We start from the raw sequence: 72,089 nt of genomic DNA on the forward strand, positions 1-72,089 counted from the left end.
TTTCTATATATATATATATATCACCACCTAAAAATAAATTAGAAATGTGTGAGGTGGTAGTGCCTTATTTCAAGAATTCCAGACAGGGTTTAAGATGATTTTTTGGAAAGTAACACACGTGTAAATTTTGTTAGGAACCTCTCTCTCTCTCTCTCCCCCCCCCTTCCCCCCCCTCGGGGGAAATAGAGAGGTTAGGAAATAAAGAAAGATAATACAGTGGAATTAGCACATAATGCTGACCTATGGATGGTATTGACAGAGCTTTTCTCTGGATGACCTTTTAGTACTGCCAGGTGTTTACTGCCATTAGGAGCTTTGATGCAACTGAGGCCATAGAAAGAAAGGAAAATGAGATGAAGCTGGCAGAGGAAAAAAAATCAAAATAGAATGTAGGGCAAACAAAACCAAATTAATTTTTCCTACCTTATCAGTATCAGCAGAAGTTGAATCAAATTTTATAGCACAGCAAATTATTGATCTTTGTGGTTTTTTTTAACAAAAGAAAATTTCAGACAACTGTTTCACAGCTTTTGAAGGTTGCTCAAGAAATGCTGGACAATCAATATGAATCAGGATAATCAGTTCTGTAAATATAAAATGGTTCCTGCCTAACTTTCACAAACATATTAGTACCAGTTTATATTAGTTAGGTGGCTCCAGTGAATTCAGACTGTCTTGGAAAAAATATGGGGAAAGGCTAGCAGATTGATGTAGGAAGTACATTGATTTTAAATCAAATGTCAAAGATCTGTGTGTACATACCGAATCATGCCTTATACTGCGCTTTTGTGAATTGTAGCTAAACATTGCTAAATCTTAGGGTCAGATTTGACAGCCTCAGTGGCTATGAGCAGCAAATGTCATTACTCAGTGTGAATAAGGACATTATTGCAGTTTGGTATTTTGGTTGCTATTGACACTGTTACTAATGAAAGTTCATTAGAGGTCATGCTGTATGTCTGATTAAAACAAAACCATTGTTTTCCTACAGCAATGGAAATTGGGAGTCAGTCCATGTATATCAGTGAAGTTACATTGGTATGTAACCAGTGAACGGAGAATTGGGCTGTGAATCCCTTTTATGAGAATCCTTTCCTTCATCCCATCAGTGTTAGTGCAGGCCAAAGTATGAAGCAGGCCATTCTCTAGAGCAGCTAGTTTACAAGTATTTTTGAATATTGACTTTTTTCAGGACCTACCCATTAGGGATCTTTTTCACTTTCCTGTCCATATTCTTTTATCAACCCTGTTAATTATAATTAATTAATCGGAGTTACCAGGGTGCATGGAAGAGAGAGAAATCTCAAATTGTAAAAAATCCAACACTGGAATCAAATGACTTGCTTTGCATAAGGGAATAAGGGTTAGTAAGAATTGTGTGTGCACCACCTCAGTCTGGGGTGTATAGGTCATTCCCTTCTGGAGGAGGTGGGCAGGAAGGAATGGGGAGTGGGCAGAGCCTTGGGTCTCCTCCACCCTTGTTGGCATACAGTAGCTGACCCATCACAGGGAGGCTGGTAACTTACTGTTGCTATAGGCCAGCAGTAAATTACTTTCCCTGGGAGAGGCCAGGAGAAAGAGGGGCAGGGATTGTGACTCAGGGTATCTCTGAAGCTACTCTGGGATCAGTGCAGATTTCGCACCATCTTTCTCAGGGCTGAGTCTTAACTCACGATCTAGTCTAAAAGGAAAAGCAATTGAAGGAATTTAAGGTGTTGGCTTTGACCTACAAAGCCCTAACGAGGTATGGCACCTTCCTACTCAAGAGACCGCTTCTGTTCCCTGGCCACACCGCCAGAATTTATCAGCTGGGCCCTTGTTGTTATAAAAGGAATAGGGCTGCTGGCAAAGTGATCTCTGCAAGGTCCCCTTTCCTTTGGAATATTCTCTCCCTACCCCCCAAGATCCTAAAGACCCCAGATTTGTTGACCTTCTGGGCACATTGCAAGGCCCATCTGCTTGAGTAAGCACTTGTGGAGGGCTGAAGCAGTTACGAGTGGGATTTGTCCAGTGGGGTTTGTAGGCTTCATTGGTCATAACTGGTGATCATATGTGGTGTGCTATGATCAGTGGTGCAAGTAGAATTTATTTTTACCGGTACGCTGCGCGTAGGTGACTTATGTGAGGGACACAAAGGGGGGGCACCAGCTAAAGGGGAGGGCACGTGACCCCACCCCCAGCCCGGGGACCTCACGCTCTCCCCATCCTCTCCCCATCCCATGTTACCTGGGGCGGGGCCCTATGTCCTCCCACTGCGCCGGATACAGACTTCTGACTGACAGGGCTCTCCAGAACCACAGTGGCAAAAGAAGCAGAACATGGGGCCGCCAGGCGGCCCCACACTGGCAGCTCCTCCAGCACGGCTGTACTGCCCCCAGCCCTGTCCTCTGGCAGGGCTGTACAGACCCCAGACAGGAGGTGCATCTGACCCCAGACAGGAAGGCCTAGGGGTGGGGTAGGAGGTGGTACAGCCGCGCTGGATTTGCTGCTAGCATGGGGCTGCCCGGCAGCCCCACGTTCTGCTCCTGTGTCTTCCCGGTACAGCGTACTGGCAATAAATATCTTAAAGGTACGGCGTACCGGACTGTACCACCCTACTTGCACCACTGGCTAGGATGGAAGGAATATGCTTCTTTGATCAGTTTTCCCCTTATATCTCCTTGGCTTTTGGGTTTATAAATCTGTATTAAGGGCTCCCATGACTTTGGAGGATAATAAATACTCTTTGGTATAGGGCTTCTAGGTGACCAAAATACAAATAAATAAATAAAATTCTGTCATGAGTGATGAAATATAAATGAACGCTTTGAGGTCCAGAAACCTGATAGCTATTTGTGAAGCAGTTGAGGAGTGTTCATAAGTACTGTGCTCTCCACTACATTATGGGAAGTATTTATTTCATGTGCATTTAATAATGCAGTAAAGATGATGCCTGAAATGCTGAAGTACAATGAGGAATTATTAGTTTTCTGCAATGAAGGTAAAGGTACCATGTATGAGTGCCCTGGAGGATATGCAAGATACAGAAAATGAAATGAAATAAAATAAATAAAAAGTGGCAGATGACTGGTTTCTGGATATTGCTGGGTGGATTTATTAATTGCTAATATAGCACTGAGCCATGAATTACTCAGTCATTGCCATTGTTTCAATTTTATGACTTTCCTCTTAAATACAGATTCGTTAGGAAGGAATCAAATGTCACTGGGCAGTGAATTATACAGAAACAAATTTATGCTTGTGAATGCTGATTTCACATAATAAGTTATGACTTTAAAAGGACACCGTCAAGGTATTTTTCATCATTTTTTAGAATGATTTTTTTCCTCACGGTTGTCTGTAATAACCCCTTAGATGTTGGAAGGTGAAAGCCACCTTACAGATTCCTTATCCTCTCCTCCTCCCTCTACCCCATAATATATGCACAGTGGTTTGGGCATGGTAGGGTTTCTCATCCTGTGTATTTTAAAATTCTTGTCTTTCTTTATTTTAGATGAAATAGCATTGAGGTATTTGTTTTAGAAGGACATATGTTAGAATTAACTGGCATTTGAAAACAGATACTAGCCCCAAAATAAAGGTCACTTTTAGGAAATACCAACTTGGGAGTGATCCTACATACATGGCTTTTCATTGCTACGGTGCAAAGCTCAACGTATCCCAGACAGTCTGTTATCTCAAAATGCCTTCCTGCTGCAATCACAGAGCATGGCTGCATTGCATTTGGTCTGTCAAAATCTATTTCACAATCTGAGATACTTTGCTGAGGAGTAGATTACTGTGGTTGTGGCTCCTTATCTCATAGTACATGTTTGATGGTTAAAGAATAGTTAATAATACTGTTAGGGCTTAAACTAATGAAGAAAAAGAATATGAAGAAGCCATATGAATTCCATGAACTGACATGCATCAGAAAATGCCTCCAGTCATTGGGAGTTCATATATGTAAAAGGCTACTCTTATGTTTGATGTTCTTTTATATATAAAAGCATTGTGTTGGATTAGTCTTAGCAGAATTATCCAAACAATACAAAGTTGACACCATATTTAAATACTGGTGCTGCATGATAAAAGTGGAGTTAGTTATATCCTTGGCATTATGCCTTCTTATTATTTATTCTTTGTAAGATGATTTATAGCTTGTATAATTTCCTGTTTGTATGTACTGAGTGTGGAGAAAACATGGTCAAACAAAAGGTTCCAGTGAAATAGTTTACAACTACTGGGCTTGTGTTGGGCCATATTTGCACTAACATTAATGTCGACAAAACTTTAGTCGCTCAGGAGTGTGAAAGAAAACACCCCCTTGAGTGACATAAGTTTTGCCGGCATAACTGCTTGTGTGCTACGTCGTCAGGAAATGCTCTCCCACTGACTTAGCTACCACCGCTTGTTGAGCTGGTTTTATTATGTTGATGGTCGAGCTTTCTATCGTCGGCATAACGCGGCTACACGAGCGCTCCTACAGCGGCACTGCGGTATCGGTACAGCTGTGCTGCTGTAAGCTTGTAAGTGTGGACAGGATTACAACTTGTCTATTACCCTATTTTGTTTGTTCAATATGTTATGTAATGTCCAGGATATTTCCCTACAGTATATTCTTTATTGCTTTGGCCAGACTCTTTCTGACCATCCCAAGCAATGGTACTTTGACCTAAATTTCATCCTGTTCTCTTTAGGCATACTACCTGTCACTGCTCTAAATAATTCTTCTCCTTCTTTGGTTTTAAGATGCCCATCTGCATCTTTAGGCACCTAAATACCTTGACCTAAGGCACCAGCATCATATCCGTTTAACCTGTCAAGGCCCAAATCTTGGGCCTGCTGTGTGACAAAGACCCAAAATGAGGGATTAAATAAAATTCTTGCAGAAAATTTAAAATTCTGCGGGATTTATTCCTTCAGTGGAAATAACTTGTTCTGTAACCTCAGTGAGGCAACACAAAATTTGCATGGAATGGAAGTAACTTTGAGACTAAAATAAGGGGGCTTGGAAATGTCTGACCAGCAGTGGGGTTTCTTAGCCCCACTATTTATTATTATTATTATTATTATTGAATATTGGTAGCATTTTAAAGCCACAACCAAATTGGACCCCATTGTGCTAGGCACTGTAAAAAGTTGTCATAAATGCTGACAAGGCCCCAGACCCCTAATTTCTTTCCCTGTCCCTTACTATTACCTTCTGCTGGGTCACCCAATGCAGTCAAAAATGCTTTGAAGTATTATTTAGATGGCCAGTGTAATTAAGGCTAGCTGTTGCAGCAGTTGTAAATGGGGATTCTTAAGGCTAATGTTGGGATGTAGGATTTGTTTTTTCAAAAGACGTCCTCTCCCTCCCAGGAGTTGTGTAGCTGAAGGGAAGAGCAGTGTGTCCATGGGTATGAAGAGTAGACCATAGAAAATTTAGGCAGAGGAGAGCACAGAAGTAAAATAGTATCTTGCTGATATTGCAGTAGGTATCTGAATAGAGGTTTATAGAATGGTGTAAAAGGAACGTACGGCCTTCAAGATTTGTTAAGTGCTTATAACTTTTTTATGTAGCACTTTGTGTCTGAGCATAACTTTTTTGTTAGGCGAATTGCTGTTTGAAATGCCATACAAACAGAACTTTACAATGCAGTAACTCACTGAGGTAAGGTACAGTATAATTGCTGACAGGAATTCCTTCATAGACTATGTGTATCTTTATTATAAATAATCTACCAGCCTCTTAACTGAAAAACACCGAAGGATATAGGGATAATTGATCTCTCTCTCCATTCTGGGAACCTATAATGATAGCGCTACTGTATATATTGGAAGCACATTTAATGCTAGTTTTTAGGTTTAAAGAGGGTGGACTTGTTCTTAAGATTTTGCTATTTGAAGAAAATCTTTAGCCAAGTCAGGTTTTTAATCGCTGTGTTAGTCATCCCAGTGATTACATAAGGAATGCTGTAGGAGCATTTCAAATACCATCAGCCCTTGGCACTGGAATAACAATGAAGATGAAGTATTAAAAACTATGTAGTCATAAAGGCAAACATGGCTAGATTGTTACATAGAAAGATCATCGCAGTATTTGTGGCTGAATATATCTTTACATTAATTCAGCTCATTTCTGAGACAACATGCTGGAAGAAAACATAATTTGAATTAATTATTTGCAAATATGGCATGTGCCTGATGTCAGCTAATGCTACATTAAGAACAGACGTGCTGGGCACGCATTAAATAATAGAGTAAATATTTGTATTGTTTATGATAAACTGATTCCTTTTGCAGATCTTCTTTGTTTGTGCCTCTGTAAACGTTTCTGTTGGGCTTGTTTGCTATGATTCATATAGTGTAATGTCTTAAGTGTTATGTGCTCTTTTAAATGTAAATCCTACAATAAGGCCTAGCTCTGTTTTCAGAGCGATTGATTGTTTAGTAACACTTTAAAATAATGGCCAAAATCATTATGGCACATTATTATTGTACTGAATGGCTTGTTAACATTAATCATGAGAGCTTATTTTGTGTCAGAAGTACTTCTATAGGATTGCCATTGTAATTCAGTAGTAATAAAATATGTATTTATTTTAAGGTTTTCCAAATATTTATATGAAGTGTTGGGTGCGAGAGAGGTTGGTTGTTTTTTGTAGGAAGAAGAACTTATGTTAAGGTGCCTTAAACTTCTTCAGCATATAGAAGGAAGGAAGACTGTAACATGGTGCCAGCATCTAGGGTACTGCACAGGAATTTAGTGCTCTTCTCCTGAGCCGCTTTAAACTCAGGGGCTGTAGCCCTGTCTGCAAAGACATAGGTCTAGATCCACAAGGGGATTTAGGAGCTGAACTATCACTTTAGTTCACTATCAGGGTTTGCTAAATCCAAAATTCAGATTCTCAGAGCCACTATTCAGCATGTCACCTAACCTTTTAGGCCCCTATAGTCCCTATGTGCCTATGTTTCCATAGATAAAGTCCCTTGGTGCCTAAAGGTCTGCCAGTGCTTAGAACACTCATACAGGTTGTGGGAGACCCAGGTTCAAATCCCCCTCTGTATAATGAGGAGCAGAGATTTGAACCCGTGTTTCTGACTTCTTAGGAAAGTGCTCTCAGGCGGCATGGAGTTATTCTAGGGAGAATCTTTCTCAGTTTCATCTGTTGAAGCTGTTTTACTTTGTATAAATAATTTAATAGTCACTGAAACAGGAATTTGAACCTGGGTCTCCCACATGCCAGGTGAGTGCTCTAACCACTGGGGTAAACATTTTTGGGGGGAGAGGGAAAAGAGGAGGCAGCATCACCACCACCACCTCCTCCACATTGTGTTTTTTTGTTTGTTTTTTTAAAGAAAGGGCTTAGGTGCCTAAGTCCAGGAGAGAATTCACAGCATAGGTGCTGGAACTAGGGGTTCTGGGGGTGCTGTGCACACCCTGGCTTGAAGTGCTTTCCATCATATACAGGGTTTACAGTTTGATTCAGTGGCTCTCGGTACACCCAGTGAAAAATTGTTCCAACGCCACTGGTTCACAGCATGAATCCCAAGTAGAGATTTGCGCTTCCCTCTGAATGATGCTTTGTTGTATAGGTGCACAGGGGCAGTAAAAATATATCAGTGTGTTGATTCACTTGATAAAGCACTGATGAATATAGCCCCTGGTCTCAATTTTGCCTCACAGACAGCCAGACTCTGATCCAGCTATACAACTCCCCATACCTGGTTGCTTATCTTGCTCGCTAATCAGCTAGATGGGATGACCTGCAGAATAGGCACCTAATGAGTCTGTAAAGAAATCAGTAGTTTGTTATTTAGGGGAAAATGGGGATTAAAAAAAAAGATTGATTTTTTTTTAAAGTGTCATTTGGGACTGGCTTATAGATCCTACTGCATTAGACAGACTTTGGTTCGATTCTTGGCAGTGCTAGTTGGATTAGGAGTGTCTAGCATGCAACTGAAATCCTGAGATTGTGTGCCAGGTATTAAATAGTTCCATAAACCCAGTGAAAAGTGGGAAGGATATTTCTAATAAATGACTGCTATTTTCTTCTGAAATGCAGGAATACATTTTGTTGATTGAGGGCTGGCTGTGTTTATGCATTTTCAGTTAAGATGAGACAATTTTGCAAAATAATTCTTGAACACGTTACAAACATAGACAATCAATTCATATTAAAAGTATCACAAATAAAGACACCCTAATTTCCTAAATTACCAACACTTAGAATTTTTTTAAACTAATCTTTGTGTTACGAAAATCTCCTTGTGGGCAAACTTGATTATTTGGTATGCATGTAAAACCTCCATAACATATATTTTTGTGTCTGCTGAGGAATGTAATGAGATAGATACCATTATTCATTTACACTCCCTTTGTTACGGGGGAGGGAATTAATATAATAAAAGGTGGAAAACAAATAAACCAATAGTTTTGCTAACATACTGTGATTTTTTTACAGTTGTCTTTGTGTGCATAAACTACATATTTGCCCGGTATGTTGTGAGTTGCACCCTTGTGTGTAACAGAGAGCTGCTTGGTGCACCAGAGGGGTTATCAAAGATGCTGTTATGTCACTTTACTGTCCACTCTCCTTTCGATCCTGAGGGAAGCTGTGGGCTGGTTTGACCCCTGGCATAAGTTAGACAGGACACATGGACTACTTTAATTTATGCCTGCTGGAGAAGCCTCCTGTGAACCATTCTGACAGTCTCAGATCATTGGTGGATGGTGTGCACTGGTTATGCTGCCTCCGACCCCTATCACCTGTGATGTGGCTGCCCCAGGCTTACACCAACAGGGGAATCCCTAGCTGCCTTTTTAGTGCAGCTTTAAGTTTCTTTTGTGTTGCTGGCTCCTGGACCAAGGAAGTGGCTCAATAATGACATATCAGATGGCGAACTTCTTCCAACTACATGTTGACTTTTATGGCAATCAAAAATGTATGTAACAAAGCAACATCAGCTTTACAAAAAATCCACGTTCATTTCTGTTTTTCTTTCTCCAAACCCAGGGGTAATATAGCAAATATAACAGACACAAGCACCTAGAAAGAATATACACAAGCATCGTAGATATTGCCAGACTTATACATGTGGCTTTTCCAGGGCTACTTGCTTGCATAAAGATAGTCATGTGCCTGAGTGTCCCTGTCTATTAAGTTTGGCTCAAAAAAATAGTAATCTTGTTGAAGTTTAGCAATTATGTACCATAGTTAATTAATCATGTAATTAAATGAAGTGAGACCATATTTCTTGAAATGTGTCAAATAATTATGATACATTTCAGTAATTATGTGTAATAAAACTAATTAAACATATAATTCAAAGAATCAAGAAAATACCTCAAAATGAATTTATCCTGTCCTTAGCTCAGAAAAATCTCTAATATTTTTTGTTAAATCAAAACCACTTTAATCCAATCCTTTATATTTTTGAAGACCTTGTAGATTTTCAATATTAGATTTCTTTTGGCATAATATTAGTTCTTAGTAAGAATTTTTCTTGGGACTTTGTCATGTTATTTAATCTTTATAATAGCACTGGTCACCTAGTATGAAAATCCTTGGATCTCTTGTTAGATCATTACTCAGAAAATAGATGTGACTGCTCTTGGGTGCTGATTTCTTGCTTTACTACTGCAAAGTCATACAGAGTACTTATAACACGAAAGGGAAATGAGAGGAAACAAATATTACCCATTGTGAGTTGTGTGTTCAGAGCTCAGACGTTCTAATAGATTATATTGGCACGTGCTTGAAGCACTGAACACAGAAATATTCTCAGTTGAAACAGTGGACTAAGCTGACCTCCCTCTCTTGTTGCAACATTCTTTATACTTAGTTCTCATTTTCTCTGCTGCTTTGAAGAAATTCTGCTGCCATTGCACATTATATTGTTAGAAGGGGAAGAGGCATCCAAGAACCCCATAAAATCAAGCTTGTGATATTAATTTTGTCACCTTGGGCTTTATAGTCATTTTATGGTCATTTTAAAAAAAGTTTTGGAGCCATAATGTTTTATCTGTCTTTATGGTCTCTTATGCTGTATTTAATCAGTGTAATTATAGAGGGATAATATTACTAGTTCTTAAGATTTTAGCATTATTACTATTAATGTAGCTTAAAAAAAGGAAAACCTATTTAAATTCTGGTGCCATACAGATCTTACACAGAGCAAAATATTGATGAGGCATTTTTGGTATGCAGCTAACTAAAAGAAGCAGTGGTGCCTTTTTGTTGGTACTGTTGCATGCTTCTGAATTTATTAGCTTATTTGCAACTGAGAAGAGATTGCTTAGCAGTGATAAATCCAAGCAATGAGAAGCTGTTTTTGTTCAGGATATCTGAGGTGTCATAGAAACAGCTGAGGCCCCGATTCAGCAAAGTACTTAGGCATGTGCTTAAGTCTGTCTCTACTCAGCAAAGCCCATAACCCCATTCTTAAAACTTCAAGAACATGTTTAAGTACTTTGCTGAATCCTGGCCTAAATACCTGTCAGGTCTATTTTGTGTGTCCTTTTTTTCTGGTGTAAGTGTAGATATATGTTATGGAAATCTAAGGTCTGATCCAGCCCACTGAATTCAATGGACACATTGCCTTCTGCAGTTATCACCTGTGATAAAATGTATTTTATAAAGGGGCTTTAGTGGCCCGAAAATATCTTGTAGTATCTCTCACATCTGTGAAAAACAGTCCAGTTTGGCTCTCCTAATGAGGGTGATTTTGTATTTGTCATTACTGAAAGAGCTAAATCTGATCTCCATACGGGAGCTTGGAGGAGGATGTTGTGGACCTTTCCTGTGTCTCAGTGATGTTCTGTTGTATAAAGTGTGAGCTTTGAGAACACTGGTAAAGTTAAGACTGGAATGAGGTCAGCCGGAGGAGGCAGAATTGAAGGAGGGAGGAAAGGGGTTGCGAGTACTGCTGACACAGGAGTGCAGATGGCTGCCCATGCTGGAGTTATCATAGCAGGACCAAAGGATGAATAAACCAATGTCTAGATATACTTCCAATAGCCTGAATACCTCTGCCTTCACTGTGTGAAGGGTCTTTGGACGAAGCTGCCTCCAGCTATCCCTTACTTTTCCTTCTGGAACTAGAACTCCTAACCAGAGGCCAAATATCACGCTGGAGTAGCCGTCATGACAATTTCCTCCATTGCTTAGGAATTGCCCTTAGATGCTGATGACATCCTGCTTCTCATTCTAGGATTTTCATGTATTTCATCCCCATTTTCTAAGGTGGGCAAACTATGGCCCCTGGGCCACATCCAGCCCGCAGGACCATCCTGCCCGGCCCCTGAGCTCCTGGCCCGGGAGGCTAGCTCCCAGCCCCTCCCCCGCTGTTCCCCCTCACACGCAGCCTCAGCTCGCTTGTTCTGCCGCCGGTGCAATGCTCTGGGCAGCGGGGCTGTGGGCTCCTGGGGCAGTACAGCCGCAGAGCCTGGCCTGACCCGGTGCTCTGTGCTGTGGAGGTGGCAGCGTGGCCTGGCTCCAGCCGGGCGGTGCGGCCGTAGCGCCGCCAGCCACCAGTGCTCCAGGCAGCGTGATAAGGGGGCAGGGAGCGGGGGTGGGGGGGTGGATAGAGGGCAGGGGAGTTTGGGATGGTGGTCGGGGGGGGGGAAACGGGGTTGAATGGGGGCAGGGGTCCTGGGAGGGTAGTCAGGATGGAGGGTGGGTAGGATGGGGCGGCAGGGGGCAGTCAGGGGACAGTCAGGGGACAGGGAGAAGGGGTGGTTGGATGGGGCAGGAGTCCCGCGGGGGGCCAGATAAGAGGTGGGGGCTTGTCCTCAATTTACGAAACCTGATGTGGCCCACAGGCCAAAAAGTTTGCCCACCCCCTGTTTTAAGTGGATGTCACACTTCAAGTTGGAGCTGTAATTTCCAGCTTGAGGAGACATACCCTCGCCAACTCTGACTGAACTAGCAGGCTAAATATAGAGTATATGTTTACCAGTGCAATTGGCTGGTAGGGTTGCCAACCCTTGTGGTTTCGCCAGGAGTCTCCTGGAATCGGGCTCTATCTCCCGGAAGCTACTGAAGTCAAACCAGGAGATTTTAGGCCGCTAAAAGTCCAGTGGTGCAGCAGGGCTAAGGCAGGCTCCCTTCCTGCTCTCGCCCCATGCTGATCCTGGAAGTGGCCAGCATGTCCCTGTGGCCCTTGGGAGGTGGCAGGGGATCTCTGCTTGCTTTCCCCGCCCCGGGTGCCGACTCCACAACTCCCATTGGCCGGGAACTGTGGCCAATGGGAGCTGCAGGGGTGGTGCCTGCAGGCAGGGGCAAGGCATGGAGCCACCTGATCTCCCCCCCCACATTCAGGGGCCACAGGGACGCACCGGCCGCTTCTGGGAGCAACGCGGGGCCAGGGAAGGCAGGGAGCATGCCTTAGTCCCGCTGTGCTGTTGACTGGGAGCCACCCGAGATAAGCGCTGCCCAGACAGAGCCAGCACCCTTCATCCCCTCCCAGATCCAGCACTCCAACCCCCTCCAGCACCTGAACCCCCTGCCCCAGCCTGGTGAAAGTGAGTGAGGGTGGGGGAGAGCAAGCGATGGAGGGAGGGGGATGGAGTGAATGGGGTGGGGCCTCAGAGAAGGGGCAGGGCCTCGAGGCAGGGGTGGGGCAAAGGTGTTTGGGTTTGTGCCATTAGACAGTTGGCAACCTTATTGGCTGGAGAGTTTAGCTGCCCTGAGTACATACCTGTCCAAGATGCTAGGATTGTATTCAGGGCAGCTAGACCCTCCTATTGTTCATGCCGCTGTGGCTACACATCTATTTTTAGTGCACTAGTTCATTCAGAGCTAGCATGAATATGTCTCCGCAAGATGGGAATTTCACCTGCTGCTCTAAGTGTAGATGTACCCTAAGAGTGGATGATGGTACATTCCGTTATTGGTTACATAATCATTACTGCTTGTCTTTACAACATTTTTACATATATAGAAAAACCCTCCAACTTGTGGTCTGCTGTCTCTGTTCCAGTAATAATTCAGCAAAAGCTGTGCAATTGCCTCTTGCTTCTGCTTATTTTATGGATCATCTTGGAATACTGCATACAGCTGTGGTCTCCTCATCTCAAAAAAGATATACTGGCACTAGAAAAGGTTCAGAAAAGGGCAACTAATATGATTAGGGGTTTGGAACGGGTCCCATATGAGGAAAGATTAAAGAGGCTAGGCCTGCACTAGAAAAGAGGAGACTAAGGAGGGATATGATAGAGTTATATAAAATCATGAGTGATGTGGAGAAAAGTGGATAAGGAAAAGTTATTTACTTATTCCCATAATACAAGAACTAGGGGTCACCACATGAAATTAATAGGCAGCAGGTTTAAAACAAATAAAAGGAAGTTCTTCTTCACGCAGCACAGTCAACTTGTAGGAAATCCTTACCTGAGGAGGTTGTGAAGGCTAGGACTATAACAGTGTTTAAAAGGGAACTGGATAAATTCATGGTGGTGAAGTCCATAAATGGCTGTTAGCCAGGATGGGTAAGGAATGGTGTCCCTAGCCTCTGTTTGTGAGAAGATGGAGATGGATGGCAGGAGAGAGATCACTTGATCATTGCCTGTTGGTTTCACTACCTCTGGGGCACCTGGCATTGACCACTGTTGGTAGACAGGATACTGGGCTAGGTGGACCTTTGGTCTGACCTGGTACGGCCATTCTTATGTTCTTATTATGTGTGACAAGCTCACCAATTTTTTTTTAATTTCATTAATGTAACTCACGACTAATGGGCAGAGGAGCCTAGTAGAGATTTAACAAATGAAAGCTGTAGGATTAGGACAGTTTATAATAGATGGGAGCTGGTATTAAGATATTTCAAATGTCCCATAATCATCGAGAGTAAATTCTGTTTGATACCAAGACAAAAAATCCACAGTTGAATTTGTACTTTTTGGCAACCCAATTGACATTCTTAGGAGCAAGGCCAATGCATGAATGTGGTTGGGATGTGAACTATTCTCTTGCCCTTTGCAGCTCAGTCTTGAGGCAGGTTGGCAGGATTGAGCAGGGAAGCATGTGCCGCTGCTATTCTGTATCTGTCCAGTTGAATATCAATCTTGACATGTCTTTCACTCTCCAAAAACCTTCCACAAGTACTAAATTTGCAAGAAATATAGAAAAAAATTATCATTTTGTAGACCAATAGTTCCAGTGAGATATTGCTAGGTCCCCAATCCTACAAAGACTTAATTTTATTCACACAAGTAGTCCCATTGAAGTAAATAGTACTACTCCTGTGCATAAAGTTTAGGTCATGCATGAGTTTTTGATCATTCAGAGCCTTCAACTGTAAGTTCTTTTGGGCATGGATGGTGTTTTTGTTTTATGTGTGTACAGTGTCTAGTACAAGGGGTTCAGAATTGCTGACTGAGGCTTTTTGGTGTTACTGGAACACAAATACTAATAATGCACTCAGCACTGAGTTTCTTTTTAGCATGTACCTTTTTTGCAATTCATATGGCCATCTGTTAACTACAGTACAACTTCAGAGTTACGAACACCAGAGTTACGAACTAACCAGTCAACCACACACCTCAGTTTGAAGTGGAAGTATGCAATCAGGCAGCAGCAGAGACAAAAAAAAGTAAATGCAGTACAGTACTGTGTTAAATGTAAATTACTTTACAAATAAAGGGAAAGTTTAAAAAAAAAAGATTTGACTAGGTAAGGAAACTGTCTCTGTGCTTGTTTCATTTAAATTAAGATGGTTTTCTTCTACATAGTAAAGTTTCAAAACTTTATAAAGTCAAAGTTCAGTTGTAAACTTTTGAAAGAACAACGATAACGTTTTGTTCAGAATTATGAACAGCTTTCATTCCTGAGGTTTTTGTAACTGAGATTCTACTGTATTAAAAACTATCTACTGTGCAACCACAGTTACTTTTTCCAAAAATGAGGTAGCATTTTTTCATGACAAAAGACCTTTGTAATAGCTCCAAAACAAACAAACAAAAAGATACAAAGTCATCAATAGTCTAAAAATGAATTAGCGTGTGCACTGCTTTGTTTTTGTACCATTGAGTGACATAGACGGAATACACATGAGAAAAATCTGGGGGCCAGCTCTTCACCATTGAACTCAGAGGAGCTATGCGGATTTACACCAGCTGAGAATTTGGTGCAACATTCAGATAACCTTAATGAGTTTACCATAACCAGCCTCCCAAGTAAGGGATTTCAGGGTTAAGACTAAGGGCCTAGTCCTGCATGAACTTTGCAAGTACAACTCCCATTGACTTGATGGCGGCTTCACACCATCAGAATTGTAGGACTGAATCCTAAACTTCCACCCTGTCCTCGCACACTTTCAGGAGTCTTGAATCATGAATTAATCTTACAATTGAACCTGTTTTCTGTTTGATTTTCCTAAAGCGCAATGAAAGGAGTTAGACTGAATTTCTCTTAGTGGCTAAAATTCACCCTGTGCGGAGGACCGGCACAAGTTCTGTGCATCACTTGAGTTCTGCGTAAGCCCTATTTTGAGGGTTTAAGTGAGACTTATGTGGGGCTAGGTCTTGTGCTGGCCACCTGCACAAGGATCAATTTCACCCATTATCTGTATGTTTGTGTGTTTAAGTCAGACCATTGAGTAGCTACATTTTCAAAGCACTGCCTGGGAATTTAGACACAGAATTCCTATTAAAGTGAATGAATTTTTTTTTTATTATTTTTTTTTTGCTAAAATCCCAAGCAACTCTAAAAATCAGTCATGAGAATATGCTGGTATTGTGAATGTATGCGATTAATATTGCAGTGCACATGTAACTCAAGTATTGCTGCTTCTCCTCATATTTCAGTGAAATACAAGATAGCCGCCACTCAGAGATTACTCTTCTTGAAATAAAATGTTTATTTATGACTTAATGTGCTGCTTAGAAAGGCCCTGTCACTGCATGTTTAGTTGGTGGGCTCAAAAAGAAAGAATTGGGTATCTATGTGTGGAATTAAAAGGAACTTTAATGAGTTGAAAACATGTCAGAAACCACATTTCACATTTAGCAAATAAATTCATGGATTGAGCTCTGATATTTTAAGCTACATAACAGATTCAGAGAGAGAGAGGCTTTTATTTATTTATTTTTTGCTATCCAGGTAACTGGTTTCTTTGAAATTAAAAGATTTTTTTGCTGTAAAAAATAAAAGATTCTTTTACAGCACACAAGGGAATGCTTTTAGAAAAAAACCGAAACAGGTTAATGGAACAAGTGATTTAAAAATACATATAGGGTAATTCTTGGATGATTGAGTTATTATTACTCTGGCAAGCATTATGATAAGAAAAAATAATCTTTAAACATGAACATAATGATTGATAAGTAGTACAAACGTGTGCTAAACAGACTTCCAACATTCACCTTTGGTTTTCCAGAGAAACACTCCCCTGCTTTCATTTTCCATAATGGGAGGCTTTCCTTAAGTGATCCATTTTTATGACTGATTCTAGGTGTGTTTGTTTTCGTTTTTATGAAAGTGGGGGAGTGTTTGGGAAAATAAAGCAATTAATGAATAGGGCTTTGCAATTTGAGCATTGCATTGTGCAGTTGAAGAGTAGAGTCCATTTAAAGGAGAGAAAAAATGAATCCATGGAATGGGGGAGTTCTCCTTCCCAACACTGCATGTCAGTGGGACTATCATCAGGGCCGGCACCAGGTTTTTTGCCGCACCAAGCCAAAAAAAAAAAAAGGGGGGGGCACCCCTTGAAAAGGACTGCCCTAAACACATGCTTGGAACGCTGGTGCCTAGAGCTGGACCTGACTGTCATTCTCAATTAACAGTGGTCTTTCCATGCTGGATCGGAACCATGCTAGCAAGAACTACATTTAGCTCTTAAGCCCCTCTAACTGTGGTGGTTATTCTTTCATTCAGAGTTGAGTGCTCAAACAACATCCTTGCCTGGTTTCTCTGACATTCTCCAAAAAGGGAAGTGTCTGTCCCTGCAGGCCAGGGAGACTTTCGTGGAAGACCCTGCTGGCAACAGCAGCAGGCTGAAGTATCAGAGGGGTAGCCGTGTTAGTCTGGATCTGTAAAAAGCGACAGAGTCCTGTGGTACCTTATAGACTTACATACGTATTGGAGCATAAGCTTTTGTGGGTGAATACCCACTTCATCAGACACATGTGGTGGAAATTTCCAGAGGCAGATATAAATATGCAGGCAAGAATCAGTCTAGAGATAATGAGATTAGTTCAGTCAGGGAGGATGAGGCCTTCTTCTAGCAGTTGAGGTATGAACACCAGGGGAGGAGAAACTGCTTTTGTAGTTGGCTAGCCATTCACAGTCTTTGTTTAATCCTGAGCTGTTGGTGTCAAATTTACAAATGAACTGAAGTTCAGCAGTTTCTCTCTGGAGTCTGGTCCTGAAGTTTTTTTGCTGCAGGATGGCTACCTTTAAATCTGCTATTGTGTGTCCAGGGAGATTGAAGTGTTCTTCTACAGGTTTTTGTATATTGCCATTCCTAATATCTGACTTGTGTCCATTTATCCTTTTACGTAGGGTTTGTCCAGTTTGGCTGATGTACATAGCAGAGAGGCATTGCTAGCACATGATGGCGTATATTACATTGTTGGACGTGCAGGTGAATGAACCAGTGATGACGTGGCTGATCTGGTTAGGTCCTGTGATGGTGTCGCTGGTGTAAATATGTGGGCAGAGTTGGCATCGAGGTTTGTTGCATGGATTGGTTCCTGAGTTAGAGTTACTATGGTACGGTGTGTGGTTGCTGGTGAGAATATGCTTAAGGTTGGCGCGTTGTCTGTGGGCAAGGACTGGCCTGCCTCCCAAGGCCTGTGAAAGCGAGGGATCGTTGTCCAGGATGGGTTGTAGATCCCTGATGATGTGTTGGAGAGGTTTTAGCTGAGGACTGTAGGTGATGGCCAGTGGAGTTCTGTTGGTTTCTTTCTTGGGCTTGCCTTGCAGAAGGAGGCTTCTGGGTACACATCTGGCTCTGTTGATTTGTTTGCTTATTTCCTTTTGCGGGTATCGTAGTTTTGAGAATGCTTGGTGAAGATCTTATAGGTGTTGGTCTCTGTCTGAGGGGTTTGAGCAAATGCAGTTATACCTCAGCGCTTGGCTGTAGACAATGGATCGTGTGGTGTGTCTGGGATGGAAGCTGGAGACATGAAGGTAGGCATAGCGGTTGGTGGGTTTTCGGTATAGGGTGGTGTTAACGTGACCGTCACTTATTTGTACTGTGGTGTCTAGGAAGTAGGACCTCCTGTGTAGATTGGTCCAGGCTGAGGTTGATGGTGGGGTGGAAGCTGCTGAAATTGTGGTGGAATTCTTCCAGAGTCTCCTTCTAGATGATGAAGATGTCATCAATGTAGCGTAGGTAGAGAAGGGGTGTGAGTGGACAAGAGCTGAGGAAGTGGCGTTCCAGGTCAGCCATAAAAATGTTGGCATGTTGTGGGGCCATGTGGGTGCCAATAGCGGTGCCACTGATCTGGAGATATATATTGTCACCCAATTTGAAATAATTGTGCGTGAGGATAAAGTCACAGAGCTCAGCAACCAGTTGTGCTGTGGCATCATCAGGGATACTGTTCCTGACAGCTTGTATTCCATCTGTGTGTGGGATGTTTGTGTAGAGAGCCTCCACATCCATGGTGGCTAAGATGGTGTTTTCTGGAAGATCACCAATGCACTGTAGTTTTCTCAGGAAATCAGTGGTGTCACGGAGATAGCTGGGAGTGCTGGTGGCGTAGGGTCTGAGTAGAGAGTCCATGTATCCAGACAGTCCTTCAGTGAGAGTTCCAATTCCAGAGATGATGGGGCGTCCAGAGTTTCCAGGTTTGTGGATCTTGGGTAATAGATAGAATAACCCTGGTCGGGGCTCTAAGGGTATGTTGATTTGTTCCTGTGTTAGTGTAGGGAATGTCCTGAGTAGATGGTGCAGTTTCTTAGTATATTCCTCAGTGGGATCTGAGGAAAGTGGCCTGTAGAATTTGGTTTTGGAGAGTTGTCTGGCAGCCTCCTTTTGGTAGTCAGACCTGTTCATGACGACAACAGCACCTCCTTTATCAACCTCTTTGATTATAATGTCAGGGTTGTTTCTGAGGCTGTGGATGGCATTGCGTTCTGCACGACTTAGGTTATGAGGCAAGCGATGTTGTTTTTCCAGAATTTTTGCCTGTGCACATTGGCGGAAGCATTCTATGTATAGGTCCAGATTGTCATTTCGACCCTCAGGAGGTGTCCATGTGGAGTAGTTCTTCATGTGTTGTTGGTGGGAGGGTATCTGTGTATCATTTCACTGTTCAGTGTTATCTTGAAAGTATTCTTTGAGTCACAGATGGTGAAAGTAGGCTTCCAGATCCCCACAGAACTGTATCATACTTGTGGGGGTGGTGGGGCAAAAGGAGAGTCCCCGAGATAGGACAGACTCTTCTGCCGGGTTGAGTATGTAGCTGGATAAATTGACAATATTGCTGGGTGAATTAGGAGTACCACTGTTGTGGCCCCATGTGGCAGGTAGGATTTTAGACAGCTTACAGTCCTTTTTCCTTTGTGGAGAGGTGAAGTGTGTAATGTAGATCTCCTGTCTTATTTTAGTGAAGTCCGTTTGTGTGGAAGGTTGGTTATTTATGAAAGTCTCCAGGTTGGAGAGCTCTTTTTTGATGTTTTCCTGTTTGCTGTATAGGATTCTGATCAGGTGGCTCCTCAGTTTCTTTGATAGTGTATGGCATAATCCCTCACTGTGGTCTGTGCAGTATGTAGATAGCAATGGATTTTTCACCTTCAGTCCATTTGGTATGATGCCCATCTGTTTGCATTTGGAAAGGAAGATGATATCTGTCTGTACTTTTGCCAGTTTCTTCATGAGGTTGATGGATTTCCACTCCATACGGCTAAATGCAGTGCCTTGCATGGTGTCAAGTATCAGAGGGGTAGCTGTGTTAGTCTGGATCTGTAAAAAGCAACAAAGAGTCCTGTGGCACCTTATAGACTAACAGATGTATTGGAGCATAAGCTTTCATGGGTGAATACCCACTTCATCAATTTGACACCGTCAGCTCAGGATTAAACAAAGACTGTGAATGGGTAGCAAACTACAAAAGCAGTTTCTCCTCCCTTGGTGTTCACACCTCAACTGCACAAGAGGGCCTCATCCTCCCTGACTGAACTAACCTCGTTATCTCTAGACTGATTCTTGCCTGCATATTTATACCTGCCTCTGGAAATTTTTACCACATGCATCTGACGAAGTGGGTATTCACCCACGAAAGCTCATGCTCCAATATGTCTGTTAGTCTATAAGGTGCCACAGGACTCTTTGTCGCTTCTAGCAGCAGGCTCAACTCTCTGCTCCTTCTGCCTGCAACAGTCTGCAGAGGAGACATATCAGGGGAAAATGGCTGGCACCATTGTAGCACCAGCTCTCCTCCCAACCCCTACCAACTCAACTTTGTCTCTTATCCTGCCCCCCCCATGACTTTCCTCCCTGAATTTCCCCACACTTTATAGTAACCAACCATAATCCTATTCCCTATTCTCAGCCTCAGAATCCTTCCCTACTGCCCTGCTCAGCCTCCTAACACCCCCTGCTTCTTCCGCAGCAACTCACCTGCCTTCCCAGGCAGGGGCAGATTAAACCAACAAGAGCTAATTAAATGTTTCAGAGCAGTGATCAAAGGAGTCACTTCACAGCACTGCTTTCTTTTCATTGAACCAGATTTCCTCTGCCATCTCTCTCCCTTCCCCATCTTCCATGCTTATCTTTCTTCCCACTCCCAGCCACCTCTCTTTACCTTACAAGCCTGCCTCTTCACTCCCCCCTGTATCTCATCGTTTGGCAGGCTCTTCCCCAAGTCTGACTGGCATTGTGGCTACTAAGAATGCTGGCCATTGCTGATCTTCCAGCATTTCTTTCTCCATCACCTCTCTTCACTGCTGCCACCCACCTGTTTGACTGGCTGCCTTTCCAAAATGGCGGCGTCAGATCATTGCACCTGTTTGAGAAGCTGTTGGATGCATGGGATGGCTCTTTGAAGACCCCTTATGTATAGCGCTGCACTAGTAGTGGTCTTGCAGGGTAAAAGAAGGCACTAGAGGGAGCGGGGATGAAAATGCTAAAAGAGAACCTGGCCAGGGGAAAATGGCCCTCACCATGCTGTCTGTCTTGGGCCATTTACCTCTGAAAGAAGAAACAAGGACAGATGAGAAGATGTTTTAGTAAATTAACTCCCTTGCTGCTGACTGATCCAGATCTCCTGCCATTAGGCACTAATGTATTTTGCATGAAAGCTTTGGGTTGATAAGTCCTGACTCCTGTCACCAAGGGGTTAAAAGCTCTCCTACAGAAATATGTGAGCATAAGGTAGTATCTTCTAGTGAATTCTTTCTTTAGTTAATGGAAACTGACATCTCCAACAACCAACTGTAATTCAACTAAATCATATTCTTTGTGACAGAAGACATTAGGGTATATGGTAAACACATGGCCTCAACACGGAATCCATGCAAAATCTTTGCAGTCTAAATTTTCAAAAACATCCAGTCTTTGGTCAATTTGCATATTTTTTGTCAGAGGGGTCTGTATTCTATCAATAGCCAGTTATTTGTACATTGGTGCCATATACATGTGTATCTCAAAAAGGTTACACAAATGACAGCGCATAAACCAAGAATTAGAAAAATGGTTGCATAAAGTTAGGCTACTAAATTAATAGTTACATGCCTAATAACCGGACTGATTTGAGAGGTCCTGGATACTTAGCAGTTTTGAAATTCTGGTGTCTAAATAAGGAGATTAATTTTAGGTACCCGTGTTTTGAAAATCTTGTCAGTATTTTTATTGTGTAATAAAATGTGGTCAATTTAATCTCTTCTGTGTATTTTTCAGTTATGACACTGTCTTGTGTATTGACAACTACCTGGTGTGTTTGTATGGACATTTGAATCTTTTGTTGCACAGAACAAAATTTGTAGATCATAGGACTGATCTAATGGTCACAGCTCTGGATTAGGAGCCAAATTGTCTTGAGTTTTAATCTTGACATGGACTTCCACTATGGCCTTAGCTAACTTAGGCTAAAATTATTAAAAGCATCAGCTGATTTGAGTGCCCAACTTTGCACTGCTGTAGCCCACTTGAGTCCATTATTTAGAGATGCTGAACATCCACAACTCCAGTTAAAGTCGATGGGAGCTATAGGGTTGCTCAAATCCTCTGAAAATCCTAGTCCTCATTGTTCAAGTTAGGTACCAAAAAACTATGCTTTTGATAATTTTAGCCTTAACCTCTTTGTATCTCAGTTTCTTAGTCTGCAAAATGGGGTAACCAATGCTTATCCGCTTCACAGAAATGGTGTGGGGATTAATTAATCTTTGTGAAGTGCTTTGAAGATGTGATAAATTGTATGGCACACCCACAGCCTCTATGAATAATATTTTCTGTTCCATTTTTCATGATTGTCAATTACTGAATCAAAGGAAATGTAACATGCAGAATCACTTTAGCTGATGGGAGAGAAATGCAGAGAACGTTTTTCTTAAAGATATAATAAAGAATAACTAATGAACATGACAAAAATCACTTGGAGATGTATATGAATGAATGTTCATCCTACCAAATCAATCAACACCTTCCTCAAGATGGAAGACTTTGAGTATTTCAGGTTTACTTGTCATAACTAAGATGTCAGTCAGGCTTTAGTCTCTACCAGTGTTTCTTAATTAATTCCCCCCACACATATTAAACTGGAGGAAAATATATTAATTTGTAGCATTTCCAGTAGGTAAAACTAATCCTGTATCTATCAATTTAAAAACGTCTCCAAGTATAGTGAGCAGGCAGTTTAGATGAATCCTATGAACACATATCTCTATTTTTGGGGGTGAGGGGGTGTAAACTGTCTCCCCAGATAGACAGAACTGAAATGATTCCAACTCTGCAGATAACTGAATTGTACAATTCCAAGCAAGCTTGTCCAGTGCAGCAATGTCAAAAAAGTTGTCGACAGTTCCATCAGATCAATGTTGTCTATTAATATCAATTTTAGAAAGAAAACTATCTAGTGCAGCAAACAAAATTTGAGTTGAGCACCTTGGACAGAGATTGTGGTTGTAATTTGTTTTTTTAATTTTGTTTCCCCCCCTCTTCTGATAGAAGTGAATCCTGCTCCTGACCCCCATCAGTGTGATTGAGGGCTTGAATTAGAATTATCTGACATTCAGATTTGTTTGGCATCTATGCACATGCATAAATGATATTAATTTGAACAGGAATGGGTGACTTCAACTACCCAAACATAAAATGGTGTCACATCAGGGGGACAGAGATTGTGTACCAGTTACAAAGAGTTCTGATAGTCATCCTGTTGGATTATTGACTGCTTTAGGTCTGCAAGCTTTTTTTTTTTTTTTTCTATAAATGTGCATAGGAAAGAAATTGGTATGTGTTTGATCTCTGGTCAATTTTGCAATGGCCTCTGCAAAACAAAGCAGTTGAAACCAATTTCCATCCTGCTACTAAATCAGGCTACAGGTAAATCAAGATTTTGGCAGCATAGTTATTATGATCTTATATGCATATATATATATGTTTTCATGCATATGTCATTTCTTCAGAAATAGTTTCACACACAGACCTGAAGAAGAGCTCTATGTAAACTCTCAAACTTGTCTCTGTCACCAACAGAAGTTGATCCAATAAAATATATTACCTCACTCACCTTGCCTCTCTAATGTCCTGGGAGCGACACAGCTACAACAACACTGCATACAACATATTTTGATACAGTCATTTTACCAGAAATTCTTTTTAGGCTGAAATTAGTTTTAGATTTCAAGGTTGGAGAGAATAGAACCTCCTGTTAGAAAGTTTGCCTCTGGTTATGCTTGGCAGAGAAATGAGTTAACATAGGATTCGTTATATTCATCATCATAGGATTACTCATTATGTTGGGGCGCAGGTTCCAAGAAGTGGATCAACAAATCAAATTTAGATTTACTGTTTCTTCATGTGGTTAGTTCCAAAGACACATACTTTGTGTTTTTTTGGCTTTTGGGTTATTTTTTTCCTGTTCCCTCATCCCTTATTTGTTGGTATTTCTTGCCATCATGGTGACTTTTGTTGCCATCATGGTGAAAATGTCCCCCTTCCAATATATATTTTATATTTAGCAGCATTACATCATTGGTGTCAAATAACAACTCAGAAGCTATATCCTGCCCACAGGATGGATTTTTGTGGCCTATTTGATACTGATGAATCTGAATGTATCTAATCTTTCACTTGAACCCTCCACTCCCTCCACTAAGCTTTTAGCCTTCATAATTGTCAAGAAAACTTTCCTAATGTGAAATGAGTTCAAACCAATGCAGTGTTGTCTGCCAAAGCCTGCAAGTGGACAGCTCAAAGCAATGGCTTTGAGAGGTGTGAACTTGTTTGTCCTCCATTTATCTAATTGAGATATTAACTTAAAAGCCTAATGATGATGATACTCTGAATCTCAATATTTAATTACTTGATTGCTGATCATTTTAGCAGATGGAGATGGGAAAAGAGGTAGGAATTGGGAGCTGTTACAGGCAGAGAAATACAGAAGGGGAAAAAAGATGAGTGACACAAAGATAGGAAGGAGAGAGAAACAGAAATAAGAGGAAGAAAGAGAAACAAAGGGCAGAAAATGTGGTGTTACTATAGGTAGCATATTTTTGCACTGAGTGAAATGATAGTAACACACTTTAGGCCAGACTTTTAGAAAGACCTCAGCACCCAGCAACTACCATTGTTCTAGAACAACAAAATACAGGACACATATTCTCTTTGGGAATGTTATCTGTGGGAACTGTTGGGTTCTGGGCTTTCTTGAAAATCTGGCCACTAAATAATTGTCATTAATAAGTAATGGTAATAATCACTATATAAAGACCGTATTCTATACTTCTGCAAACCTCTCATTGACATCATACTGAAGTCTGCAGTAGACCGGACCTTATGTCATGGAGCAAAATGAAAAATAAAATAGAATGAATCTGGTACCGCTGCTTTTCCTGAAGGTTACCGAATAATTCATTGTAGCAGCTGGTTCATTTCTGGTCATTGGTATCAATCCTATCAGGAAGACAACTCCACACTCTGCTGTCATTCTTTAAGGGTAAATTTTTTGTCTTCTTCCCCTGCACAGAAATAGTCTTTCTGTCTGGGGTCTATGGAATGTAAACCATTAACTGTCACCCCTTCCTGTATAAAAGCTGAAGGGCAATCCTGTAACCCAGTGGTTCTCAACCAGGGGTATGTGTACCCCCGTGGGTACTCTGAGGTATTCCAGGGGGTACATGAACTCCTCTAGATATTTGTCTAGTTTTACAACAGGCTACATGAAAAGCACTAGTGAAGTCAGTATGAACTAAAATTTCATACAGACAATGACTCGTTTGTAGTGCTCTCTATATTATACACTGAAATGTAAGTACAGTATTTATATTCCAATTGATTTATTTTCTCATTTTTACCGTATAATTATAAAGTCAGCAATTTTTCATTAATAGTGTGCTGTGACACTTTTGTATTTTTGTCTGATTTTGTAAGCAAGTAGTTTTTATGTGAGGTGAAACTTGGGGCACACAAGACAAATCAGCCTCCTGAAAGGGGTACAGTAGTCTGGAAAGGTTGAGAACCACCGCTGTACCCCTCCACAGCTGCTAGTTCGGCCTCAGGGCTGGATGTAGCATGACCTCCATGCTCTTCTCTGCACTGACATGAACATGGACTTGGCAGCCATGCTTGTCCTTTCCCCAGCTTGTCCCAGTCCCATGACTATGCAGAGCTGTGTTATGCAGAACTGGCACGGAGCCCAGCTCTGCTATGCTCCAGGGGTGTGAAGCCGTCCCATGTGCCCACTCCTCATGTACAGTAGAGCTGTGATGATTTTGTGCATTGAAAGCCTTCCTTTGATGTGTGGATTTCCCCCCAAGGGAAGAGGGGGATACATAACAGTAGATGAGCACTGGCAACCTTGTGACCATAGCGAGTTGTTACCTGGGGAGCAGAGTGCCTTCATAGCTTCATCATTACTGTTTCACTACTGCTGAAGTTCAGGGAGAGATCAGCATTTATACGTCCGATAATCAAGGGGTTATAACTAAACTGCATACATTTACCATAGGCTGAAATCTGAGAGTCTTGAGTGTATTTAAATAATAGGAATGAAGGGGAGAAAATTGACTGGTCATAGATTTGACATCCAATTGTTTAGTTTTTGTAATAAGAGTAATTTTTAAAAAGATAAAATCATTAGGAAATAAACTAAACTGTGGTCATAAGTTTGTGTCACAACCTGAAAGCAACCAGACAAAGCTCTAAAGCTATTCAAAATTAAAGATGATAATCCATTTTAACCTTTCCTTATGTGGTGAATAATGTGGCACAATGGGGGTGTGTCAGGGAAAATGTGAGAATCATAATTTTGAATTTCCTGTGTTTTGTCAGCTTCTATCCTGACTACAACAGGATGTAAATACATTTCTCTTCGTTTATTTTATGGATCAGTCCTGGAATGCTGCACAATATTCTGAAAATGTAGATGACATCTATATTTGATGCTGCTGAACTTAATGGTCCAGACTGAGAAGAGTTAGGCAAAGCAAACACTAACACAGCAGAAGCACATCTCCTCATATTTAGCAATTTACTTCCTCATCCTGAAGATAATCATGACAACTAACATGCTGTTAAGCAGGAGGATGTTACTCCAACACTATGGTAGTGGGCATATAAGCTCATAGAGAGAAAAGGACATATGGAAGCCTGAGAAAGGCAAATGGCCAGTCCAGAATCCAGCACTCTTTGCTGCCTGACAATTCAGTTATCTCGAAAGAAGTTTTAGCAAAACCGAAGTGGTGCATAAATGGTCTTTTCTTATGTCTCCAGTAGTTAGGACTGTGAAATGGAAATGGCCGTCATGATGCTATAATCACAAATAGAGTAGTGAAACTTTTTTTTTTTTTTTTTGAATGGCCTTGCTAGAACAGAACAGTATGATCTCCGTTTGACAGCCAAAAACCTACAATACATGTGTCAGAATTTTTTGTTCACTTTTAATTTTATGAAATGTAGTCTTGTTCTTGTAATAAGGGCAAGTTAAAGGAAAGACTGGTTGGATACTTACACCCCATTTTTACACCCCTTTTTAATTGGTATACCTCTATTATATTTCATCACTTACCCTCCTTTTTTTCCAAACTAAATAGCTACTTTTAAAAACAAAGTTTCATATTTAAGCATTCCATGTCTTTTATCAGCCTCGTTTGGATTATAGAATTTGGATTCTGGATCAGAGGTCCATCTACTCAGCAAGACAGCCGCTAATACCTGTTCTTCAGAGGAAGGTGCAAGAAGCTCTACACAACACAGCTCTGGAATAGTTTCCCTTCAAGGAAAGTTTCTTCCTAACCCCCATTAGTTAGGATTGGCTTATGCACTGAAGCATGAGGGTTTAAATCTTTGATGTCCCTTCTCTTCATGTATCAGTATAACAATGCCTGCATCTGTAATTTTCACTCCATGCATCTGAAGAAGTGGGGTTTTTACCCACGAAAGCTTATGCCCAAATAAATCTGTTAGTCTTTAAGGTGTCACTGGACTCCTTGTTGTTTTTGTGCATATAGACTAACACTGCTACGCCCCGATATTTGGAATGTTTGTATTTCTTTGATGTACTTTTTGAGATACGGTGACGCAAACTGAACATGTAGTGAGGAGACACCATTAATTTATAGCAATGGCAATAAAAATAGCAGCATAATCATATTTTCCATAATATTCTGTATTTCCGTCTCAGCACAGCCCAACATACTAGTCGCTTTGTTGATCCTGTGTGTGGGCAGACATCTTCACTGAACTGTCCATGATGAATCTTGCATCTTTTTTTCCCTAAGATGATATAACTAATTCAGAATCCATCAGTATGTACAAGTAGCTTTAAATTTGTTCCTTCCAGGGTACCCTAGCTGCACTTATTTATACAATGAATTTCATCTGCTGTTAGAATCCCCAATTACTTAATTTTTTAAGTCCTTCTGGAATTTTTCACAATCCTTTGTAGCTTCACTAACCCAAGTAGTTTTGTGTAGTCAGCAAATTTCAACATCATGTTTCACATAGTCTGTCATCCTGTTGTTATTAGTAAATATGGATAACAGTGGTCACAGTATTGATCCCTAGATCACCCTAATACTGACGTCCTCTTACAGTGAGGATTAGCCATTTATTCCTACTGTTTATCCCCACTCCCCGTCTTTGAGTCAGTTTTTAGTCCACAACATGAATTTACCTCTTAATGTGTGGTTATCATTTACATTATAGTCTCATATGAATGACTGTAAGAAAGCCTTTGGAAAGTCTATAGAATGTATATCCATTAGTTCTTTTTTAGCCACCATTTTTATAATTCACATAATTCTGGACAGGTTATTAAAGCATAACTTGCCACAACAAACACCTTTCTGATATGGCTGTATTCTGTTTATAATCTAGTATGTGCATTAATCATATTTCACAGCCATTTGCCTGGTTAAAAAGTTTGCATGTCTTTCATTTCTCGGCTCAAACATAATATATTTTTAAAAAATGGATTCCACATTCCTCACTTTCAATTAATTGCTTATTCACTGTTCTGAATAATAAATTGCGTATTTTGTTAGTGCTCAGCTCCTTTGGTCCTTGGTTCTTTCAGAACTCCTGGATGAAGGCTACTGGTCATAGAGAGAACAGACAATTGAATTAATCAAGTTTCACTCTCTGTTTTGTGTTTTTGATATCTCTGTCTGACAGCTCCAGAACTTCACTGCTTATGAAGAATAACCCCTCGTAGGTCTTTCCTCATTATTCTTTATAGTGAATAATGATTCCAAGAAACCTTTTAGGTTCTCTGCAGTGTACTTATTTTCTTTAACTGACATATTGATACCCAGGTGGTCTAATGGACCTACTGACTTTCCTGTGAACTGTTTATTTCAGATGTACTGAAAGAATCTTTTATTTGTCATGGTGTATATGACTGGTTTTTAGGCTTCCTTCTTAGGCCCTTTAATCTCCGTTTTATATTTTTACCTGCTGAAGTTTGTTTTTGTCTATTAGTTTCACATAGGCTAGGTTTCCATTTTTTAAAGGTTACCTCTTTGGCTGGAATAAACCCTTGTGCTTTATTGTTTAACCATACTGTTCTGTTCTTGACTTTTTACTTTTGTTTTGTTTTGTTCTGGGGTATGCAAACCTGCTGTGACTCTAATAAGGTATTTTTTAGCAGCCTCCATGCTGTTTGTATGGATTTTAATTTCTTAACTTTCCCCTTCAGGCTTTATAACTTACTTACTCGTTTTAAAAAAAATCCCCTCCTTTAAGTTCAGTGCCACAGCACTACCTCTTGGTGTAATGCCCCTGAGAGGATGTCAAACTTAATTATACTGTGACCACTGTTACTTAATGGCTCAACTACACTTACTTCTTGTGCCAGTTCCTGTGTGTTACAATAAGCTGCTCTTATTTGAATAAGACTTGTGTGTGCTCCACAACAAGCTGTTTTAGGACATAAAACATTTCTGGTATGGAGAAGCCATGTTGGTCCCAGCAAATTAGAGAGAAAGGTGGGTGAAATAATATCTTTTATTGGACCAGCTTCCATTGGTGAAAAAGACAAGCTTTTGAGCGTACACACAGCTCTTCTTCAACTCTATCCTGATGTGACATTCAACCACTTTATGTTTAGGTAGTTGAAGTCGCCCATTCTTGCTGTTCGAATATGTATTGCTTACAGATGTGCACCACTGCCAAACAAATCTAAATTTGGGAGAATTTTAATTCTAGATCCCAACTGTACTCATGAGAGTTAGGAGCAGGAGTCACCCAACTTTTGTGTACTTCTGCTGTATCCTTTTCTTCCTCCTGCCCACCTACTTAGAACAGAGAGGGTGGTGTCCTTCCTTTTGCCCCACATGTATTGGTGGGACAGTAGCACCTGCAGATTCTTAGTGTCTTACCCTTACGGACAGGATAGGAGGCAGTGGCTTTGTTTCTTCCCTTCTGAATGGTGGTAAAAGTGACTGGCAGGTTTTCTTTTCCCCTGTATGGCTGGGAGGAGGGAGAGGGCTGGATAGCTCAAATGCTGCTGGTCTTTGCCATGGACCAGATGAAAATGTTATCAGGAAGGGCTCTTGAAAAGGTAAAACATATGAATGTAGCTTTTCAGTACTTCTCTTTCCAAATTCATATATCAGTTGTTACAAAAGATATCACACTCATAGATTCCTCCTCAGATTTCTCTGTCCCCAGTCCTCTGCCCTCAGTATCTATTATCAGATCAGGTATCCTTGCATGCACACAGCAAATTATTTTACAGTGAGCATCTCACATATGGCTATATGTCCATGTCTGTTCATGACAACTAGGTCCTCTTCTTTTTGGAGCAACTTCCTTTGCTGCTTGCATTATTTTGTCCAAGTGTAATCACTCTGATTAAACACATCACTGTTTTTACAGTGGCTGTTACTCTGTGATGATCATCTTGATTGTTTCTAGAAGCAGTTGCTGCTGTTTCCTTGATTTTCTAATATTTGGTTAAAATAAGGACACTGGGAAAAGCAGATGGTTCACAATTTAGCTGGGCATCATGCAACTCTGGTTTAAAAAGCACTATAAAGTAACAACAACAATATAACAATTTCCCCTCCCTCCCACATTAGTATGCAAAAATATTTATTAGGTCAGATGACCTCCTCTACTCCAAAACATTCATATGGAAATTTTTTTTAAGAATTGTGATTAAAATTGATTTTTTCCCTTTGGGAAGTTGGAATAAAAAATGGTTACCTGCTCATTTATGAAACAGATTTATTCTGTTGACATGGAGGCTTGTTTGAAATGTAATTGAATTTCTGTTACCTAATGGAAAGTGACAGTTAACAGTATTTATTTTCCATTTGTGTCTCAGCAGATAACATAACACAATTTTGATTTGTAGTTAGCTTTGGAATCTGAGATTGTTCTATCTCTGTAATTGAAAAGATGGGAGTGTGATGGCCTAATACAATCCCTTTTTGTTTTTTACACCAGTAAAGGCTGCATTAATACAGTAAACAGCATCTATTTTAGTTTAATGGTTATACTGAGATGTTATTTTTGCATCATGCCTGTCTTATTAGACTCTGACACATGGTGTCTTGGGTTGATAATCCTTCCATTTAGACTCTGTTTTTGCCAACTAATTTCTATGGAGAATACTTCCTTTCTCCTCCGCACCCAGAAATAGCTTTTTACCTTTCAGGTAGAATGAATTTCTTTGGAACAGAATTTCAACTATTTTTCTTGTAATTGTTTCTTAGATGCCACAAAATGCACCAAAATGAGTTTGTGGGGGAAAGCTGCAGCTTTATTAAGGGCACAATTAATAATAATGAAGAATTGACAATAATGACGTTTATACACTGTCATATCCCGGACAACATCCTTCCCCCGTCTTACATCATTACACATCACTAGCCACTTAGGAGGCTATAACCAGTGTTTGGACCTCAAGGGAGAGTTTTACTCATTCTAGAATAAATATCTTCCAGAGAAAAGTATAACACAATCCAATGACTGGAAGCTGAAGCTAGACAAATTCAGACTGAAAATAAGATGCATTTTTAACAGAGATTAATTAACCACAGGAACGACTTACAAAGGGTCCTGGTGAATTCTCCATCACTGACCATTTTTATATCAAGATTGGATGTCTCTAAAAGAAATACTCTAGAAATTATTTTGGGGAAGTTCTATGGCCTGTGTTACACAGGAAGTGAGACTAGATTATCACAATGGTCCCTTCTGGCCTTGGAATCTATGACTCTCCAAGCAGTCTTGTCACTCAAGGAAAGTTCTCTTCCTTTCAGGCCCCCTCCCCATCCAGCCCTACTTGCATCAAGCATGATGGTATGCAAAGTGAAGCACCATGAGAATGACAACTACCTATTCTTTTCCTTTAAATATTCTCCTGGTGGTGATGTTCCTATGTTGCCTGAAGTCAATGCACCATAACTAATTCAGCCATGAGACAAATACTTACAGATCATGTTACTACATAGCATGAATTAATCTGCCTTTCACACTACAGCTCCCATTGATCAAATCCATGTCCCAAATTGCCGAGTCTGGAAAGGGATCAACTGGACAAGACCATTGCTGCTGGTTCATTGACTTGTATAGGTACTCTTAACTGCTACTATTTAAATTTGCTTATCAATCATTGTGCAGTTGCAGACTTCCTTTGAGGAAGAGACGTTTTTCAGAATACATTTTTAGAACTGTAAACCGTTACGAGCTCATAAAATCAAGCTTTTTATAGTGCATCAGATATAACTATTAATTATTTTAGCATCAGAGCTTTTTCTTCATGCTGATGATTGAATCAGAAGGAAGTGAGATTTTTATGAGCTGGCTTGAATCTAGAGTGATGCAGGAGTACAGAGACCTTGTAGTGAGTACAGCAGTTTGAACAAATCTAAAATGGAAGTCAGAGAGTTTGTATCTAAAACAAGGATGACATGTTTTGCAAAATGATTGTTTCATTAGAGCCATTGTTTATAGAGATCTTGTGCATTTGCAAAACAAAGAACATAGATACAGATTTCTGAAAACTTGGAGTTAGTTAATTACTGAAACACAGAAAAGCAGTATGTTTATAGTCTCTGCCTTTAAAAAATGGCATTTTGAAATACATTTTTAATCCTCACCAAAAAATCCCTTATTTTCACATTATAAAAATCAGTCATTTTCAATATTAACTAAATAGAAGCTGACGCTATCAGTTCAATGCAAAGATGAAAGTATAAATAATAAAAGTTCAGAAGGCAAATTAAATTCACAAACAAACTAATCTCAACAACAGATTTGCTGCATTTAATGTGCTTGTAATGTATTGCCCCTGAAAAGCATGACAAGTTATATGTTCTAGAAGGTAAATGGCAGGAGCTGTCCCTGCAGTTAACAGAGCTTGTGATGGGGTGTATAAACCCTGCACTGACAGGGAAGGCGCTTGGGAGGCTGTGTGCACTAAAATAGCTCGGCCCTTCTGGCCCTGTAAATCATGCATGGTAGGGAGAAGAGCTTTAAACGGAGGAAGCCGCAGTAGCAATGGGGGAAGCCCTGAGAAAGGAGTGAGTGGCTTGGCTCCTGAAACATCAGGGAACCCACACGCCAGGAACCCCTTCAGCTTCGCAAGGAGTCCAGTAACCCCACGGCCAAGCCTGATAGGGAGGGACTGACTCAGTTACCAAGCTGTAAGGACTCCAACAAAATTGCTACCAAGGCACCCCTCAGGCTTTTTTTTGCCTTTTCATTGACCCCAGGAGGAGCTTGGTTTGTGTGGACCTGAACTTTTGCTTTTTCCATCCAGAAACAAAGTAAGCAGGCCCGCAGGGTGGGGCCACCACCAGAACTAAGAGGCTATGGCCTGTACTAGGGCAACCCTAGGGTAACTGAGTGTGGTGAGGGGCCCCAGCCCAGCTAGGGCAATGCCCCCTATAGACCCTTTTTACAGAACTCTTGTGCATATTCAGAATCAAACAGGCCTCATCATCTGCCTGTGATGGGCCTAAATAGTCAGAATTTGATACTTCCACTTACATGTTTGGGAGCTACTAGTGAACCATTATTTCATGAAATATTTAATCACACTTCTGAATTTATAAATACACAGTTTCAAGCGATGGACGTCGAAGCTTGTAATGAGTAGATATCTCAGTATATTTTAAGCAGACCTGGAGTGGAGCTTTCAGTTCAATTTTTTTTATTGAGGAAAGTATGTAATGGAGTTGTTCATCAGATACAAAAGATGACCATCTCTGATGATGTCCACAGATGAGCAACTCTATTATATACCAACTTCATCATGTGAGAGAAATGTTCTGATCGACCTGGAAAACCTTACTGGTTAGTGCTGCTCTGTGCTGAAAAGAATATGGTTGATTCAAAAGAAATAAGTATCTCTATGCACTTGTAAGGACTAGAGAACTACTACTATTGCTTTCTTTGTTCTTTCAGATTTGTGTATGCAGATCTGGCTGTGGCCTGTTCTTCTGGCTGGAGTTTAACTCTTGCCTGAGCTCATGTGTTGCTGTAGTCTCCCATGTGCCTCTTTATGCTTGCACAATCCAGGATGGGTTTCCTAGTAAATTTCTTTACCAGTTTAAACAAAAACCAGAAAAAAAGCTGACGTTTTATCAGAAATAAGCCATCATTGGCTGAAACGGCAAGATCTAAGCAAGTTATCCATTATATAATATACTAGATGAAAAGGAAATACAACGTATTATATTTTTCCTATTTTGTTTGTGATTATTGCAGTAATAAATTGCAATTAGCCTTACAGCATGTGTCACATACCTGATTAATGTGTATTGATCCATATGTGTAGATATGCATGGGAAACATCAGTTTTGGTCACATGCTCACACCTTAAGAAATGTATAGCAGAAATAAAAAGGTGCAATGAAAGTGATCAGAACTGTGGAAAGACTTCCATTATGAGGAGGGATTGAACAGATTAGGACTATTTATTTTCGAGAGGAGATTAATAAGAGGGAACATATTAGAAGTATATGAAATAACGAATGGTGTAGAGAGCGAGAATTAATCTTAGGGTGGCCAGATGAGAGACATGAAATATCGGGACACGGGAGAGTGTGTGTGTGTGTGTGTGTGTGCCGGCGGAGGAACAAAAAACCCCCAAACAAACAAACAAACAAACAAACAAAAACAACCCAGAGACGGGGGTGGAGGAAAAAACAAAAAAAAAGCAAGAGCCGCCGGAGCATAGGAAAAATTAGTGGGGGCTGAGCACCCACTGGCAGCTCCGAGCCCCGCCCCCCCGCACCAGCTTGCCTTCGCTCTGCCTCCATCTCCCCTGAGCTGGCTGCCGCGTCCTGCTCCTCCCCCTTCCCTCCAGCGCTTGCGCCGCCATACAGCTGATTAGTGCAAGCCTGGGAGGGAGCGGGGAGGAGGAGGAATGTGGCGTGCTTGGGGAAGAGGCGGGGCCAGGGTGGGGATTTGGGGAGGGAGGGGCAGAGTCGGGGCGGGGCGGGGCCGGGGTGGAGTTGGGGTGGGAGGACACGAGCCCTCTCCGCATGTGCGCCAGAGGGCAAAATATCGGGACAATTCATGTCCCGATCGAACATCGGTTGGGACGCGGGACAAACAAGTAAATATTGGGACAGTCCCGATAAAATCGGGACATCTGGTCACCCTAATTAATCTAATAGGTCAGGCCTGCACAACTTGTAAAGCGGCGAGGGCCACGTTACTCCAAAGAAAACAGCTGAGGGCCGAAACCCCCTGGCCCTGTGTAAATACCCCCCCCAGCACCTCCCGGCCCCGCGGAAACACCCCGCCCCAGTGCCGCCCAGCCCTGCAGAAACAAACCCTCCTTCCCCAGCGCCGCCCCACCAAAACAGCTGTGGGCCAAAAAGGAAGGTGGGGGTGGGGGTGGGGAGGTGATACTTGATTTTAAATCAACCGGGGGCTCCCAGCTGAAGAGGTGTCTGGGAGCCCTCAGGGGCAAATTAAAGGGCCCGGGGCTCCGGCGGCTGGGGGAACCCGGAGCTTTGCGAAGCTGGGGCAGGGATTTAAAGGGCCCAGAGCTCCTGCCGCTGAGGGGAGCCCGAGCCCTTTAAATCCCAGCCCCAGCCCGGCCGCTGGAGCCCTGAGCCCTTTAAATCTCAGCCTGGTGGGAAGCCCAGAGCCTTTTAAATCTCAGCCGCGGCCGGGATTCAAAGGGCTCTGGGCTGCCCGCAGAGCGCCGTGTGCGCGGGATTTAGAATCCCCCCGCGGGCCGCACAGTGAGCCTCTGCGGGCCACATGTTGTGCAGGCCTGATCTAGGTAGTGGGGTGGGCTCCGTTACTGTAGTGTTTGAGAAATTCCAAAGTATTTCTGAATTTGTCTTTACAGTACCCCCGTCAGGCAAGGAAGTATCATCCGAATTTTACAGATTGGAACTGAGGCACAGAGATTAAATGACATGCACACAAGAAGTCTGTTGCAGAGTTGGGAATTGAACCTATTTCTCTTGAAACCCAGTCCAGTTCTTAGGCACAAAACCCTCTTTCATAGAATTATAGAACCATAGGGCTAGAAAGGATTGCAATGGTAATCAAGTCTAACCCACTGCCAAGATGCAGGATTTGCTGTGTCTAAACATCCAGGACAGATGGCTCTCCAACTCTTTTTGAAAATCTCCAGTGAAGGAGATTCCATGACTTCCTTAGGCAGTTTGTTCCATTGTCCTACTGTTCTTACAGTTAGAAAGTTTTTCCTGAGATTTAATCTAAATCTGCTATGCTGGAGTTTGAACCTACTGCCTTTTGTCCTGCCCTCTGTGGCAAGAGAAGAATTTTTCTCCATCTCTTTGAACATAAGAATGGCCTTACTGGGTCAGACCAAAGATCCATCCAGCCCAGTATCCTGTCTTCCAACAGTGGCCAATACCAGGTGCCCCAGAGGGAATGAACAGAATAGGTAATCATCATTATGGCAGCCTTTCAAGTACATGTCCCCACCTTAATCTCCTCTTCTTCAGACTAAACCTACCCAGTTATTTCAGCCTTTGCTCATGTGGCTTGCATTTCATCTCTTTTATCATCTTTGTTGCTTGCCTCTGGATCCTTTCCAGTTTCTCTACATCCTTTGTACACAGCTGTGATCAAAATTGGACATAGTACTCCAACTGAGGCCTAACCAGTGTTGAGTAGAGCAGTCTTATCACCTCCCATGACTTGCATGCTATGCCTCTGTTAATGCCACTCAAAATTGCATTTGCTTTGCATTGTTGACTCACATTGAGATTGTGATTCACCAACTCCCAGGTCCTTCTCAGCAGTGCTGCTGCCAAGTGTTATCCCCCATTCTGTATTTGTGCATTTGATTTTTCTTCCCGAAATGTAGCGCCTTACAATTGTCTTAGTTGAATTTCATTTTGTTGTCTATAGCCCAGTTCTCCAATTTATCAAGTTCCCTCTGAATTTTAGTTCTATCCTCCAAAGTGTTTGCAACTCTCCTTCCCCACCACTGACCCCCAGCTTTGTGTCATTGGCAAATTTGATCAGTATACTCTCTATACCTCCATCCAGGTCATTAATAAAGATGTTAAATAACATCAAACCCAGAACAGATCCCTATGGAATCCCACTTAGACCTTCTTCCAATCTGACATCATTCCATTAATAGTTACTCTTTGTTTGCAATTGTTTTACTAATTATGTATCCACTTAATGTAGTTCTACTGAGCCCTCATTTCTCCAATTTATTTATAGAATGTCAGGTGGGACTGTGTCAAAAGCCTTGCTAAAGTCCAGGTAGATTCTGTCCATTGCATTTCCCCCTATCCACCAATCCAGTTACCTAGTCAAAGAAGAAAATCAAGCAGGTTTGACATGATTTGTTCTTAGTAAATCCATGCTGGCTGGTAGGGATCACCCCTTTATCTGCCAGGTGTTTTGCAAATGGAATGTTTTATACATTTCTTTAGTGGCTTCCCAAGTATCGAAGTCAAGCTGGCTAGTCTATAGTTCCCAGACTCCTCCTTTCCCCCCTTTTTAAAGATGGGCACTTCTCCAGTCGTCCTTATTTGTTGAAAAGTAACAAATCAATTAAAAAGACAACAAATTTAAAACTGTGTATTTTTTTTATATACTCACCCATGCACCCACCTGTAATGAATCTGTAAAACTCAAATAACTATGCTATTAGGGCCACTTCTGTCTGGCAGACAGAATGCATAAGTACCCACAAACATTGAAGTAGAGAGCTTTGTATCAAATAAGGACTAGATATGGATATGTCTGATTCTGCTCTGACTTATACTTATGTAAATCAGGAATAACTATGGAGTTACACTGGGGTTTACACCAGCGTAGATTAGAGGAGTATGGGGCTTTTACATGAATAATAAGAATATCATTCATAGTTGCACTGGATTGGATAAAAATTATAGGAATAATCCATCTTGGTGCTTCAGGACATAAACCAACTACTAAATGTCTGGCACAGGAAGATATTTCCTCCAGACCAGTGTGTTGATCTTCTATCTTTGGTACGCTCTCGTGGCAAGACCCAATGGCACAGCAACTCTGCCTTGTTTTTTCTCCTTCTTTGTTGGCTTGCCTGCTAGCCCACTTGTTGATTCCTTGTTATGACCTTTGCCCTCTGGCCAGATCACTGGAGTGCTTTTCCCCTCTTGGTGTATTAAGAGTCAGTATGGCCAGAGGCCAGTGCAATGTTTTGGGGCTCATCCAGACCAGGAAGGGGTTCTGTCACCACCTGCCTTGTAACTGTGGGTGCCTTAATGCTGTATTGCTATGGCTTAGCACTCTAACACCAGGAGCCAGCCTACAAGCATAAAGGTCTCACCCTGACTTCCACCTGCCTAGTTACTCTGTGCAGGGTGACCCCAGCTGCCATTCTGGTCCCATGTCTCTCTAAATCCATCCCCCAAGTTCTTAATTACCAAACACTCAGAATTTTCCCTTCTGGTTCATCACCCCTGAAAGAATTAAACCTCTCCCCAGTTATCAGTTCACTGGGTGCTGCACACTTCACCCAGACTGGACAACAGAAACCCGCTTAGGGTAAAAATAAACAAAGTTTATTTAATAGAAAAATCACAGTTTCAAAGATGAAACAGTAAGGAAAAGCAAATGCATGCAAGTTACACAGAAAATAACCGTAAAAATGCAACTGCAGGCTTTATGCTTCTATATTAGCTAATTTGCCTTCTCTAATACAAGTTACCTATTGCTGCTGAACAATTTCCCAGCATGCCCTCTGTCATAGAGGGGATCCAGTGTCCACAGACAGCACCTGGCGTAGGTGCTGGGCCTCGGTATCAGGAAAGTTTTCGCTTCAAACTACTTCCTTTTAAACAGGGTTTGCAGGGTTGTCTTTCTCTCGCTCCGACTGTGGTAATTCATGGTTTCACAGAGCGGGGGAAGCTCCCTCCTTCCTTAGTTTTCTGAGACTGAAATTTTCTTTTCAGTTTCAGTGTCTTTCCATTAACTTTAGTGGTCCACCATTGTCCTGCCTACAAAACTAAGTGCTCGGGGTTAGCTTTGTGTAAAGAACTAGCCTGGGATGTGCTCCTGATTGCTTCTCCCACACCGCTGTGAGATGATGCTGTAGTTGTACTCTGGTTACAATGTAGATACAGGCATTCATAACCATAGCTGTATACATATCCCCTAAGGATCATCAGGTTCAGAACATTGCATGCTTTCATAAAAGACGTTACTTGACATACACAATTACATTGTACATAGCCAGTTGATTCCATTGATTATTCTTTGGGGTTCAGTCCCACTGTTCTATCCTTGTGGTGTCTGGACCCTGATTGTCAGGGCCAGTGGCCCCACTTGAGGGGCTCACAAATTGTCCCTGGTCCATTTGGGTATGGCTAACTTGTTTAAGGCCTTAATAAAATCCCTTGCTGGGCTTGGTAGGGGACTCCAAGCCCATCTACTCCCCTGGATTCCAAGCCAGGGACCTTGTACAAAGTGGTTGGCACCAAGCTCTCTCTCATCCTCTTGCTCTTTCCTTGACCTGCTTCCTGTTGTGCTTGTCCTGCAGGCTGTTCCTCAGGGCCTGTCTACACTACCCGGGCAGCGATCGATCCATTGGAGGTTGATTTATCGCGTTGATTTATGCGACAAGCATAGTCAACGGGGGAGCGTCAGCTGTCGACTTACCGCAGTGTCTTCACTGCGGTAAGTAGATCTAAATACGTCGACTTCAGCTATGCTATTCATGTAGCTGAAGTTGCATATCTTAGATTGACCCACGTGGTAGTGTAGACAAGCCCTCAGAGTTAATCCCTGTGATCTCCTCCCCCAGAGAGCCCAGTCTTCTCACCAGCCTGTTGCTGAAGGCTCCTTCTCTGCACGGTTCCTTAGCTTCTCTGACAGCCACTCCACCTGTCTGCTCTGCAGTCCTTTTATCTCTGCAGTCCTTTTGAGAGTCCACCAATAAGCCCCAGCTGAGCAGTCAGTTTCTCCATTAGCCTTTGTGACAGCCTGGAATCTGTTCACCCCATGACACCATGTTATTACACAATGGTTCATTATGGGTGTTTTATAGTTTCCTCTGAAGCATCTGGTAGTGGCCAGTGGCAGAATGCTGAAGTGGATAGACCAGTGGCCCGATTTGCTACTGCAATTCCTGTTTTCGTGGGTTTAACATATTGCTGTTAAGTTTGCAGTACACCTCTACCTCGATATAACGCGACCCGATATAACATGAATTCGGATATAACGTGGTAAAGCAGCGCTCCGGGGGCACGGGGCTGCGCACCCCGGTGGCTCAAAGCAAGTTTGATATAACGCGGTTTCACCTATAACACGGTAAGATTTTTTGGCTCCCGAGGACAGTGTTATATTGAGGTAGTGGTGTACTTAGACATGGCACGTCTTTGACATGAAACACATATCATAAGCTGGCGTTTTGCTTGTGATGTGCTGCATTGGCTGTGGCATGCTGGAGCTGAATAAACAGATTGTAACATGCTATTGACATCACTGAAAAGCTTTCCGCAAGGTGCTGCGCTCCCCTCACCTTTTGCTTTGCCATTTTGATTCATTTATATTTTCTCACACATTGAGTTTTAAAACAGTTAAATGCAGTGACTGTAGTTTTAAACTTATATCAGTAACTTGGGCTGAATTACCTTAATAACTTGTATTAAATGATATTTGCATTACTTATTATATGAAGAATATTATCCGTAATGTATCTGTCACAGATTAAAAAAAACCCCTACATATGGATGAATGTAATCTGTTCATTGGTTTATGAGCTTGTAGTCCCACAGGGACTGTTACAAATACACATGCTGGATTTTGCAGTTGGATCTCTGAGTAAGCTGAAAGATCTGTAAAATCACAGACAGGAAGACAGTTTGCCTTTGACTAAGCGTTTGATGGCACTTGTTGCATTACTTGTTCCAGGAGGTGTATGGAATATGTTTGCACTCAGGGAACATGTTCCTGACATGGTAGTTTAAGACAAGACCATAAAAATAACTGGTGATCAATACTAATTCCTTTAACGTTTGGTTAGACAAATGCTCCATTTTCATTACCTTGGAGCATAGGTCCATCAGAAATGCCTGTATGACATAAACATTTTGGAAGATGGTAATATGTCTGGAGAGTCACAGTAAATGTGTAGGCCATGTGTGTATTTATGATCAGAAACAAACCTTGCTGAGAAGATGGGTAATAGTACAAAGGAACTGAAAATGTTTTTAATAGGATTATGGCCTCAGTTACGGCTGGATCCAAAGACCATTAGTGGGACTCTTTCCACTGACTTTTCTCACCAGTCCAGATGACGCCTTTCATATATTAAGGAGGCATAGGCAGCATCTCTATCATTGTGGTTGTATTGAGGTTTGCTGGGGATTAAATCCTTTTGTTGCATTATGTATGTAAAATAATGCATATCAGCATCAAAATTACAGCACTTTCTCAGAGGGCAAAGACTGAATTTTCAGGAAAGTTAGAAGTAGATCTGCCCAATAGTTTAGGATTTATAATCTGTTTAACTCCTTTCTGAGACTTAGATTTGCTTTTCGCCCTTTTCTTTGACTCCTGTTAGCTAACAAATGGCTGGGTTATAACACTTCCAACTGGGTTATAACACTTCCAACTTTAGGTCCATTAACACTGTACACTTCTTAGCATCATTTGTCCTAACTACTTTCATTGATGTCTATGTAGGTGGATAAAGAATGCCTTTGGTAAACAATTAGGTTACATTACAGTTTGTATTGCCCCCTGCCCCCCCCCCCCCGCCGCCTTCAAATCTCCACTCATTAGATAGCATCCAGCCAGGTTTTCCTCTCGTGCTTCTTCACCTCATCCCTCAGCATCCGGTAGGTCTACTAATGAGCCAAGAAGTTGGTCTAGGCACTGGGACTGGAGGCCAGTGGGGATGTGGAACTAGGGGGTGCAGGTTGGGGCAGGGGAAGCAGGTTGCTTTCTCTGACTAGAACCCCAGTCAGACTTCACTTTAGCCCCCCGTCTGTTTCCCTCACACAGCCACCCACTAGAGGGAACTCCTTTGTGAAAAGGCTAGTAAGGTGTGTGGGACTCGGTGGCTAGCTGGCCAGCTGCAGAAACTGACACCATAACAGATCTAAAACACCTCTTCTAGAGAAAGTTGCTGTAAACCCATCTTTCTTACAACTCCTTTTTGTGCTCCCTGTTGCTGGGCTAGGGTATAAGAGCTGGCAGAAAATGACAATTATTTTTTATGTGAAAGTTTAATTTTGTTTTTCCAAAAAAAAGAAGAAACCTAAAACTGAAATATTTTCTATTCTCAAAAATTATTTTCAGCACAAAATTTTGGTTCTCAGTAAAATATTTTAGATTTTGACTTTCTGTTTTTGTCACAAAAATGAAAAAATTGCCAAAAAATATTTTTTCCACAAAATTTTTCATATTGACAAAAAGGCCATATTTTGGTCAAAATTACTTTTCAACAAAAATATTTTCACTGGCTCCAAGTAACTTTGTGTATATAAACATGTATACTGTGTATAGAAATGTGTAATATAGGTATAGTGTAAGAAGATATAATTACCTGGAGAAAAGCCCCAAGCTACAATATAATGTCAACTATCCTCTGTTTTTGCTGAAACTATTGAGCAAATACAACATGTAAAACAAGTGGTGGTTACTTAAAACTGCATTGGTTTGCAACACTCTGCCATAATATATTAGTAAGGCAAAGAGGCACAAAAGCCTTTTCTATGGCACATGCCAAAGCCATATCAGGAGGAAGAATTCTTGTAAATGTATGTTGCAACACAGTTCGGGTGTGCAGCTAATTAAAAAAGTTGACCTTCTGGTGATCTTATGTCAGGTCATTTAAATCTTTCAAAGCTGAATTACAGTTTTAGATAGAAATATTTCATGTGTGTGTAGGGTTGCCATGCGTCCAGTTTTTACATGGACATTCTGATTTTTGGCTTCTCTGTCTTGGTGCCATTTAGGGATGCCAGGTGCCTGGTTTTCAACTGGAAAGTCTAGTCAAAAAAGGGACCTGGCACCTCTAAATGGCATCCAAACCAAAAGTCCAATTATTGTGGGGTAGGGGGAGGTCATTAACCCACGCTGTTGCCTACTTAACTGGGGCCACCTCCTACCTGCCGGCAGGCTCCTTGAGATCCAGTGAGCGAGAGGGGCAGGGCCTTGGGGAAGAGGCGGAGAAGGAGGCAGGGCTTTGTGGCTTTACCAGCAATTAGAAGGTTGCAACCCATTGTGTGTGTGAGAATAGGACTATTACATAAGCTTTGGCAATGGAAAGGGGATTTTTTTTTCCTGAGAAGATCACTTCTGGGTGAACACAAAGATATTGGGATATTTGAGTCACATTGTAGAGACATCCAAGAGCTGTGAAGAAGAGGATTGGGATCCTTAAACAAATTTTCCCGAGTAGCAGAGATGGCTTGGGTTCATTTCAGTTTGAGAAAAAGGCAGTGATTCTTGCTGTGTCTTATTTTAACCAAACTGGTTTGCTCATTCTTATTTCTATTCCAAAAATCTTGACCTCAGCTATACTGTTCTGAGATTCGCTTGAATAAGGAGTGTTTCTAACTAAAGTAGGTTAAACCTACAGTATTCATGAAGCAAAACCTTGGAAAATGTTCAAACAATGAGAGCACATAAATTAAGTCTGCTGTGGAAAGTCTAAAGGACACATTTATGTGTGTAAACTGACTGATTACTCATATATTAGTGGTCATTAAGGCATCATGAGTCAGCAGCCACTCATTGAATGGAACTTATAATTTCGCTTTTATTTTGAATTTACTGCTGCGGGGGTAGTATATAAATACTGTGTCCTGTTGGTGAATTTCCTAGTACAATTCATGGGCTTGATCCTGCAATATACTGAGCACTGTCAAATCCCATTGATTTCAGAGGGGATATAATATCTTGCCCGAGGCAGTTGGCACCTTGCAGGATTGTGCCCTGTATATATATATTTAATTGCTCTTTTATTTTGCTTGTCATAGATAATAACTGAACTGCTTGGGTGCTTATACCATCGTCTTTTGGGATGGATGGTTGCCATTCATATTTATCCAGGTAGAACAATTTTATTTGCCATAGTCTGATCATGGAATACACAATACACTGCTTTAATTTTTCCTCCGAAGGTCTAATACTGAAATACTAAAATGATCATTCTTGAAATTATTTTTAGGTAGGACAGTAATATACACAGTACAGTGGTAAATACAGTAAAATATTATAGGCTCCTACATTGTTGACGAAAATCTGTTGGCTACAGATTTGCTTCTCTTGCTTCTCTTTTAAGATCAAGTCACTTTTTCTGTTGGGGACATGCTTTCAATGTTAGTTGAATATTGGCATGTAGCTGAGGTACACACAAAAGACTATCTATTATTGCTTTTTATATGCATGCAAAACTCTAAATGACACTTACAACTTGGTTTTTAAAGCTAGGCAGTGCCATTGTATGCCACCATTGTGCTCTCCTAAATTGCATGTGCATATGAGAATTGTATGCGTGTGCAAACCAAGTCTCTGTGCGTGCACATCTGCTATTTGTATGCTTAAGGTAGGCATTCATAATGACACATGCCTGCCTTTGAAAATCTTCTCTGTTGTTGTCATCAGAAGATGACAGATTTTCTCAGTAGGTTATGAAACTCAAGGGAAAAAAACAATCAAACAGCAAGAAGGGTGCTTTATTTTTGATGATGGGACCCACTGTAACTGGTGTTGTTTCTGATGATTTGGGGTGATTCTTCCCTCACCACAGATGCAAGAAACAAATGGCATAGATCGGTGCTTCTTGCCCTTTTTGGGTGACTGTACTAGTTACCAGACTAAAACCTCAGCTGTGCTTCCTGCTTGACATTAGGGTGACAGTCCTGGTATTTGGGGCTTTTTCTTATATAGAGGCCAATTACCCCCCACCCCGTCCTGATTTTTCACGCTTGCTATCTCGTCACCCTACTTGCCATTCAACTGTGAAAACACTAAATATTTTGTAAAAAGAATATCATGTTCTTCATTTTCCCTCCTCCTTACTCTCCTTTCCCCTGTTTCCTTTGCGTCTCTTTCCTCTCTTTTCCTCCTCTCACATTACTTTCCTCATATCTTGTATCTCCCTGTCTCTCTTACCCAGAGTGTTGGCCAACTTGCTGAGAACCTGGAGGCTGCGCTTAATGTTCATCTCCTTTCTAAGATTAAAAAAAATGCCAATAAATAAAAAATATATGCATGTGTGTTTGCTTATACACAGTACGTAAATAATATGGGGAGGGGCCTTGTAATACAAAGGCTGGATATCTAGTTATATTTTTCCTTCATAAAATGTCTAAAGTTGAATTTGCCAGCAATTGGGGGAGGTGAATGTTGAGAAAAATGAAAGCATTTACAGAGTCATTAAAAAGGAATAGCAGATTTGGGCTCTGAACTGCTAGAATCGATGAACCAAAGTTTTTTTTTCTTTTAAATCTATACTTAAAAATCTAAATAAATGACCTGATTTTGAGCACCCCACCTTGACTTCACTGGGAGCTGATTTGTGCTCAGCACTTTTGAAAATCAGCCCACTTATTTACATTCCTAAATATGGACATAGAAGCCTAACTTTAGGCACCCATGATTGAAAACCTTTGCCTCACTCTTTGGTGGGTGTATCTCTGTATAAATAACATGATGACTTGTGCCCTATAAATATTTGAGAGATGGTATAGTGAATGAAATGGTGGTCTCAGGCCACATTATAGGACTTCATGGGCCACATTCAGCCCCTAGGGCATGCTTGCCCATTTGGTTGTTTATTTTTTTAATCCTAGTTAATGTTCATCAATATTTATTAATCACCATCTTCAAAGAGAACAAAAAAAGAGGAGGAGGAGGTAAGGTAAGTGATTTGTGCATTGCTCATAGTCTTAGCTGTGTGTACATGAATGGCCTTTAATTCTGTAGTATTTGTGGCAGTCATGAAATGACAAGAGAACAGGAGTTCAGCCTGTATAAAAACAGTCACTTCTGGAGGCCTAGAATCGCCCACATTCAAATAGTTTGTAATCATTTCCTCCTATGGGGTCTTGATCACATACATTGTTTTTATCTTTCCTACTGCTAGAGTGGCCCTATATCCTGTGTACATATGCCTCAGCCCTGATTTATAATTAGGAGCATCTGGCCATGCTGATGCCTAAAATAATTTCCCCTGGAGAAAGGGATGAGAAGAAAAATACAGTAATGTTTTACTGGCTGGTTGAGAGAGAGAGAAGGTTTCATGCCTTCTCTGGAAACTAAGAGCCAGATATTTGTCCCATTGTAAGCCCCCTTGGTGCTGCTCCAGCGGTACAAAGGGAAATTAAAACTGCCTTAAGGCAACCAATGAGGATTCCCCTGAGCTGGAGGCTGGTTTTGCCCTTGGCAGTTCTCAGAACTGGAGACAGCAGAACGATGGAAAGCCACCTATGCCCAGATTTTCCCAGGTATGCTCAGCACTCCTGTGGTGCAGCTAGAGAACTGGGGGTGGGGGGTGTTGGGTTCCTCAGATAGTGCTTGTGGAAGAGGGCTTTAATGCAGTCTGACATGCCCTACTGGATTACCTGACTCTGTTAACTTTTTGTTTTCCCTTTGCATAATGTTGTTCCTTTAAATATACAATTGAAGTTAAGCTCAAATTGTGGATTGTACGTAAAATGTATATTTTAAAATGAAAATAGCTAAAATGGTGAAACTAATGCTTTAGAGATGTTTTTAGTAAAATCCACTTGAAAGATGGCTCCATCTTACATGGACCTCAGAGTTATTCTGTTCAGAGTGGTGGCTACTAATGGCCTCAGCCCTACCAATTAAATCCTCTCTCCTTTATATCTGTATACAAACAAACTCCCCATGTGGCAGATGCCTTTCATTTCCCCCATTTATCTCCAGTAGCACAGTAGAGAGAGCAGCAGCAGGAGAAAGGCCTGGCATGTTCTAGCTCTGTCATAGCACCACAGAGTGCAGGATGGAGGAAAGGGCAGGTGGAGCTCCTGGCCTCTAATGAGCTACCTCTCCATTGAATGCATAGAGCAGGGTTGAGATCAGAGCATGCTCAGTGGCTGCCTTCTTAGGGTTCTTTCTGGCTGTAGAAAAGTTGCTCCAAGGAGTGTAAGCATGGGACCAGCATGAATGCAGAGCTCCCCCTGGCACCTTAGGAGGGAGGCTGAGGCAGAAGGTGTGAGGAGCTGGTCAGTCTGTGATTTCAAAGAGGCAGCAGGTAGGGGCCTAGGTGCAGGGGCAGAATGTAGCTTGGGGCAAGAAGGCTGGAAAAGATAGTCTGCGATCTGACTGAAGGTGACGGAAGACAGGGAGTAGGATGCTGCCTGCTCATTTTCAGGAGGAGCAGGGGAGCAGCACTGAGAGTTGCAGCAAAGGAGCTGCTGGTGGGGGAGGAGGAATTTATTGAAGCATAGAGTGCCCCAGTTGTCTAGTTAGTTGATTTTTATTTGGCAAATTAGAAATGGTTCTGTGTGTCTGTGTGGGGAGCCATAATTTTTTTTGAGGGGGCTTAGTGTGGAATATCTAATTGCTAGCCTGAGTCCTGTCACTTATCTTGGGCAACAGCTGCTAATCTCCTATATGCAGCTGTCCATTGTAAATTAATGGTGTAGCCAGAGAGAGGTCTTATGGTCAAAGGCACATACAGGTGCTGCTTTTCTGTACATAAATGATACACTAAAATGGTTAAAGGAATGGATTATAGGGCTAAATTTTTAAGATGGCCTCAACCCGGTAAATCTGATGTGCAGTTGTTAATTGTTAATTATTAGTTAGTTGTGTGTACAAGCAGCAGAATGTGCAAACAGGACTGGTACGGGCAAGCACACATCTGCCTTGTACAAGTCCTATTTGTGCAAAGAAATTTGAAGGCTGTTTTTGGAAATTTGATCCTTGGAATGTTTAGCGTATCCAACGAAAATGAACCTCTTCGCAGTCCACATTTCTGCATAGCAAAAACTGAAATATAGGAGAAAGATGATCAAAATAAAGGAACCATTAAATGAAAAACGATTTTTGTTTGGCGTGCCAAAATGGATTGTCTCTTGTAAAACAATGGAGTCCTCCTAAACCCTAAATTTTGCCCTCAGATGCCAGTTTACATCTCCTATTAAAATGAATGGAACTTCGTGTGTGCATCTGCGTCCTGAATTTGGCCCTTAAATAAATATCTGCTTAAAGAGTAAACTTTTAAAAGAAATTCATTGGCTTCTGGCTGTGTGACAGTGCAAATCTTACAAAGCAGCACTGTGTGAACCTGAAAATGCATGTCTAATATCTTCGCATTCCATTCCAGCCCTCCCGCTGCCCATTCTTGCAGTACATGTTGTAGCCCCTTGTTGCAAACTAAATTCCAGCACTCAGGTGGTTAAAACAGTACATTTTTGTGTGTGTGTAGTGAATTGATGCTATCCATGTGACTCCTGGTGATAGCCAAAGCGTTATGGTCAAAGGCTATCCTTGGTCTTCTGTACCCCAGGTGCAGACTGAAAGCTTGGATTCCAACCCAAGTCAAGTCAAGCAATAAGGTTATGCATTTACTGTAACATGATTTACTCAGGGCCTCCATGGTGTGTATTTAGTTGGCTGTTCTTTCCCTGGGCTCCCAGTTCTGCTGTATAAATATGCTATTCAGGTCTGCTAAATTTTTAGAAAATGCTTCCCCTGCCAACCTGGCTCACTGGGCTTATCCAACAGTGGCACTTCAATTGTAAAAAAATGTTTTGTTAATGATTTTAGCGTATTTGTTTTCCTCTAGTGTTGTGTTCTTAAATATTTTCACAATACCATGCTTTTGAGATTAACTCCCTCCGAAGGAGTTAAAAAAGGGAAATTCATACGTAAATATATCTTAACTTTTGTGTGTGTGTGTGTATATATATGAGTGTACTGCATTTATATTAGAAGCACACACGTAAATACTGATATAAAGCTCTGTAGGAAGGGAATGGACTTCTTAAAGACAGTTGGCTGGGGAGCATCTGTTTGGCCAATAGCTTTATGCTGCTGTAGCTTGGAGCTGATAACGTTAATAGGAGCAGCATGTTAAATTGTAAATTTGATGTAAGATACTTAGTTTGTCAATAATTGAATTAGAAAACAAACATTCCACTTGTTAAGGTACTGTAACTTTTGTTCATCTGATGGGCACCCAACAATTCTTACTTGTACCTGTCCCTTGTAATTATTATTATGCATACTTAAAATTATTCCTTATTTTTCCCATTTTCATAACAACTGCACTATGATGTGACATCTTTTCCGGATATTTTGCTTGAATAAATAAATATGATATTACATTCAACTAGGGTATTAGATTATAAATTAGTTCTGTAACAGGCGTCATAATGTTATTTAGATTTTCGGTTTACACAGACCTTGTAGCAACTCCCCAGAGCTATGCTACAGAATTAGAGGAAGATGTGAGTTGATGTAAGAAAATTGGTTTTTGTAATATGCTGATGTCAGTAGAGTTTTTCTGTGTGGAAAGATATTTAAATCAACGTTTCTACTTAGTCTGTCGTACGGACTAAAGATTGGTAATGATTTCAAATTACTGATTTGTTGGCGTTTGGACTTAGCATACACGACAATAAATGTCTTTTCCTGAGTAGAGCATTATTTATATGAAGAGAATAAAAAAACCCACCCCACAACCTCCCAATAATGTAGAAGTGTCACCTCCTGTCAGCAGAATCCTAGTTTACAAATTTAACCAATCAGAGCTTATATATTTGTAGGCTTACTGCTTGATTGCGGTCCAACTGGTGTCCAGGGTTCTGTGAGAGCAAACCTGCAATACTGGATTTGAATAACTGTCTCATTGATTAGCAAACAGAATGACACTTTACTGATCAACTACTGAAGAGAGATGTGAAAACATGCACATTGAATAAATATATTTACTAACCAGATGAATGATGATGGTGACTCTTAAAGAGCACTGCTCATTATAGTGGCATATATTGGTGCTTCTAATTATTGGAAGCTGTAACCTTTGTGATGTTTTTGTGTGTTCAGTGCAGGAGTGAAAGGGGAGAAATAACTATCAAAAGAAGTGGGTGTCCACCAGACCCATTCCCCTGAAAAGTGGGGCAGGAACAATGGTGGAGCTTTAATTAAAAAATAAATGGTTGATCTGTTCTCCAGAGAAAACAAGCAGATGGGTAAAATGCATGTATAGAAAGCTGCAAGGTTGTCTCTGACCCATCTGCACTGCATGTCACTTTATTGAGGTAGGGATGGCAGTTTCACAGAAGGGTCAGGACCTTCCATGCATACATTGTGATCTACTGGAAACTCTAATCTCAACTTTCTGGATCTCCAGCCAGACATGTGGAGTCAAAAGATCAGAGTAGCTGGTGTAAATAAGGAGTAACTCTACTCAAGTTAATGGAATTATGCCAGTTTAAAATGCCAGTGAGAGTCAAATCAGGCCCAAAGTCCTTCCACACAGCAACCTGACCTCTCAAATGCCCCCTCTCCCCCATGCCCCTCCTGCAGCAGCATGGATGTCTCACATGATGGGCTGTCATTGATCTCTCACTGTGAGTGCACGCTCTTACAGCTGTGGTGTTTTATGACTCTTACATCCAACTTCCCAGGGAAGCCTGTAGAATGGCTGCTATAGTCTCTTTCACTAGCTAGCTACACCTGTGATTTTATAGCAGAACACCACAGTGTTCAGGCTGCCGCTAACATTAGTTTAGCTGTCACCTCCCGTCACATAGGCACCCTCCTGAGTTCTGCACATTTGCTTCTCTCCCCCATCACACAGTGCAGGTAGTACATGGTGCTAGGTACAGTAGACAGTGAGGTTAATAGGTGCTGCCAGATGTCCAGAATCTTTGATAGTCAGGCCACTTATTTAGGTGCTTAAATATGGTTTTAGGCACCTCAATTTAGGCTCCTTAAAATATTATATCTTAGCCATAGTAGAAATAAAAACTCAATTACCGTCAATTATAACACTACAGAAACATTAGGGATTTCAACTACCTACTACCATACATGTAGCATGTTCATGTCCAGCGTGTCAGTAAAAATTCATGAGCCATGGCATGATTTTATATGCAAAATATGTCTGGGGTTCATATTCCTTACTTCATCATGAACATGCTACGAACATCCACTCTTTGGAATGTGATTTGTCATCTAAATGTAGCCACTGCTATAGATTGACTGTTTCTTTGCTGTGAAACATTTTGCTCCTTTTAAAACAACTTGAACAAGAGAGCACTTCACATTACACTTTGATGTGTGTCTTTATTGAAAAAGCTCCTCTCCATTGCTGAAGCAGTGGAGCATTTGCATTAAGTGATGCAGGAGATGCCATAGCAATTTCATGAGAATTACCCTTTGCAATGAACGTTAGATTAAACACCTAAGTAAAATCCCTTGAAAGTGGTAAGAAAATAAATTAGAGCAGAGCTGCACTGAGGTAGATCTAAATTATGTACCTTCCTTTTAAAATTGTTGTTAATTGATTTGGCATACTCTTTAGTTAGTTAATAAAGAATATTGTACCTGTGGCTGTGTGATCACTCATGTGAGTTAGGTCTACAGCACTAAGAAACTTCCTTTATCAAAGGAAAACAATTTCATGAAGGGGCTGCATTGCTGCACTGCTGCTGATAATGTGTCCAGCCTTTTTTTCTGATTAGTAGCTGCAGTGTTATACTAATACTGAAGATGTTCCCTAGCAGATAAATACAGGTTCATAACATCAGTTTAGCATTCTAATCTGCTTCTTGCTTATGTGTCATGGCAAGTTACTAATTTCTTGTATTAAACCTCTCCTGCGCATCGGGGGTCTCTGAGTGTTTCACAAATGGAGGTGGGGGGAATAGGGAGAAGCTGAAAATAAATAAGAAATAAAGGGTTAAAAGTTGTGGACATATGAGAGGAACTTGTTCCAATGAGAGAGTTCTTCCCATTTTACCTCTCTGAAGGCTTGATTCTGAGTTACGCTGAGCATACATGATTCCCATTACAACCAATGGGAATTATGGGTGCTCCTCACCTTTTGGGACTGGATCCTAAAAGAGCAAGTAATTTGGGTAAAAATGTTTAGCATGAAATGAATCTCACTTTTCAATGGCAGCTTTATGTAGTGCTTTAAACTTTGACCTAACTTTCATATGCTTTCTCCCAGATCTCACTAATTAGAGCTCCCCAAAATCCCAGAGCAAAAATAAAATCTAAGATCAGTATTTTCAAATGCTGGTGCTCAGAGTTAGGCACCTAGGCTTGCCCCTCTTCAGTGCAGAGGAGAAGATCCTTTCATGATAAGGGGTAGTCATTCTATGGGTCCAGAGTCGATACAGAAGGAGGAGATTGGGTAAGACAGAAGGAGGAGTAGGAAGGACTGTAGGAGGCACACATCACTCCTCATCCAGGGAGGGTTGCCAACTCTCTAATTTCACAAAACCAAACACCCTAGCCCCACCCCTTCCCCGAGGCCCCGTCCCCCAGTCACTACATTAACCCTCCCTCCGTGGCTCGCTCTCTCCCACCCTCACTCACTTTCACTGGGCTGGGGCAGGGGGTTGGAGGTGCAGGAGGGGGTGAGGGCTCTAACTGGAGGAGCGGGCTCGGGTGGGGCCAGAAATGAGGGGTTCAGGGTGCAGGAGGCAGCTCTGGGCTGGGGCAGGGAGTTGGAGTATGGGAGGGGGTGAGGGTGAGGGGCTCCATCTGGGAGTGTGGGCTCGTGTGGGGTTGAGGGTATGGGGTGCAGGGGGATCCAGGCTGGGGGGTGGGGCCGAGGGATTTGGAATGTGGGAGCGGGCTGGGGGTTGGGTGCAGGAAGGGGTACGGGCTCTGGGCTGGGGATGTGAGCTCGGGGGTGGGGCTGGGGATGAGGGGTTCAGGGTGTGGGAGGGGGCTTTGGGCTGGGCTAGGGGGTTGGGTTGTAGAGGGGTGAGGGCCCTGGCTGGGTGTGCAGGCTCTGGGGTGGGGTCAGGGATGAGGGATTTGGTGTGCACGAGGGGGCTCCAGGGTTGGGGAGGTCTCAGGGTTGGGGCACGGGCTTACCTCGGGCAGCTCTCAGTCAGTGGTGCAGTAGGGCTAAGGCAGGCTCCCTGCCTATCCTGGCTCTGCGCTGCGCCCTGGAAGTCACCCACAGGCACTCCCCACACACACATCTGCCATTGGTCGCGGTTCCTGGCCAAGGAGTGCGGAGCCAGTGCTCGGGGGGGGGGGAGCAGCACGCAGAGCACCGTGCCCCCCTCCCCCGCCTAGGAGCCAGACCTGCAGGCTGCTTTCGGGGCCCAGCACAGTGCCAGGACAGGTAGGGACTAGCCTGCCTTAGACCCGCAGCACCACCGACCGGACTTTTAACAGCCCGGTCAGCAGTGCTGACTGGAGCTGCCAGGATCTCTTTTCAACCGTGCATTCTGGTTGAAAACCAGATGCCTGGCAACCCTACATCCAGGCCCCACAATGCATGAAATATGGGAAAGATACTAGAGGCTCAGGCTGTAGTGCTTTTTCCATTGAGCCTTCTCCCAGAAGTCCTGGGGGCCATGATGGTAAGCAGGAGTACCTAGTATTGCAGCTGCAGTGGCCACCAATACCTCTGCACAGGTGGCCCTGGCCTTCCATGCATCCCAGAGAATATACTCTTTGCAGGTGAGCCACATAGCTTCTCCTCCTCCCCCAGCTGAACCATCAAGGAGGAATACTGTGAGGGAATCCTTGTGGAGGTTTCTCTCCACAGCTGCCTTTCATTGTTTTATATGTGGGAGGAGTTGGGCCAGGCCTCAGTCCCAGGTTTAGACAAGTAGAGAAAAGGACCCAGAACTCCTGACTGCAGGCACCCCAAGTTTGACCATATTGGCCTAAACCTGTGTATTTAAAAAGACTCCCAAGCAACGAACTCTTAACTCCTTCAGTTAGCATCCACATATGTATAAAATTAAAAAAAAAACTATCCCCACCTAACAATTATAACTGAAATTATTGCACATTACAATTATTTCAAATTCATTTCAGTATACAAATCACTATTGTATATGGCATGTTGTTAATGTTTACTACTGTAATTACTAATTTGCAATATAAGGCAGCAATTTTATAGTTATTCAGTTACGTATAATTATTATCTCAAATAGGAGATGGCAATTAGCACTGAAATGTATTAGAAATGATTGTACTAAAATTACTCTAAGAATATTTGACACATAATTGTCATGTAGTAGAAGATGGATTGTATTTTCTACTATTCCTCCTCCACTCCACACTTTTAGAAAATCCCAAAGGGCCCAGTCCTGCCAACACTCCCGTTGCAGGATTAGATCAGACCCACAGGGCTAGGACTAATATATATAATTTATATATTATTAAGGATGTGATTCCAACACTACTCTTCAGGCTTAGCAGCTCTTTACTCCACAAGTAGTTCAATTGTGGTGAAAAAGAGCTACTTGTGGAGTAAGGCTGTACTGTGAACAAGACTACCAGAATCTGGCCTTAAGTGATCAGGGGAATCATTAAAGAAAAAAATTCTTGCCCTATAGCCTAATTCACAAAATGGTTGAGTAAGCATCATTGTTAAATAAACTCTTGTTAGTTTGCAGCAAGATAGTTCTTGCCTATAACAATCCCATTTTGCTGTGGATTTAAAATTTTTGCAGTTCTAAGCCCTATCAACTAAAATCAATGGCTGTACATCTTAATAAAGCAAAGATGAGTATGCTATGCTAAATAAATGCACCTTCTCCGTCTATGTACAAAGCTGAGATAAGTGCACACACAGCACAGGGAGATCTGAATAGGGCCCTCAGTGTATTAACACAGCATATTGACTCATATCAGTCCTTTAGCCTGGTTTAAAATTGATCCCCTTAGAAAAGTTAAATATCACCTATGTTTGTAGATTGTTAGGCAGCTATTAAGATAATTCTTTTATAAATACAGATGGTGCCCTTATCAAAATTACATAGCAGTAAATAGATGCGAGCAGAAATAATATGACACTTTGATTAGCTAATAAAATGGAGCACAAATGGAATAGGGACACTTAGTTGCTTTGACAATTTTTATACGGTCTTATTTCTTGTTTATTCAGATTTGATGAATTTCTATCAGTTTTTGCTTAAGCTGTTCTTCTGAACTTTTAATTTAAAAAAATAATCTGTGTTTTACTCTCTAAGATACGATATCCTCATTGATTAAACTCTGCATTATGACAGTTAACCTTTGACATTCTTTTTTAAGGTAAATTGATAAGCCATATTGCATGTGAAAAACCCAGAAACAAAGGGAATGAAGTGTGCCAATTAATATGTTATGTGGAAACTATTGATTTAAGCAAATAATTTCCAGGGATTTGGCAAGCAGCAGACAAGACCTCTTTATGCCATGAAAGATGCTGAACATATTTTTCTTATACCAGTGGATAGAATGAAGAGAGAAAAATTATACAGGAGGATGATTATCCTGTGAGGAGGGACTTATACTGAGAAATTAATCTATAAACCCTAAGGGCTAGATCCTCAGCTGTTTTAAATCAGACTTGCTTCACTGGCTTCAGTGGGTCCGGAGATCTGGTCCAATATATATCAAGCATCCCTTTGTAAATTTGCTGGTAGCAATGATGTGGGAAATGGAGACTGACCTTTCAGAAATATCAGAATAATCAATTGATGCAATAATTGATTGACTATTATCTTGCAGCAATTATCAAAATGGTTCAGCTATTGGGTAAGATTTGCACCAGTAAAATGTGGCAGATTATTATAGTACTTGGTGTGTAGCCAAAGAGCTATTTTAAATTTATTGATATATAATGAAGATTCATTTACAAACCTTAAAGCAAACCATTGTAAAATTATCACATTTTCTAAACACTATAATGTAGGAGTGTAAGATTTGCAAAGGGACAGTTGGCTGAAACAAGCTTAACAAGCATCCCTATTCTCTCAGTCATGGGGAAAGATCAGTTTTGGTAATTTTACAAAGTCTATGCAGATGGAGTACAAGGTTCCTAGTCAGAATCTCAAATGTACCAATGCTCAGGATAATCTCACAGGCCTAATCATTCTGCCTGGATTCACACATGGAGGAGGGCTTCTGTGGCACTGTTGGCTACTCTGCCTGGACCAGTGGTGTCTCTGTGAATGGGGGTCTATGCTGAAGAGGTGAAGATTGGGTGGGCAGGGGAGAGGACTGGATGGAGCCAAGGTTACCGCACCATGCAAACCTCAGCTATGTTATCATTTCCATATAGCCCCTTGGAAGTCCTGGAATTTACCAGGGCCAGAGAGAGGCCCGGACAGCGTGGCTCCCTACTATTACTATCCTGGAGCTGGCGTGGAGAGACAGAGCCTATCTGAGGAAGGCTTTGGCCTCCTACACGTACCCAGAGGTCTGCCAAACTTGTGAGCAGGTTTCACAGCCCCCAGTTGGGCAATGTTGGAGATGGGAGAATCTTCCTGAAAATATCTTTAAAGAAATTACCTCCCTTGGGGCTCCTCATGGTGGATTTTTCCGTAGGTTGGGGTGATTTAGGCCAGTGAGAGAGCTTAATCCCTGGCTACCTTGACCCATTTAAACCACTGAGTATAAGTCTGGTTACTAGATGGAAACCAGAGAAGTTTTTTCTACCAGCTGTATGGATGTAATGAAATCCTTTGACTCTTCCTGTTTTCACCAGCAGGCTGTTAAAAATTAAAAACCTATTTTAAAAAATAAAATCCAAACTAAAACAAAATGACCCTTAAATTTCAGATCTTTATGGACATATTGTCAACTTGATGCATGAGTTTTTAGCTGTGCGAATCCCTTCAATGCTAGTGGGAGTTGTACAGCTAAAGCCTTACACATTGACTTAAGAATAATATTCCTTCATCTATTATTTTTTGTTTAGCCTTCCTATTGATTTTTTTCCCATCTCACCCTTGTTCTTTAATGAAAATGTAGATTAATTTAATGCTTTTCTTTTCAGTAGTGCAAGGCAGGCATCCATGAGTAATCCCTCCCTGGTCTACCACCCTGTGGACAAGCCTATGCCAAGGGCACATTTACGATAGTTAACACAATAATGATTAATAAGGGAAATCCCTTACCTTGCCAGTGTTTCCCCAAAAGCAAGCACAGTACAATCAACATAGCATGACTCTTACCTGAAATAATAGACTTTTTAAACAGTTGTTCAAGATGACTGTTTTACCCATTTTGGCTGAACTTTCCTTTGCTACTCATAGTAATGTGGCTGATACAAACAGATGTACATGAATCTAACATTTCAAGAAAGATCATGCCATATCCTATATATATATGAGACAGGGCAGAACTTTAACATTCTTTCACTAGCCTGGGGCATAATGCAAATTGCCTGGCTAGAATGACTCTTGCTCCTGAATTTCAATTGATTGTCTTCTCATTTTAAAAAGGGATTTATTCTGCGCGGCAAGGTGGTAGCTCTTTCCGTTCCTGTCTTAGTTGGTGACAACTGACCTAAGCACTGAATCCAGTGGGACTACAAAAAATGAAAACACCTTTATCTCTGAATTATATGAGAAAACTAGCGCTCTCTCTCTTTTTCCCAGAGAATTTGCACTGCTTCCCACTGCAAAACGTTGGGAATAATGTGTTGTTGATCTGTCGAAACACACAGCCATGTATTTTTTTTTTTGAGGAAGTGCTAGCCAGTTCCAGGGAAGAGAGCTGTTGCCATCTTGCTGGGTGAGGTGAGGTCCCTTTCAAAATGAGAACACGAACCAGATGGAATTCAGAATACTTAAAAAAGGCACTTTGCCAAAATGTCCATAAAATGGCAGAGATTAAAGCAACTTCTGGCTCTGATTGCATTACCACGGTCCAGAAGCACTTTAATCTCTACCACTGCTGCTTTGGGGGAAACCGATGATTGAGACGTGTGTGGTGGGACCATGCTGTAGAAGCAGATGACTGTACTTAGCTCTTTATTCTTCTAGACCTGTGGTTGTAGTGGAGAAATGTTTAACCATTGCAGCAGAGATTGAGAAATAGATTGTAAGTAGGTATTTTTATCCCTACTATGCAGGAAAAAAAATCGTGCCCCCTCCCCCCCCCAGCATGGTGCAGCGTAGCCTGACTATGGGCTTGTCTACTCTCCAACATTAATTTGGATTAAAGTAGGGTGTGAATCCAAAGCCCAGTAGTTACTGCTAAATGATTCCATGTATGGACACTTATATTCCTGAAGAAAAGTACCTTATCCCTGTTTAGCTTTATCCACTTTGAAAGTGTAGCTATTATATCTATTCCAGAATGACTCCATGTGCAGACAAGGCCTTAATCAGAAGCAAAACAGGGAGATGGGTGATGGAAAGGGACAGACTTTGATAATATAAAAAAGTGAAGCAGGAATGCACAAGATTAAAAGCCCAGACACAGAAATGAACAATAAAACCTCAATAAAAGGGGAAAGAAAAAGAAAGAGTTTATTAAACAGAAAAGAGTGTACTTGGAAGACGCAGTAAAAATAGTCATGAAGGGTTGAATAGAGTCTGTGCCTGCCTGGACTCAGGCTTCATGAACCTCCAAGCTGTTCATCGATGGAGGCTGCTCTCTGTTTGGAAGAACACTTCCCTGCATATGGCACCCAAACCTGACTTTCATCTTATACAGCTGACTAAAATGACCACCTTTCTCTGAGTGGATTCTGTGACTTTACAAAATCTGACTGCCAGCAGGCTCAGGAGAATTATGTTGAGTGATGCACTGAGGTCAGCATATACTCCAAAATCTTAACCAAAGCTGGGTTTTATCAGCTACTAAAGAATCTTAAGGAGGCTACATGTGACTGCTGCTGAAATTCTCCAGTGGATTTCTGGTGCGCAACAGATCTCTCGGGGTCCAATGCACTGGACTTGACCCTGCTCGGTACTGGGACTCTGGTGCTGAGTTCTCCCAGAACATTGGACTCAATGACATCTCCATGCAGGGTACAATCTTTCTTCTCAGATAGTGAGTGAGAGGATTTCGGTTCCCACTGCTTGTCCTACCTGCTATATGGATCCCAATTTCATCATGGATACTAGGCGTACTGACCACCCACCCCTCAACTTCCATGGTTTGGACAGCCATGTTACCAGCCACCAGCACCCTACCTTCAGTGACCATGCTGGGACCCCTGGCAGGCCCAGAAGCAACAAGCCTCCCACGCTTCTAGTATGGCATACCAACAGGCAAGGAGGCACCCTCCTTCAGCTGCAGCATCAAATGGTTCTGAACCTCCTGAGCAACTGTGGGAGGAAGGTGAAGCTGAGGCAGAAAGAAAAGGCACCCCTCAAGCTCGTCTCTCATTGTCCTCACCTGATGAGGCAGCAATGTCCCCTCCGACATCCATGGCGGATGATTTTAAATCATTCCAGGACTTAGCTTAGAGGGGTAGCAGAAGCCCTGCAAATACAGCTGTATGGAGTTACTGTGCCTCACCAAAAACTGGTGGACATTCTACACTTTTCCATCTCTCAGTGCCCTCCGCCTCAGTTAATGAGGTGTTCCTGGATCCTTCCAGAGTTATATGGCAGATGCCTGCGTCCGTCCTGCTAACATGCAAGTGGGCAGACAAAAAGGGTATGGAATTTTTATTTTCCCACCCACCTCCAAATTCCATCGTAGTGGATGCAGTTAATTCTAGAGACCGACAATACCAGTTTAAATCTACCCCATAGGACCGAGACAGAAAATGCTTGGATCTGTTTGGCAGAAAAGCATATTCATCAGCCACTCTTCAGTTCTGGATGACTAATTACCAGGCCTTGTTAGCCAAATATGACTACCAGAACTATATGAAAGAAGGTTCCTTCATTGATCAGCTCCTGGATTCCCACAAAGACCAATTTATGGCCATAATTAACGAGGGCCAGCTGGTGGCGAAAAGTCTCTCCAGTCTGTCTTAGATGTGGCGCACATAGCGCACACATCCCATGAGGTCAGTCTCCTTGTCAATCACCTTCTGTAAGGGTATCCCTGTATCAGAGATCTGCAGAACAGTTACCTTGGCATCTGCGCATGCCTTTGCAGAACACTATGCCATCCTTGGGAATTTGGCTACAGATGCCCAATTTGATGCTATGGTACAGCATCTATATCAGACTTGACTCTGAAGCCCCAGCCTCCAGTGGTGGGTACTGCTTGGGAGTCACCTATAGTGGAGCACCTATAGGGACACTACTTGAAGAAGAAGGTCACTCACCTTGTGTAGTAACAATGGTTCTTCGAGATGTGTCCCCCTATGGCTGCTCCACGACCCACCCTCCTCCCCTGTTCTTCGGACTTCCACTGGTTGCCTGTGCAATAGAGAAGGAACTGAGGAGGAAATGCCTGTGCACGCTGGCTAGCCTTGTAGCAGGCAGGGAGCTGTGTGGCCATGGACGGGATGGACTGCTACTGAAATTCTCTAATGGGCAGCACGGGGGCGCATACACACCTATAGTGGAGCACCTATGGGGGGACACATCTTAAAGAACCGTTGTTGCCTAACTTCTTCTTTTCAAGACCTAACTGAAGAACAGAGTTTAGAAAGTGAGCCTGAAAACTGACACACACAAGGTTTTGTTAGGTAGACTGTTTAGAAATAAGCTTGAATCCAATTTAACATTTATGAGGGAGGTTGTCTGATTCACCTAAGCAAAAGTACCTACTTTTCAAATTGATGTTTGTACAACTTATTGGAAACACAGATGAGCCATATACAGAGGAACAGTTATATTAATGTGACAGCAATCACAGGCAATGTTATTGAAAATACACCATCGCTGTACCCTCCAGAATTAACATCATAACCTTATGTCAGTGACTCACTATTATCCTAATATCTGTTTTTGGATTCTGTCCAGTCCCATTAGATATCCCCCTGTTGATTGCTCTGTTACTGGTGAATGTTAATTGCCTCCAAATCTCTTCGGAGTTCAAATGCTTGGGAAAAAATACTGAGTGGTAAAGCTGCTAGTTTTATTAACAGGCAAGTAAATAATAAAACTGTTTAGAGATTTGAGTGAAGTGCCTGAGACTTGAGATATAAACAGCTGATCTCACATCTTTCTTTGCATGTCTGTCATATGTTAGTAATGAGATAGTAGAGTAAGCCATATTGACTTTCAACATTTAAATATCAACAGTGTCTATCCAAATCAGTGTGCTTTACAAGGCAGTGAGAGTCCATATCCTTCCCTGTGGAATTCTCATCTGCTTGATATTAAGTGATGCCCCTTATTAAAGATGAGTTTATATTTAGTGAGTCTGCATAATTAAAATGATGATGTAAAAATACAGCTATGATTTGGTTTGTCACCTGTTATTTAGTATTTTTCCCTTCCTAGTAATTCATATTTGATGCATCGTCTTCAGAAAAGTTGATGTTTTGCTGTGCTTTGCTTTAAAAGAGAAACAAAATCATATGAATACGTTTCTTTTTGCTTAATTGCAGAATCTATCAAAAATTATACATGGGGAAATCACAGAATACTCCCATTGCAGGATTATTTCCAGCAGTTCATTTTCTAGGGTTTATTTGGTAAAGTAACACACACAAAAATTAAACTTTTATAAAAAAGTTAATTACATTTATAAAGTTGAAATAAGCAATGTGAAAAGTGCACTGTAACCATGGAGAACAGGATAATTTCATACTTTGATATCAGTGGTCTTCAGTTATTGCATGATATTTAATCTATTGGAGATGTGTAATAACCCACCTTAGACATTGATCCTCTAATTTCATTTCAGGAATTAAATATTTTCAAGTACAGTAATGTCTGTGTACTGTAATGCATTATAGATAAAGAAACATAACTCTAGACATCACCTACTAAATTGTCTGGCAAAAGTGTTTGTTACCAAGTTATATAGGGATGCTGGTGAGAAGTAGAGTGTGAGCTGAACATACATTATGTCCATATAGTTTACTTTAGATGAAATGAAATAAAGTTGCTATTTTTGTTGTTTTATTTCAAGTGGTTGTGAGGCTGATAAAATATAATAAAAACCACACAAAACCCTCACCTCTTTTGAGCTTTTTACACCAGTCTGAAAGGCATGGGAACTACAAACTAACATGGATGCTTTTAAGCAATGGAACATGATAGCTTCCATCATTCAGTTACTATATTGGTGGAGAAAATGTGAACAGAGCTGAAGTATTCTTTTGTGGGATCAGAAAAAAAAAGTGGGGAGGAGGAGAGAATAATTAAGAATAGTTTTCCATTTACTAAACATGAACCAGAGTTAAATGGCCATTGATCAGTGGTATTTCTTAAAACACTGATATACCAGTAAGTACTTTGAACAGTCACGATCCAATATTGTTAGCCCTTAAACTCCTACTTCTAAGAAATGGTATTTATGGGAATGACTTCACAGTACCAACCAGTCAATATTTCTGACATCTCTAAAATAAAGACAGTGGCCAAGATGTTTTAAAATGGGTGTCTTAAATTAGGCTTCTTAAATCATCATGAGGTACCTAAATAAGTGGCCTGAATTTCACAGTTGGTGAGCACCCAGAAGCTTCTATTAATTTCCATTTTGAAAATCTTGGCCAGTGTCGTCTTTACTTAGTGAGAGGTCCTTGCTGTGAAGATACCCTGTGTGACGGGTTCCGCCCCAGGGTGCCACTTGGAACTGGGCTACCACTGAGCCCTCTGACTCACCAGCCTGGGCTCCCTCACACAACGTGCTGCTGTGACAAGTTGCAGACCACTCCCGGTCCTACACTCCCACCAGCATTCACACAGGCAGGGTAACACCCAGCTGCAGTTACATGCAGGTTCTGACCAGCCTCTGCATGAACCAACAATAAAGAGGCTACAGCCAAGATAACCTCCAGCTCCTCAGCCTAAGACCCCAGATCTGTACCATCCTGCCTTGGTCAAAACTCCAACCAGTATGAATTTATTACTCGGTTTGCCCCTCCCTTGCTGTGGAGAATATGCAACAAGCCTGTGTTAACCAAGCTGAGATTTTTTCCCCCAGACACTTCACTCAAAGGCACACTGGTTTAGATAAAGCAAAATAACCACAAGTTTAACAACTACAAAAGGTAGTTTTTAAGTGATTATAAGTGACAGCAAACAGATCGAAGCAGATTACCTACAAAGTCAACAAAAACGCAAACCAAGTCTAACATACTAGATAGATTTGCATATTAATTAACAATTTCTCACCCTGGCTGTTGATACAAGCAGTTCACCAAGTTTCCATACACAGGCTAGAAATTCCTTTAGCCTGGGACTAGCACTTCCCCCAGTTCAGTCCTTGTTCCTCAAGTGTTTCCAGGAGTTCTTGTGTGGGCAGTGAGGCCACTCAATGATGTCACTCCACACCTTGTATAGCTTTAATGTATGGTGGGAACCCTTTGTTCCAAAAACAGTTCCCAGCCCAGTTTGTGGAAAAATACAGGTACCCAAAATGGAGTTCAGTACCATCTGGTCTGGTCACATGCCCTTGCTGAGTCTTAGCAGCCATTACTTACAGGCCAGCTGCAACATTTACAGGAAGGCTAAACTCTTTCATAGCCCATTGTCTTTGTTGACGAGCCTTCAACACTGTCTAGCTTCTTCATTGTTGTACCTGAAAGGCTGGCTGGGGGTATTTTCCAGAAGAAGCACATTTGAAGTACAGACACATAGTCAGGATTTATAACTTCATAGACAAAAATGATACATGCATACAAATAGGATAATCATATTCAGCAAATCATAACTTTTCCAATGACACCTCCTATGACCCATCGTGTACAAAATGTATCCTAATTATGTCATCATTACATTCAGCTATGAAGAATATGGGCTGCAGTGTCACGCCCAGGTCCTGTCAAGCCTGTTCAACTACTTTTCTATATTTCTATTCACGTTTATGAGAAATTTCCAGAATAAGAAAAGCCGGTGCATGTTATGTTTTATAAACAGTTATACGTTTCCTTTTTCATTTTAGAGTTCATGATAACATAAATCAAATGCAAAGGAAAAGAAAAAGAATGAATAAAATATTGGCTTGTGTTTATTTAGTTTTATTGTGTTTTGCATTATATGCATGTTAAATGTATTCATGATTTATTATTGCATACTATTTCTGAATGTGGGCCCTGATCCTGCAGCCCTTATGTCCCACTGAAGTTAATAGGAGTTTTGTGTGTGCAGGTAGATCAGGATTAGGCTCTGTAGGTTTACTGTATGTTCAGAGTCACAATTTGGTTTCTGGTTTCCTTCTTTGCTTCGACTAGTATGTGCCAGTCCTTACTGCAAGGTTACTGCTTCAGACGACTTCCTTTTCCATGCCGATATTGCTGTGTTCGCTCATATGTTGTGGCAGAGGGTTAGTTCCTCCCATTTCAAACTGTGACTGTCCATTCTTTTCCTACCTGCCCTGGTGGGAATTAGCACAGGTGGTTGGAGTTTCGGCAGGGAGTGGGAAGAGGCTCCACCATGCTTGTTGGGGAATAATAATCGGATGCCTTTTACATGAGCCTGTAACGTGACTCACAGCCTTTCCATTTGGTCTGAATAGACTCTAGCCTTTGATTATTACTTAAATGCTCTCTGCAGAGGCTATGAATAATCAACTGGGCATTAGAAACAAAACAGGATCTGGATTAGTACAACAGCTGTCATTGGGCCAAATCCATCTCTTATGTAAATTTAATTATGGGTTTGCATAAATTACATGGATTTACATTGGGGATTAATTTGGCCCAGTGACTACACATGGATCGCATTCTTTGTCTGTTCATGGATTAGGGTTTCAAGAAGGAGTTTCACTTTTGCTGCAGGGTTACTAGAAGAAATGGTCCAAAATAGAATAACCATTATAACTCCGGAAAAAGGTATACAGTACAGAATCACCAAAAGTAATCAGCTGTTGAAAAGAATGAATGTTGCCCTTCTAATATTCAGAAATCCTAAAACTGCTACTCTACCCTCTCAGTTGCTAATACAATAAAATATAATTACATAATTAAATACAGTATAGAATTTCAATAATAGGAAACTTTATTTTCTGATCACAAGATGTGAGTTGCTGATGTTGAAACCCATGCTTAAGTATTTTAACTAATACCAGATACTTACATATCATGTATGATGCGGCACTTTGCTACAATGACACTTTTCCATTTGGGGAAAGATGGTTAACTAGACAAGTGAAAGTTTTATATGGAAGTTGCCCGAAATCTGACTTTGAGTTAGTGAAGTATTTTGTTAAAAACAATTCATTCTGTTCTTTCGTCATCATTACTTGAAATTGTCTAGTTGACTCTAGTTCCAGTGCATGGAATCAATGTGATACTGAATTTAGGACTTGAAAGTGAAGTTCTGCAGGGTGAACAGGTAGGCTGGCGGTATACAGTTTTCTGATCCTTTGTTGCCGACTTCAGGGGAGTTCTGAGTAATCGGGAATGCAGAAATGGACTCTAGCTATATTGGAGATGTTTTTCCAACTGTGTTTCTCTTTGTCTGTGTGTGTTATTCACTGATGTACTTAAAAATTTGCCCTAGTTTTACCATTATAACTGTGTTCTGAGATTCCTTTGTCTGGTGACATTCCAGAGTGCATGAGATTTAAGATGAAGGATCAGCTTGGAGCCCAGAAGAAACTCTGGCAGACCAGCTGGATCCACCACTGGCTACTGTTGGGTAATGGGAAAGTGGTCCTGGAGGCAGAGGCCTATTGGAATTTGAGGAGTGACACATTTTGGTTCTTTTTATATGTAACTTTAGCACCCTCATGGCCAAGATGGAGTCTGCTCTGCAGGCAGTTCTGGCCAAGAGAAGGCATGCGCAGGAATGCAACAAGAGAAATCCCTTCCACCCCAGAGGCACCTGTGCCAACCCCCCCAAGAGTGAACACACACACCCACAGGAAAAGTACAATGGATATAAGAAAGGGAAATATTTATTTACAGAGGGATGAGAAGAGAAATACAACAAGGGGAAATATAGGGGGAGCAGTAGAACAGGGCTGCATCCAAACCAAGGCCCCACGGGCCCAGTGGTAGCATAGTCTGACAAGGCAGACACTGAGCAATGTGTCTACACACATTGTTCAGGAGTCCTGAGCAAAGTTCCAGTCCAGTGGTGAGTCTTGGGGGCTCCTGGTCGTCTTCAGCGCCAGTGAACTTTCCCCCAGCAAACCCCTCTGGTGCCCTCTTCTGCCGCTCTCTGCAAAGCCACCCAGAGCGACCACTTCCTCACTTAACTAGCCAGCAACCTTTCTCATTCCCAATGCAGAGTCACAAGCCTCAGTACTCACAGCCCCACGCAGCTCTGGGCAGCCATGATACTGGGTCCAGCTCCGGCCTGTCCTTCTCGGGCAATTCCTCCCTGGCACAGTGCTCCTCCTGGCTCCGGTCCTGGGGTGTCCCTGACAGGCCGCCCTGTCCTTCCCAGGCTTCAGGCAGGTTCTCTGCTGCTTCCTTTGCGAGGGCCTGCGGGCTGCTGCCTCTCTCTCCCTCCCAGCTCCAGAGCCACCCCTTGGAGTTTCCCTCTTTTTTTCTCACTCTCCTACTCCCCCCTAGGAAAAAGATTTAAAGGGGCCATGCTCTCTAAACCCCAAAGGGGTTACATAAAGAAATATTTTAGGTCATGGGGGAGGGAGATGATAAGCTGTGGGATGTCTTTTGGAGGAGGTGGGGTGCGTGCATAGGAAGAAAGTCAGGGACAGGGAGTTGGGTATCAGGGAAAGGAAATGATACCTTGGCCCCTGGCTGGAGGTGGGTGGTGTAATGGCAAAGCCCTTTCCTTGCTGGCATGATGGAGAGGTAAGTTGTCCAAATTCGAGTGTTATTGTGACCCAATGTACCTGCTTCTCTGCCCCCCATATTTGCAGTCCTTTGGCGCCCATGGGCACTGGGAAGCCTCAGTCCCCAGGAGGCCAGAGGTTTGGATTCAGGCTTTTGGCGCTTCCTGGGGAAGCGGAGATGCAGGAGGAGGATGGGATTTGGGGCTCCCAGAACTGCCTGGCTCCTGGTGGGGACAGTGCTCTTCAACCTGACAGCAGCTCTGGGGAACAGGTTGGGGCTGGGTGCAGGGAGGAGAGATTTATTGACTCAAATAAATAGGTGTAGACAGGCATTTGACTACACTCATGGTTCATTCTTGAAAATGTTCAAGAGACCAAGTAATTGAACTGAGCCAAATATATTGTCTGAAGACAAAACAGTACAATACGAAAAGGAGACATACATACCTTCCTTCAGGGAAGCAAATTCTCACAGCACGTTCTCCTACACTGAAGGGGTGCTTCAAAGATACGCATTTCAGCTAGTCGTATTTATAGTAAGATTTTACAAGTTACAAAACTCTTTACATGTCACTAAAATCCAACCCACCAGTTAGTGCCAGTTTCTTAACTTCTTGTTCTGTACCTTCCTTATCTTTGTTTCGGATACTACCATTCCAGGTTATGGTCTGTGTGGGTACCTCCCCAGCTTGTACTGGGGCAAAACGTTAATGTATTTTTGCCTTTGACAAGTTTCCTATTTTCTAATGCCAAATCTGAGGTCAGCTTTGCAAGATGTTATGGGATACTTGACATGGGTGAACAGAATTGTGAAGAGAGCATAAGTTGTTCAGTTAACGTAACTTCCCAACACTTTATATGTAACGTGTATTATATTAATACCATGCACATCATACCTGTCAATGTGATGTCACCTAACGTATATGTGTAGGCTAACAGCTCAGAGCTGGGTACAGGGCCATATGGGAGGAAGAGCTCAGGGCTGGATGTGGGGCAGAAGGAGGGGAAGTATTTGTGGAGCTGGGTGCAGGAGATAGAGTGTGGATCCAGGTGCAGAGGCAATGTGAGACAGCTGGGGGTGGAGGCATGAGTGTGTGGGGCAGGGTGCAGGGCATCAGAGGGAGAGGTCTGGGCCCCCTCCTTAGGAAAATTCTGGTTAAATACTTCAGCCAGATGACCACCTTGTGTTAATTTAATGTAACTTAAAGACATGTAACACACTTACTGAGTAAAAAGAGTAACCTCAAGATGTGACCATCTAGCTATTCTATCCTTCATATGTCATGAGAGAAGTCCTTGCTGCCACAGGTAATCCCACTGGCTTCAGTGGAACAACTCTGTGAATAAGGATTTATTACATGATTAAGAGATTAAAGGATTGGGTCCTTAGATTGTAAATTCTTTGAGGCAGGCACATCCTGTATGTAGTATGCAAAGCCTGACTCTGACTTACATCAGTAAATAATACATTTTACTCTGTGTGTGTGTGTGTGTGTGTGTGTGTGTGTGTGTGTGTGTGTGTGTGTGTGATACCCCTCACTCTCTCATAGACTCAGTTCTTCAAGTGCTTGCTCATGTGTATTCCACAGTAAGTGTGTGTGCTCGCCACATGCACTGGTGCCGGAAGTTTTTCCCTTAGCAGTACCCGTAGGGGGAGCACTGCTGCAACCCCTGGAGTGGCACCTCCATAGTGCTATAAGGGAAGCCATGTGCTTCTCCCGCACTCAGTTCCTTCTTGCCGCCAGTGATGGTACATCGGAACTACCTGCCGCAGCTCGTCCCAGAACTCGTTTCATCGTTAGTAGTACCTGTGTTAGTTCAATAAAAGTTTCAGTTTAGTTAGTTAATGTTCAGGCTGGGGCATGCCCCGGGCCCCAGGGTTTAAATCGTGTGAGTCTTACAGGCGTTTGATGCCCAGAAGTGACCCGCACACCAACTGTCTCTGCTGCCTGGGCGAATCTCACATCAGCGACTGCTGTAAGATCTGCAGGTCCTTTAAACCCAGAACAAAAAAAGAGAGTGACATTAGACTTTCGGGCCCTTCTCATGGAGTCGGCACTGGCCCCAACCCCGGTACGCCAAGTGGAATCGGCACCGGGCACTTTGTCTTCGGTGCACAGCGATTTCCCGGCACCTTCTGATGGCCGGCACCTCTCCCTGTCGAAGAAGCAGAGAAAGGCTCCGTCTTCTCAGAGGTGTCAAGAGAAAGCAGGGGGTGAGGCTAGACCTGTGTCGGGCAGCCCCAGTTCCCCGCCGGGCTCCAGAGCTCCGACTCAGGTTGAGTGTAGTAGCCCGGTTGCATCAACTCAGGCCTCTCCGGACATTCGGATGCCTTCGACGCCGGAGGCCCTGCAGGTGGCGAAAGACATTATGACTCTGCAGGTGCCTGGGGCACCGCCAGCTCCCGGACCCCGCTCTAGAGGCAAGCTGCCGCTGGGCTCTTGACAGTCAACACCAAGCCGACACAGATCCCCCATCTCAATTGATTGGCCTCTTCCAGTTGGTATGCGTACTTCTACCTTTTCATGTTCTCTGTATGTATAAATATCTCCTGTCTGTGTGTTCCATTCTATGCATCCGAAGAAGTGAGCTGTAGCCCACAAAAGCTTATGCTGAAATAAATTTGTTAGTCTCTAAGGTGCCATAAGTACTCCTGTTCTTTTCTCTGGCTTGTATCATACCCTCACTGGGCCCTGGCGATTGGAATGCGGCCCTGGACCTTCAGGACGCATACTTCCATGTCCATATATTCGAGGGGCACAGACACTTTCTCTGTTTCCTAGTGGGACAGGACCACTACCAATTTACAGTCCTCCCATTTGGCCTGTCCACCGCACCCAGGGTGTTCACAAAGTGTATGGTGGTAGTAGCGGCCTACCTCAGATGCCGAGGGATACCAGATATTTCCCTATCTTGACGACTGTCTGCTCAAGGGCAGCTCAGGGTCCCAGGTTCAGAACCACGTGGACCTGCTCTTGGCTATGTGTGCCAACCTAGGCCTCCTAGTGAACGAGACCAAGTCGACATTGATTCTGGTGCAGCACATAGCATTCATAGGCATTCTCCTGGATGCCTCCAATGCCACAGCCTCCCTTCCCCGGACAGGTTCCAGACCCTGAAGGGGCTTATAGCCTTGGTCACGGAGTTCCCCATCACCGCGGCCAGGCATGCCTGCAGCTCCTGGGCCACATGGTGGCGTGCACATACGTGGTCCGCCACGCCAGTCTTTGGATGAGGCCCCTCCAACTCTGGCTGGCCTCAGAGTTCTTCCAGGCCCGGGACAAACTGGACCAGGTTCTCTTGGTTCTGGCGCTGGTGATCGCCACACTACAATGGTGGTCCTGCCTGGCCAATATGCTCCAGGGAATTCCCTTCTGGGACCCGACCCCATCACTAGACCTAGTGTCCGACACGTCGGACTTGGGTGGGGGGGCCCACATAGGGAACTCACAGACCCCAGGGATGTGGTCAGCCACGGAGCTGTCCCTTCACATAAATGTCAGGGAACTCAAGGCAATAGGCTTAGCCTGTGTGGCGTTCAGCTCACAGCATGCGGCAAGGTGGTCAGAGTTCTCATGAACAACACCGCCACGACGTTTTACATTAATAGGCAAGGTGGGACGAAGTCCTTGGCCCTCTGCCGGGAATCCCTCAGCCTCTGGGAGTTCTATATAGCCCACGACATCTCCCTGAAGGCTTTCCACCTGCCAGGTGTCAACAACACACAGGCCGATTGTTTGAGCAGGGTTTTCTCCTCCTCACACGAGTCGTCACTCTACTCAGAGGTCACTCACCAGCTCTTCTGAGCATGGGGCACTCCCCAAGAAGACCTATTTGCGACCTGACAGAACTGCCATTGCTACAGGTTCTGTTCCGGGGTGGGTGGGGAGGAACGTGATCTCAGATGCCTTCCTCCTGTCATGGTCGGGTCAACTTCTTTACGCCTTTCCCTTGTTTCCCCTCATTGGCAAGGTCCTGGAGAAAGTAAAAATGGACAAGGCACGTGTCCTCCTGATCGCCCTAACTTGGTCCCGGCAACATTGGTATGGGACCCTCCTGGGCTTGCTCATGGCCCCTCCACGGCTGTTGCCACTCCGCCCAGACCTAATCTCCCAGGACCAGGGCCGCCTCCTCCACCCCAATCTGGCCACCCTCCTTTTGACAGCGTGGCTGATTAATGGCTAGATGTGGAGGAGAGAAGGTGTTCGGAAGGGGTCAGGCATGTCCTCGAAAGTAGGAAGCCATCCACACGTCGAGCCTACCCGGCAAAGTGGTCCAGGTTCTCCAAATGGGCGGGCGAGCGGGGTACTTCCCCAGCGTCTGCCCTGCTCCAACTTTTCCTTGAGTACCTCCTTCACCTTAGAACTTAAGGCCTGGCCCCTTCTATTTTGGTGTTCCATCCGCCAGTTCAGGGATGCTCGATTTTCTCCCATGCCATGACTGGGCGTTTCCTCAAGGGGCTAGACCGGTCCTTTCCCTATGCTAGACCCCAGTTCCTCAGTGGGATCTCAATTTGGTGTTATCCTGCCTCATGGGGCCCCTGTTCGAACCCCTGGCCACATGCTCATGGTCTCACCTTTCATGGAAGGTAGCCTTCCTCGTGGCTATCACATCAGCCCGGTGGGTCTTGGACCTCAGGGCCCTGATGTGTGACCCCCCTTACACAGTCTTTCACAAGGACAAGGTTCAGCTCTGCCCCCACCCTGCATTCCTCCCTAAGGTGGTCTCCGCTTTTCACATGGGCCAGGACATCTTCCTGCCCATCCTCTGTCCCAAACCTCGTGCCTCTAATGAAGAGTGCTGCCTCCATACGCTCAATGTGCGCAGAGCACTGGCTTTTTGTCTGGATTGGACTAAGCCATTCCGTAGGTCTTCACAACTCTTTATTGCTTCAGCCAACCGCATGAGGGGTCAACCGATCTCCACCTAGAGGCTTTCCCGGTGGATTACATCGTGCATCCACACATGCTACGACCTAGCAGGGGTTCCTGCACCACCTATCGTAAGGGCTCCCTCGACAAGGGCTCAGGCCTCGTCGGCTGCCTTTGTGGCCCATGTCCCTATCCAGCACATTTGTAGAGCCACTACCTGGTCCTCAGTACACACGTTCATGTCGCACTGTGGAATCGTCTCCCACGCCAGGGATGACGCTGGTTTTGGTAGAGCTGTGCTTCAGCCAGGGAATCTGTGAACTCCTACCCACCTCCATCAGACACAGCTTGCAATCACCTACTGTGGAATACACATGAGCAAGCACTCGAAGAAGAAAGGACAGTTACCTGTTCCGTAACTAGTGTTCTTCGAGATGTGTTGCTCATGTCTAT

Source organism: Mauremys mutica, chromosome 5 (genome assembly GCF_020497125.1).
Source record: "Mauremys mutica isolate MM-2020 ecotype Southern chromosome 5, ASM2049712v1, whole genome shotgun sequence".
Taxonomy (NCBI): Eukaryota; Metazoa; Chordata; order Testudines; family Geoemydidae; genus Mauremys; species Mauremys mutica.